This window comes from Ranitomeya imitator, chromosome 2, assembly GCF_032444005.1.
Source record: "Ranitomeya imitator isolate aRanImi1 chromosome 2, aRanImi1.pri, whole genome shotgun sequence".
Lineage (NCBI taxonomy): Eukaryota > Metazoa > Chordata > Amphibia > Anura > Dendrobatidae > Ranitomeya > Ranitomeya imitator.
Window position 1 is genome coordinate 472,756,503 of NC_091283.1, and position 72,089 is coordinate 472,828,591.

General features: G+C 46.9%; 1 protein-coding gene across 1 annotated transcript; it reads left to right on the forward strand.

Annotated features, from left to right (window-relative positions):
• The first annotated feature begins 3,262 nt into the window (after positions 1 to 3,262).
• Positions 3,263 to 51,014, forward strand: MAP3K3 (mitogen-activated protein kinase kinase kinase 3). The gene is made up of 16 exons (XM_069751267.1): positions 3,263 to 3,472; positions 7,735 to 7,856; positions 11,529 to 11,569; positions 20,069 to 20,168; positions 20,914 to 21,027; positions 21,656 to 21,773; positions 22,227 to 22,360; positions 22,496 to 22,569; positions 23,564 to 23,631; positions 23,711 to 23,803; positions 25,171 to 25,362; positions 25,447 to 25,595; positions 38,992 to 39,123; positions 48,410 to 48,539; positions 48,944 to 49,121; positions 49,447 to 51,014. Exons 1-16 carry the CDS (start codon positions 3,364 to 3,366, stop codon positions 49,673 to 49,675), a joined length of 1,983 nt encoding a protein of 660 aa, XP_069607368.1. The 5' UTR covers positions 3,263 to 3,363; the 3' UTR covers positions 49,676 to 51,014.
• The last annotated feature ends 21,075 nt before the right edge of the window (positions 51,015 to 72,089 follow it).

Here is a 72,089-nt window from a genome sequence, read left to right on the forward strand (position 1 = left end):
GTGTTGGCGTCCAATATTCCCGTTAAACCACAATTCACAGCTAAACGTGGCAGGAGTCTTAAGGATCTATTAGTCAAAAGCCACTATGTGGCAAAGGTAACTAATCCTTTAAATCCGAGCAATAGGGGATTGTCTTGCTTGTAAGGAAAAGAACTTGATCAGGGGCACCCACTTTTCGGCATCAAATGATACAAAAAGATTTCAGATTCGACATCATATAAGCTGTACCAGCACATATGTTGTATATATGGCCACATGTCCTTGCTCTAAGAGGTACGTAGGACTTACATCACGTCAGCTCCGTGTGCGTGTAAGGGAGCATGTGAGGAATATTGCCAATGCGAAGGAGGTGGAGTATTTTGGCATCCTGAAGACTCTCCCAAAACATTTTCGCATGTCACATGCATGTGATCCTAGAGGCCTACGGATCTTGGGAATTGACCAGGTACATTGCGGTAGTAGAGGAGGCAATATTAAGCGATTATTGGCACAAACAGAGTGTCGCTGGATAGTGACTTTGAATTCCATGGCCCCTGTGGGACTCAATGAAAAATTGAGTTTCGCCTCATTTTTATGATTGCTCTTGTCCTCATGTGCCCTAGCTTGTGCAGTTTCGAATTATCCTGGTGGATCTATCATTATATTTTAGGTGTTACGTTTTTTATCTGTTTGTTTTCTCTTTATTCATTTTTGCGTTTGTATCCTTAGGTTGAGCCTTTAATGTGTGGCCTCTTTCTTTTTCTCTGGGTGGCTTTCCAATATTGTGGCAAGGAATTTATATCCAAAAAATTGGAGGATGACGTGCTTCATTCAAGAGGACTGTGCATTCATACATCCCTTATGTGTTAGTTTTTGGCGGGGGTGGCGTTTATACGCTGTGACACTTTACTATGGATTTAAACTAATATGTTGTATTGTATTAGTATTTAATGTTTGTTTTTGTTATCATGTATTATTCATATGTGTGGTACACTCTTTTTATTAGGTTTTGTATGAGGGTACACTTTCATTCGGTTGTTGTACTGGCAATTAGCACATTTTCACTTTACATTGCCTCACCAGATATATGGGCAGTCTATTTACAATTATATTTATTGCTCCTTTTGGGGCTGCCCCTTTATTGATCCATTAATATTATTCATCACAATCCTGTACACATTTGTTCATTATTTACCTTTTTTATTCACCATATGCGCTGCATCACATTGAGGGATGTCTGTCTTGCGCTTTCCCTTGCCTTTGCCAGCATCCAATATGGCGGCCGATGTCTCGCGCGCGTGCGCGCTGTGTCCACTGGAGGAGTCCTGGCTTTCCGGCTTTACGCACTCAGGTGCGCATGTCTATTGACGTCATAAGGGGATTTCCCCTAGACGTGCGCTCCTGATGAATGCCGGTGGGCGGGGACACTGTTTCCGGCGGTGGCGGCAGTGCGCACGCGCACTATAAGCGTACCGTATAATGAATGCCACTATAAGAGTGCCAGCATATTGTCAGCTTAACACATTCCCTTCTTGTGATAAAGCCTACGCGAAACGCGCGTCAGGGGGGTTCATACTTGCATCCCGGCACCTAACTGTCTTCCAGCATGGGTAAGGAATTTTATATTTAACTCTGCCATCTTGCACTTTTGTTTCCCCATATGGATTTCATGTCACTATGACAATACCTGGGGTATGTACTTTCTTATAGAGGTTGGGTATTGCCCCATACTTATGTCAGGCATATCAGTACTGCAAGAGTCTGGATCAGTTATGTAGTGCTAGATTATTACCATGCTTGGGGCATATTTGGATATAATTACCGTGCCAGGGATGCAGCAGTTTCCTTACTAGGGTTTTTGTCTTTCTCTTTTTGTTAAAACTTTGCTATCTGTATGTAATTTTTGATATTTGTAATAAAGCGTACTAATTTTAATACTCTATGTATGGAACTCCGTTTTTCTAAAGTGTTTTATGTATCTATTGGGTTAGTGTATGTACTGTTATGTTGTATGTTCTGTTATATGTTATATGTTGTATGTACTGTTATATGTTGCATGTACTGTTAGGCCATGTTCACACGTTACGTCCTGTCCCTGCAGGTTCTCCCGCAGCGGATTTGATAAATCTGCAGGGCAAACCCGCTGCGGTTCTCCCTGCAGATTTATCGCGGTTTGTCCTGCGGGTTCCGCTGCGGGATTTTACTCCTACTATTGATGCTGCATATGCAGCAATATGCAGCATCAATAGTAATGTTAAAAATAATAAAAATCATGGTATACTCACCCTCTGACGTCCCGATCTCCTTGGCGCTGCAGGCGGCGGTCCGGTTCCAAAGATGCTGTGCGACCAGGACCTTCGTGACGTCACGGTCATGTGACCGCGACGTCACCACAGGTCCTGGTCGCACAGCAACTCTGAGACCGGACGGCCGCGTGCAGCTCTGAGAGATGAGTATATCATTATTTTTTATTTTAATTCTTTTTTTTTTACCACAAATATGGTTCCCGGGGCCTGGAGGAGAGTCTCCTCTCCTCCCCCCCAGGTACCACCCGCACATTATCCGCTTACTTTCCGCATGGTGGGCATAGCCCCATGCGGGAAGTAAGCGGATCAATGCATTTCTATGGGTGCAGAATCGCTGCGATTCTGCACAAAGAAGTGACATTCTGCGGGTTGTAAACCGCTGCGTTCCCGCGCGGTTTTTCCCGCAGCATGTGCACAGCGGTTTGCGGTTTCCCATTGGTTTACATGTTACTGTAAACGCTATGGAAACTGATGCGGACCCGCAGCTGCAAAATCGCCGCGGTTCCGCGGTAAAAACCGCAAAGTGTGAACATGGCCTTATAAGTTGATGATAATGTATGCAACCTATACAGCGCTGCGGAATATGTTAGCGCTATATAAAAATAAAGATTATTACTATGAGTTGTATGTTCTGTTATTTGTTGTATGTACTGTTAAATGTTTGTGTTCTTTGTTTTGTTTTTTTACATTCAACACATTAGCCAGATGATGGGACTACCTCTGTCCCATCATTGGCTAATGTGTCAGTCACTGATTGAGCACACATGTTGGTGTGATTGTTTTTTTTTGCTGTAGTTATGGTAACGCATGCACCGCCCATTGTCAGGGAAAGCTGTCATCAGAAGCCCCGCCCCCTGGCGGCGCTGCGTTCTACTTAGGACTACGCTTTCTTATTGGTTGCTGATCGTCGCGCACTGGGATGATTGACAGTTGTGCTGTCCTGTGGGAAATGTTGATACGCGCCTGCGTGAGGCCTTGAGAGCTCGGAGATTGAGGATACCCGGATATGAGGTGACCCGGAGACGCCCGCTGGTATGACAGGACTCCCGAAGAGAAGTTGGGGGACTTTGGGCCTTTGATGTTGTCACTGCGTAGAGCGTCTCTTAAAGATCTGGGACCCCACACTGAAGGCCTGAGGCGCCGGGACGCGGACAAAGCCTGGGACGTCCCCCCCTGTAGCGCCATGGGTGAGTGTGGAGCTTCTTGGGCGCTGCACTATGCCAACTGTGCCCAATTATCTGCGGTGCTGAGGTATTGCTGGATGGCGTGCAGATTTCTGTGGGTTACATGATGCTGAGATCTGCCCAGACCTGCAGGACTGTGCTCCCCCCGACCGGTGCCCTGCAGGACTGTGCTCCCCCCGACCGGTGCCCTGCAGGACTGTGCTCCCCCGACCGGTGCCCTGCAGGACTGTGCGCCCCCCGACCGGTGCCCTGCAGGACTGTGCTCCCCCCGACCGGTGCCCTGCAGGACTGTGCTCCCCCCGACCGGTGCCCTGCAGGACTGTGCTCCCCCCGACCGGTGCCCTGCAGGACTGTGCTCCCCCCGACCGGTGCCCTGCAGGACTGTGCTCCCCCCGACCGGTGCCCTGCAGGACTGTGCTCCCCCCGACCGGTGCCCTGCAGGACTGTGCTCCCCCCGACCGGTGCCCTGCAGGACTGTGCTCCCCCCGACCGGTGCCCTGCAGGACTGTGCTCCCCCCGACCGGTGCCCTGCAGGACTGTGCTCCCCCCGACCGGTGCCCTGCAGGACTGTGCTCCCCCCGACCGGTGCCCTGCAGGACTGTGCTCCCCCCGACCGGTGCCCTGCAGGACTGTGCTCCCCCCGACCGGTGCCCTGCAGGACTGTGCTCCCCCCGACCGGTGCCCTGCAGGACTGTGCTCCCCCCGACCGGTGCCCTGCAGGACTGTGCTCCCCCCGACCGGTGCCCTGCAGGACTGTGCTCCCCCCGACCGGTGCCCTGCAGGACTGTGCTCCCCCCGACCGGTGCCCTGCAGGACTGTGCTCCCCCCGACCGGTGCCCTGCAGGACTGTGCTCCCCCCGACCGGTGCCCTGCAGGACTGTGCTCCCCCCGACCGGTGCCCTGCAGGACTGTGCTCCCCCCGACCGGTGCCCTGCAGGACTGTGCTCCCCCCGACCGGTGCCCTGCAGGACTGTGCCCCCCCCCCCTGACCGGTGCCCTGCAGGACTGTGCTCCCCCCGACCGGTGCCCTGCAGGACTGTGCTCCCCCCGACCGGTGCCCTGCAGGACTGTGCTCCCCCCGACCGGTGCCCTGCAGGACTGTGCTCCCCCCGACCGGTGCCCTGCAGGACTGTGCTCCCCCCGACCGGTGCCCTGCAGGACTGTGCTCCCCCCGACCGGTGCCCTGCAGGACTGTGCTCCCCCCGACCGGTGCCCTGCAGGACTGTGCTCCCCCCGACCGGTGCCCAGCAGGACTGTGCTCCCCCCCGACCGGTGCCCAGCAGGACTGTGCGCCCCCCGACCGGTGCCCTGCAGGACTGTGCTCTCCCCGACCGGTGCCCTGCAGGACTGTGCGCCCCCCGACCGGTGCCCTGCAGGACTGTGCGCCCCCCGACCGGTGCCCTGCAGGACTGTGCGCCCCCCGACCGGTGCCTTGCAGGACTGTGCGCCCCCCGACCGGTGCCCTGCAGGACTGTGCTCCCCCCGACCGGTGCCCTGCAGGACTGTGCTCCCCCCGACCGGTGCCCTGCAGGACTGTGCCCCCCCCCCCCCCAGATTGTGTCAAGCAAGTGTGGTGGCAGCAAGTGTGGTGGCAACCAGGTGAGGAGTACAAAGACAAGTGTGTCTTGCCTACAGTCAAGCATGGTGGTAGGATTGTCATGGTTTGGGGCTGCATGCATGCTGCCGGCTGTGGGGAGCTATAGTTCATTGAGGGAACCCTGAAAGCCAACATGTACTGTGACATACTGAGAGCATGATTCCCTCCCTTTGGAAACTGGACCGCAGGGCAGTATTCCAACATAATGACTCCATACACACCTCCAAGTCGACCACTGCCTTGCTAAAGAAACTGAAGGTAAAGATGCTTGACAGGCCTAGCATGTCTCCAGACCAAAACCCGATTGAGCATCTGTGGGGCATTCCCCAACGTAAGGTGGAGGAGCAGAAGGTCTCTAACATCCAGCAGCTCTGTGATGTCATCATGGAGAAGTGGAGGAGGATTTCAGTGGCAACCTATGAAGCTGTAGTGACTTCCATGCCCAAGAGTGATAATAATGGAGGCCACACAAAATTTTGACATAATAAGCACAATTTGGCCACTTTCACTTACGGGTGTGCTCAAATCAATGGCTGTGTGCGGAGTTATTTAGAGGGCACACCAAATTTACACTGTTAGGGTATGTGCACACGTTGCGGATTTGCTTGTATAATTTTCTGTGCGGATTCTGCATCTCTTTGCAGAAAACGCAGGTCAAAATCTGCGTGTTTTTTATGTGGATTTTGTGCGTTTTTGTTGTGGATTTCTATTATGGAATGGGTGCAGAAACACTGCAGGTCCGCACAAAGAAGTGACATGCTCCTTTTAATCCGCAGCGTTTTCCGTGCGGAATTTTCCGCACCATTAGCACAGCTTTTTTTTTTTTTTGTTGCCATTGATTTACATTGTACTGTAAATCACTTGCAGATCTGCAGCGAGCGTCTCTGCGCGAAAAACCCCCCCACTGCAGATCCGCAGGAAATCTGCAACGTGTGCACATAGCCCTAGGCTATGTGCACACGTTGCTGATTGTATGCGTTTTTGCCGCTGTTTTTCACCGCGAAAACACATGCATAACACAGCCCATTGAATTCAATGAGATTCCACAATGCTGTTCTAATGCTGCGTATTTTTCCGTGGCAGAATTGCATCGCGGAAAAATACACATCATGCTCATTCTTTGTGCGGAATCGCCGCGATTCCACACACAGGAATGCATTGATCCGCTTACTTTCCGCATGTGGCTATGATCAGGTACCCGGGTGTGGAAGAGAGACGACTCCTCCAGGCTCTGGGCACCATATCCCTGTTTATAAAAAAAAAAAATTAAAAAATTAAAATATAAAATAGTTATATACTCACCTTCCGGCGTACCATGAATCCAGCCCAGGCCTTAGCAATTTTTCCGTTCCCAGTAAAGCCTTGCGACAATGACCTGTGATGACGTAGCTTTCTCTCGTGATGATATGTCATCTGGGGTCATTGCCGCGAGGCATCACTGGGAACGGGAGCTGCTGGAGCATCGCGAGGAGCGAGAACGCTGCGGTGGCCGCCGGAAGGTGAGAATATCACGATTTTTTTTATTTTTGTTTTAATTATTATTTTTAGCATTGTATCTTTTTACTATTGATGCTGCATAGTCAGCATCAATAGTAAAAAGTTGGTTACACTGGTCAAACACTATGCTTGACGAGTGCGACCAACCTGTCAATCAGTTTTCCAAGTGATGCTACAGATCGCTTGGAAAACGCTAGCATTCTGCAAGCTAATTATGCTTGCGAAAGGCTAGTGTTTAGCGGGAAAACGTATGCCAATTCCACATGCGTTATACCCGCGGCGGGGAGTTGCGGAATTGCCACGGAAATTTCCGCAGCAATTCAGCAATGTGTGCACATAGCCTTATACAAGCTGCACACTGACTGCTTTACATTGTATCAGTGTCATATCTTCAGTGTTGTCCCATGAAAAGATATAACAAAAATTGATACAAAAGATTGATACAAATATTGTTACAAAAATGTGAGAGGTGTACTCAGGTTTGTGATATACTGTATACCAGTCCTATAGTGATTTACATACCGCATTTAATAAGGTTTCAATTACCTGCGGTTCTTAAATTTACAATTATTATTCTCTATGTACTTAGACTGATTGCTAATATTGGTTTACCCCCCCCCCCCCCCCATAAGAATCGCACTCGCCAGACCCCAAACAATTCCGGTAGAGTTGGCAAGTGGATGGGCTCTCACCCAAAAATCTGTCGCTGTCCAGTCCCCTGACAGCAGTTGGCTCCCTAGTGACAGGAAGCGGAAATTACTTTTGTGAGCGGACTGATACTGGTACCCGATCTGTGTATGAGAGCTGCAATGGCGAGGTGACGCACATCTGTGTGACGGCCCACCCACTGTCAACACTTGCCATTGCCAACTCTTAATTGTTTGGGGTCTGGTGAGTGCAATTCTTTTTGGGGTGTCTGCTTTCTTTGAAGGGTCCTGCTGTATTCTTTAACTTTATTTTTTCGCTGCCTGGGTACTTTCTTATTGAACTATAATTAGGGCTTATTTTTGGAGTAGGGCTTATATTTTAAGCATACTCCAAAAAGCCTGAAATATTAAGATATTTCTTAGTTTTGGCATAAGTCTTATTTTTGCGGAAACCCGCTATTACCAGTTGCATGTCTTTTAATGTCATGTGACCATAATCTATTCCCTTTTTGTTCCTAAAACAGATGAACAGGAAGCTCTCAAGTCCATTATGAAGGACCTGGTCGCCCTTCAGATGGGAAGGCGACATCGAGCTCCAGGAATTGAGGGGGTGAAAACTAAGACAAGCAGCCTCCCTAATAAACAGGTGAGCAGTCCTCAGTTGGCACAGATGTCTGAATAATGATTAACGCTTTGGTGACATCTGCCATATATTTACGGCGGGTGCAGACTTCATTATGTTTCCAGCACCTGACAGTGAGAGCTTGTGCGAGCGCTATTACAGCGTTTTAACTGCTTAGATGCTATTGTCAATCTTGCCATCAGCATTTAGAAGGTTCAGAAGGGGCATAATTTCATTGCCCATTGGCCCCGTTCTTCATATCTGATGCATCTGTGGGATTCCAGAGGATTGTCATGGCAGCCAGGGACCTAGTGAAGGCTGCGTCGGCCACATGGCTCAGTTTTACAGTGCACTGCAATACTAAAGTACCTCAATACCAAAGTACTGCACTGCATTGTATAAGTGATCATAGCTTCTAGTCCCCTGAGTACACCATTAAATTAAAATGTAAAAAACTTTTTTAAAAAATGTATATACTCGAGTATAAGCTGAGATTTTCAGCCCATTTTTTTTTTTTTTGGCTGAAAGTGCCCCTCTCGGCTTACACTCGAGTCATTGTCACAGGGAGTCAGAGGGGGAGCGGCAGGAGTGGTGGCTGTCACATCATATTCACCTGCTCCCGGTGCCGTCTCTGCACATCCTTGCTCTTAGATGCTCTCTGGTGCCGGCAGCTCTTTCCGTATTCAGCGGTCACATGGTACCGCTCATTAAAGTAATGAATATGAACGCAACTCCACTCCTATAGGCATGGAGCACATATTCATTACTTTAATGAGCAGTACCATGTGACCGCTGAACACAGGAAGAAGCTGCCAGCGCCAGAGACCATCTGAGAAGCAGAGACGGCGCCAGGAGGGGGTGAGTATGACAGGGGAGGGTGAGCCATGTGATATTCACCTGTCCTCGTTTCACCGCCGGGATGTGTTTTCCGCGTCGTCTTGCTTTGTCGTTCAGGTCAGAGGGCGTGATGACATGTTTAGTGTGCGCCCTCTGCCTGAACAGTCACTGCAGAGACCCGGAAGACACAGTGGCGGTGAAACGGGGACAGGTGAATATCGCAAGTGCCGGGGGCCTGAGCCAGCGGCGACACCAGCACCAGGCCCCCATAGCACGCCGGTGTCCCCGCTTGCTCAGGACATCGGCACCTGGCACCCAATGACGAGAGGGGAGTATGTCATTATTTTTTTGTTATTTTTTTTAATCGCAGCATATGGGGCATAATATTCTATGGAGCATTTTATAGTGACGTCATTATCCTTTGTGCAGCATTATATGGGGCGTATTTTGTATGGAGCATCTTATGGGGCCATCATGAACTGTATGGAGCTTTTTATGGGGTCCATCATGAACTGTATGGAGCTTTTTATGGGGCTCCTGATTCAATATGGATATTCAAAAACTCTTAACCTACTGATGTCTCAATTAATTTTACTTTTATTGGTATCTATTTTTATTTTTGAAATTTACCGGTAGCTGCTGCATTTCCCACCCTAGGCTTATACTCGAGTCATTAAGTTTTCCCAGTTTTTGTGTGGCAAAATTAGGGGTCTCAGCTTATACTCGAGTGTATTCGGTACATAACAAATGTAAAAGTTTAAATCGCCCATATTTCTTTATCGCTTCATTGAATAAAAAGGGCTAAAAAGTTGTAATGACTCCAAAATGGGGGTCCATAACAACTGCAGCTTGTTCGCAAGAATCAAGATATCGTTATATCTCCAACGATAAAAGATAAAGCTATGGCTCTCTGAATATGTTTTTTTTTTCTATTTTTCAGTACATTATATGAAATTTAAAATAAATGAATGGTATATTTCAAAACAAGTTTCCCATGAAAAAAGAAAAAGCCCTCTTATGGCAAAAAAAAAATAAAACCATTATAGCACTTAGCAGGGGAGAGAAAAATCGAAAAAATGTCCAAATCTCCTTGTGGTTCAAGGTGTTATAGCTTTAGAAATTAAAGTTGCTCTTCTTCCAGAAACTCTTCTGTCGGTCGTCTCTGCTATTGCAGCTCGGTGTTATTCACTTGAGTGATACTCCGCAGCAATAACAGAAAAGTTCATAGCATTGTTTATGGCCTCTTTCTTCCTATATTTAGCAAATCAAGTAGTTCATCCCCCACATGCAAATCTGTAAGGCCATTTTCACACTTCAGTCTTTTCAGATCCGTTGCAATGCGTCGTTTTGGGAAAAAAACGGATCCTGCAAATGTGCCCGAAGGATCAGTGTTTTTTTTTTTTCTATAGACTTGTATTAGCGACGGATTGCGACAGATGGCCACACGTCGCGTCCGTCGTGCGACGGATCCGTCGTGTTATGGCGGACCATCGTCTGGAAAAAAACGTTCAATGTAACGTTTTTCATCTGCGTCGGGAAAACGTGTCGCGACGGATCCAGCTGGCGTACGTCGTTGACTAGAATGGAAGCCTATGGACGCAGGATCCGTCGTGACACGTCGTATGACGGAATCCAGCGCTGGAATCCGTTTTTTTACACTGAGCATGCTCAGAATCAGGAATTTGTAGCCAATTGGCCAGACAGGCCCCAAATCTACATAAACCAGGCCTGGGGCATTACCCCCAAATGTGCCAGCAAGACTCCTGCCAGCCTGAAGACAGCCAGCCAGTCAATATATTGGTTTCCCTATTTTCCAGTAGCGAATCGCATTTGGGAGACTCCCATTTTTAGGCATGGAAAACGGATCCGTCAAAAAAACGGATGAAACGGATGGTAAAAATGGATGCAACGGATCCAGTTTTTCGACGGAACCGTCTAGCGGATCCATCGAAATACTGCATTCATTGCATCCGTTTTTCACTATTTTTTAAGCATCCATCGATATGTCGCACCAACGCATTGTGACGGATTAAAAAAAACGGAAGTGTGAAAGTAGCCTAAATGATATGTATCGGGGGTTTACTTGATGTATATGGCCACCCTCATTTGTAGGTACTATTGTATCTATCATCCACTGTGAATAAAGCATGGCGCATCAGTGATGCAACAGTCAACGCCGGAAAGTCCTTTAATATGACCCTTTAGGAGGCGATGCAGTCGCCTTATTGTTAGGAGGAATTTCTGATAGGATTAAAGCTGGGAATTATTTGACTCTTTGAACCCCTATGGCTATTTCTTCCACTGGCCATAAACTTATGTACATTAACCACTGAGATTTTTTTTTTTTTTGCATAAAGCACAAAATGATTATTACGTTATTGCAGCTGAACCACCATTAGCGTGATAGAGCTGAGCTGCAAAATGACACTCAACCTGTGCGCAAATGTGGAACTTTTTATTGTTTGTTGCAAAAGCTGGCAGTAATGTACAGCAACCTTATAATTTATTAAAAAAAAAAAAAAAAAAATCATCTGGATCCTTCAGTGCCCGATTTCTACATGAACGTACGTAGTGTTAGGACATCCATGGAGGGCCCCTCTTCATTTCCAAAATGAAATGGCTCTACACGACTCTCTCCATTCATATAAATGGGCACTGTGAAATAATGCAACTATCCTGTAGAGGGCGCTGCCATGTGGTTATCTGTATTTTCCCATAGTGATTGATTCAGATTATTGGGGGGATACATGGGGTGGTGCTTTCTCTTTGTGAAGAACATCCCAATCATTACAAAATGACCATAAACTACAGAGGTGTATATGTCAGTAACCTATATATCTATTTTTTTTTTCATTATAGAACGATGTGAGGATAAAGTTTGAATACAATGGAGAAAGGCGGTGAGTGACATGGCTTCATTACTATAGACCCCTTTACCCTATCCAGAGCACATGAGATATGGATGTGGAGTCAGATTGGCAAATGTGACCAGTTCTGACTCAGTTGCATGAAAATTCTTTAGAAAGTGGTGAGGAATTGAAACACCATGGTACCCGTGCCCATAATCCCCAGTGTGATCTCTGTACAGGGGCAATTTAATATACTGTTTCACAACATTTTAATAACTACCATTTTAGGTTTGACCTATAAATGTACCATTATCGGAGGAATGCCTGGCACAAGTCAATGCTTTACATGCTTTTGCCATGGGCAGGATATTGGTGACTCGGCAGCAGAATAAATGAAAAGGAGCACACCAGGTAACTTTACTAGGCACTGCCCAGATAATGGTGCATGTTTAGATCTCACCAGAAAGTCACCTTAAGAGTGAAAAGAAATTGTGTTATTCACAGGTGATAACTTACAGATCAGCGGGGGTCCATCTGCTGTGATGCCCAACAAATAGTAAAATGGGTTTTTATCTGTTATTAATTTTTATCCATGATGTCATACCCAAATACCGCTCTATTCATCCTTTATGGAAATGCTGAGTGCTGTACTCGGGGGTTTGTTGTTTTTTTTTCCTACAGCCCCAGAGAATGAATGGAGCAGTGGTTGGGTATGTATTCTGCCACTCCGTGCAATCAGGAGAACGGTGCCTCAAGTTTTTGTCTATCTTCAGGATAGGTCATAACCTTTCTTCACTGGACACCTCTAGGGACTAACAACCTGTCGCTGATCATGCTGAATTGACACTGGTATTGTCAGTGTGTCATCTGTAAATGATGAGGACATGCTTTCAGTCTCAAGTTATCATTTTCTTTTACTGACACAAGCAGAGATTTTGAAAATGGCAAGGAATCGGATGATAATGTTGGAAAACATATCATTATACAATGATTAGATTTTGGTAAGTTATAAATCACAAATTGCCAAAAGACAAATAATCCTTAAGTTAAAGGGAATCTGTCACCCCATTTTTCGCCTATAAGCTGCGGCCACCGGCATCAGGGGCTTACCTACAGCATTTAGTAATGCTGTAGATATGCCCCCAATGTATCCTGAAAGATAAGAAAAAACAGTTAGATTATACTCACCCAGGGGCGGTCCCGCTGCGGTCCAGTTCTGGTCTGAGGGGCGTTGTGGTCCGGGTCCAGCGCCTCCCATCTTCAAACGATGACGTCCTCTTCTTTGCTTTTGCTGCGGCTCTGGCGCAGGCGTACTTGTCTGCCCTGCTGAGGGCAGAGCAAAGTACTGCAGTGCGCAGGCGCTGGGAAAGGTCAGAGAGGCCCTCAACAGGACAGACAAAGTACGCCGGAGCCATGGCAGGAAGCAAAGCAGAGGACGTCATCGTATGAAGATGAGAGGCGCTGGGCCCGGACCGCAGCGGGACCGCCCCTGGGTGAGTATAATCTAACTGTTTTTTCTTATCTTTCAGGTGACATCGGGGGGCTTATCTACAGCATTACTGAATGCTAAAGATAAGCCACTGATGGCGGTGGCCGAAGCTTATAGGCGAAAAATGGGATGGCAGATTCCCTTTAAAGGATTCTTTGCCTTTTGGCAATTTCTGATTTATAATTGTTAATCTACGCTGACTTTGGACAGCAATTTATGTTAATGAATGTTATTTAGGATAAGTTCACACAAGACATATATGCTACAGAAATACTGAAGCAGAATCCATTTGGAAACGAGTAAAAGAAAAAAAGATGAAGAGCACTAATCGTCCTTAAAATTCCAGTCCTTTATTATGACACACAAGTCATTAGAAGGAAAGCAAAAGAGAACGTGAACTATAAATGGACGACGGCCGTTTGGCGACGAAGGGGAGTGGGAGGGCCTCTATACAGGAACGGCTATGAGGTTACCTCCCACTATCCAACGTCATCACATTAGCAAATGACCTATTTGCCAGTGTAAAATCATACAAAAGACAATTAAAAACAAACCAACACACAGAAAATAACAACTTTGTAGTAGCCCGATGGAATAATTACAGAAACACCGACTAGAGAGGGTTAACTTACCACAACAAGGAGGCGATCTGAATAGGCTTCTTCTCAGGAGAGAAGCCAGATGGATTCTGCACACATGCGTGACGGGACCAACGGGTCTGAATGAAAGGATCGACACGTCTTTGTTTCTGTAAGGGTGTGTGTCCACGTTCAGGATATGGTCAGGATTTTATGCAGGTAAAATCCTGACCAAATCTGCACCTGAGGTCACTGGCAGGTCACCTGCGTTGTTCTTGCGTGTTTTGCTCATTGTAACAACATGCTGCATTCTGAAAAGACGCATCGCATGTGCGTTTCCGCGCGTATACTGCATGCGTTTTTTCCTGCATAGCGGAGAAGGGATTTCATGAAATCCCCTCCACTATGCTGTAACATCTGGACCCTGCGTTTTTGACGCTGCGGCTCAACGCAGCGTCAAAAACGCAGCGTTTCCTGAACGTGGAAACATACCCTAAGCATTCCATCTGGCTACTACAAAGTTGTTTTCTGTGTGTTTGTTTGTTTTTAATTGTCTTTTGTATGATTTTACTCTGGCAAGTAGGTGATTTGCTAATGTGATGATGTTTTATGGTGGGAGGTAACCTCATTGCCGTACCTGTATAGAGGCCCTCCCACTCCCCTTCGTCAATAGAACCTGTGGAAGCGCGAAACGGCCGTCGTCCATTTATAGTTCACGTTCTCCTTTGCTTTCCTTCTAATGACGTGTGTCTCGTAATAAAGGACTGGAATTTTAAGGAAGGTGAGTGCTCTTTATCTTTTTCTCGTTTGGACATGTACTTTTTATCCATGAATGAGCACCCGGTTTCCTTTTGGGCATACATAAGCAAGCAGCTGTTTCATTGTGTGTGACTTCTTGGCCCATTAATTGAATTTATCTTTATAGAATCCATTTGGAAGTTCTCCTTTATCCAAAGGATGGGGATTATGTCCCAATCTCTGGGGGTTCTACAACTGGGACTCTGAAGAGCCTCATGTGAATGGGAGCAGTGGTCGATCATGCACACCTTCACTCCATTTGTTTAGATAGCCAAGTGTAGCGTTTGGCTGGTCTTTGTTATTCCCATTGAGAATGAATGGAGCGGAGGTGCGCGCGATTCACCATCAGCTCATTAGATTCCTCAATACAAAAGATAGGGTCAGTCTGTTCATTGCTGCGAATGTACATGAGGATGTCTTGGAACAGAAGGTTAGAATCTAAGAAAATTCCAGTGTGGACATTAAAATATTTCGTTTTTTTTTTAATACAAATTGTGAAGCAGTGACATAAAAACATTTTACACAAAAGCCTGGTTTAAATAAAAGGTGATCACAAAGGACCTATATTTTATATTTTTTATATATTGGTGGTTGTCGCCTATGTTACCTTCCACCCCTGCAGTCTATCAGTGGTCGTCGATGTCCATGCAGCTCTTACAGGCTGTTTTCTATAGAGCTTGTAAGCACTGCTCCAACATTGCAAAGGCTGCCTCTATTAGCAACACTGGAGAGATCACAGTTCAGGCTAGCAGCGGGAGCATGCGGCACTGTCAGTCTTCAGGAGTCCTGCATACAGGAGGCTGAGGAGTAGTACTGTATAATCCTGATTATTAAAGCCCCTTTTAAGAGAGGACTCTGATCATTACAGAAAATTAGGCAGTTTCTCTATGTGCTGTTCCCCTGTATAATTGTGTAAGGTCACCAAACGGCCTATTAACCCTATAACTGTAGGGTAGCCTGCCGCGTCTAGGTTCCTCTTACATTCAGGGAGTGCAGAGCGGTTTCCTCCTAGCCGAACACTGTCCCTTCTTGTGAGCAGACCTCTATAGATATTGTGTGTCCTGTTGGCTCCGTGTAGGACGTAGCCCTTACCCTGTGGGGTCTTTCAAGCTCTTCTGAGATTTTGTGGCTTTCCCATGTTCACACTTCCGAGCCGCCGTGATGTTGTCATTTGGTAAATTATAGTCTATCCATGTCTGGTCCAGGAATGTGCGCAGCACCGTCAATGGCCTAATTGTGAACCGTCTCCGTCTGATGCCTCACCTGAGTTTCCCTCATCTTAAGGGGGTCTCATTTTTCAGACTGGAGCCTGGAAACACAGTGGCGACTGCCAGATCTGACCACAGCTATGTGAGCTGTCCTGGGGCTGAGCAGGCAGGATTTCTAGGCCACGAGGAGCGAGCACACGGCTTCCTACCAGAGGTGGAAGGTTCAGCCGACGGTTAGCAAACACTGGCGCCCTCTGTGCCCGCTCGGTGCTATATATTCCAGGAATGTCCCTTGTGGTTTTCTTTCCTTCCAGAAACCTGTATCTGTTAGCATCCTAATGAAGCTCCAGAGCCGTCCACATGAGGGCCCGTAAAAGGCATTCAGATGATGGTCTCCTAGAGGTGCCGAAAACCCAGAATGTCAGACGGGGCCTCTCTGTCAGCGTCTGATCCAGACCCAAAAACTATTGCCCATCCAGCCTCTTCTTCCTTAATATTTCCCACACTTGGGGAGGCAGGAGTTTTGGGTAGTTGCTAAAAATATCAATACATTGTACACTATGAGGCTAAACCATCTGCTAAAGAGACACGAACCCTAATTATCATCTTATCTTCCTTTGCTGTGCAGGGGAAGGTGAGCTGTTGCTCCCTGGTATCAGCCATTTTAGGTTGTGTAGTGTTTGCATTGGATTGGGGCACCACATTGTCCCGTGTGCAGTGGTACCGATTGGATGGACTCGGGCTCTATAGATTGCATTGGATCTGCTGTAGTGTAATTCTATACAGTGTTATCTGTGTCCCCTGGAATTTCCTGCCCATTGCCACTGGCATTGTATGCTAATGAGACTCCGCAGGCATTCCCCAAACCATGCCTGCTGCAGAGGACGAGGACACTGCAGCTGCCATGTGGATGCATGATAAACTAGGGGTGATTATGGCTTTAGGTGTCTGTGCATTGGGTCTGGGTGACGGTAGGGAATGTATGAGACAGTTAGAGAATGTTCCAATGTCACCTGAAAATGTTATTTTTTTTCTATATTTTGTGATAAGTGGAGCAATTTGCTCCTGCTAAATGCTAATTATTACAATACAGGCAAGGGATCACAACAGGGCATCAGCAGTAATACTATTTTTTGAGCTGTATTGACACCTGCAGGCAGATTGTTGTACTACACACATTTGTTGCTACGCCACCATTAACTTTTACACCAAATAAAATATATATCTCGGTGTACAGAGAAAGAACATTCTTGTCCTAATACCTAATCACACATATACCATAGAGAACCCCTGCTGCAAATCCTCATGAGCTTTACATTATTATTATTATTATTTATTTATATAGCACCATTGATTCCATGGTGCTGTACATGAGAAAGGGGTTACATATAGAGTTATAGATATCGTTTACAGTAAACAAATTTACAATGACAGACTGGTACAGAGGAGAGAGGACCCTGGACTTACATTCTATGGGTCTGAGTTCTGTTTTCTGGCACAGCTTCCCCCCATAACTCCTTCCATAAAATTCTGGCTTACTGCTGACACCACTAGGAGGAGCTCAGTAACTTGCTAGGTGCAACATGTACATTGAACTAAAAAAATAAAACTAACATCTACACCTTACACCGATATGTAACCGCCCAAGGCACCAATGATTTGTGACACAAATAGAATAAATGTGTAGGTAAGGGACTGCATAAAAATCAACTTTACTTTAAAATCAGATAAACATATGATCAAAATATTATTGCATTAAAGCAGTGGTCCCCAACCTTTCTGACCTTGAGAGCCACATTCCGCACTGAGAGAGGGTCGCGAGCCACATCCAGCTTCCCAACCCCTTCAAAGTGGTGTCAACCAAAGCCCCCATTACAGGTACAATGATAACCAAAACTTTAGCACAGAAATCACTCCAGAGCAGTAGACGGAGATCCAGGGGTTCCCACAATACCTCCATTCAGTATTGTCCCATCAATGACTTCCAACACACTGTCACATCCAGCTTTGAGCACCTCCTCTAACAGGTAGTACCATCTTCTTGCGTACCATACCTAAAACCCCTAAGACCGGTAAATGTGCATCCAGATTTGCACTACTGTGCAGGGCTACTGACAAAATTCACCATTTAGAGATGTGTTCTTCATACCAGTTTGCCAGACATGGAGCTAATGCACCAAGCTGGCAGACAGCCGCGAGCCACAATTCATAGGACCACGAGCCACATGTGGCTCCCGAGCTACAGGTTGGGGACGCCTGCATTAAAGAATGAGAAAATCAATGTGTTGTTTTTTTTTTTTTTGGTCAAATATTTGTATTGAATTGTAATAGTATTAGAAAATAATAGAACAAATCAACCCCAACAGCCAAGCCCCCGCCTCCCCAAATCAGATTTCACCGCTTCTGAGAAAACAATCTCCTATACATGACTACACTAAGGGCATGGGAGACCACTTAGTCAGGTATGTTGTGTTTGCATTATTGGCCCAGAGAGGGGCATTATTTTTCAATATTAAAAAGGGGACCTTAATAAAACAGTATACAATCTCTTACTTAATGGAAGGAGGCAAGCCCCCTCTCATTGAGCCCATAGAGCCTCATACTTGCCAGTTGTATGTCTTACAATGAATTCCTCTCTCCAATGAAATAAGCCAGTTGACCTTGTGCAGAAATTCTCTTTTTGTAGGTGGAAGTCCCCCGTATCCAACGTTGTGCAATAAGCTTTCCAGCCCCATATAACATATGCGGCATTGCTGTTTTGTGTAGTTCAGATGCATGGAGATCTTCGAAATATTCAAAGATGCCTACAAAGGGGGAAAGATCAACATTCACAGTATAGATTCTATTAATCAGCATAGCAATCCCCATCCAAAAGCTTTTCAAGACCACATCATGTGGAGCAAACATCTGACGCAAGGGGGCGTTAATAATAATAATAATAATAATAATTTTATTTCTATAGCACCAACATATTCTGCAGCACTTTACATTTTAGAGGAGACTTGTACAGACAATAAAAGACATTACAGAATAAAAATAATCCCGTAAAACGGATACCAAGAGGAGTGAGGGCCCTGCTCGCAAGCTTACAATCTATGAGGAAAAAAGGGAGACACAAAAGGTGGATGGTAAAAATTGCTTTTGGGGATTAATCAAATTATCCTGGGTAGTGCATTCCAAAGAATTGGTGCAGCACGTGAGAGGTCCTCATTATTGAGGATGTTAACGTTTGGTCATTAGCAGAACGGAGGGCACGGGTAGGGTGGTAGGCTGAGATGAGGGAGGAGATGTAGGGTGGTGCTGAACTGTGGAGCCCTTTGTGGGTGAGAGTGATAAGTTTATATTGAACTCTGTAGCTGATGGGTAACCAGTGCAATGACTGGCACAGGGTAGAGGCATCGGTGTAATGGTTGGTGAGGAATATGGTCCCGGCTGCTGCATTCAAGACATATTGGAGAGGGGAGAGATTGATAAGAGGGAGGCCGATTAGTAGAGAGTTACAATAGTCCAGACGAGAATGAATAAGAGAAACAGTAAGAGTTTTTGCAGAGTTGAAAGTAAGAAAAGGTCGAATTCTATGTTTTTGAGGTCTAGATAACAAGAGTTCTGAACCCCAAATTATACTAAAATAGAGCTGCCCTTTATATACCTTGTGTATCATCTAATACCAATACTGATATGGTGGAAATGTATGAATGACGTTCAGCAGTATGCATGAGGCCCAGGAACTTCAGGAAAAAGTCCATTTCAGTAAATGCAGGTAGTACAAGCCTACCAATAGAGTAAGAATAGAGATGAAAACAAACAAACAACCTCTTGGAGTAAATATGTAGAAGGGTATCACCAAATAGTCGAAGGAAAATCCAAAGGGTACTACCAGTGTCCCACTGCTCCTGCCATGTGTTTTGCTGGGAAATAGATATTTAGAAAGCTCCTGAGCCCCCTACTAGTGGTGGAGACTACTGCCAGAGTTTTAGGCTATGTGCACACGTTGCGGATTTCAGTTTCCCATGCGGTGTACAGTACCATGTAAATCTATGGAAAACCAAATCCGCAGCAAACATGCTGCGGAAAATACCGTGCGGAAATGCAGCAGTTTATTTTCCGCAGCATGTCAATTCTTTGTGCGGATTCCGCAGCGTTTTACACCTATTCCATAATAGGAATCCGCAGGTGTAAAAACGCAGGCGAAATCCGCACGAAATCCACAGAAAACCCGCAGGTAAAACGCAGGGTGTTTTACCTGCGTAAAAATTCGCAATGGAATCGGCAACGTGTGCACATACCCTTCTATTTGTTCTCTTCTGCAGATTTTTGCTCTGTATCGGTAAAAGGAAGATCTGACTATAACAATATGTAAGCATATGAATCAGAAGAGAAAACGCCTGATGATAAAGATATACAATTTCTGATGATTCATTCTGATTTGATGCTACTTGCATATCAGTGCTTTTCCTGACGTGTTCCTATCTCGCAGGATCCTGCAGTTTCCTCGCCCTGTAAAGTTTGAGGATGTAGAGCAGAAAGTGAAATTAGTCTTTGGGCAGCAGATGGACCTACATTACATGAACAATGAGGTAAGAGCGTCCTGAAATACAAGTCGTGGTGTTTTCCATGAATCTGGTGTCCCATAATCCAGCACAGACTGTGGAGGTGTAATAAGGGAGCTGTTTGAGCAACTGCCCATAAGTAAGCAATCTTTTGGCCTGCGCTGGTGTTATCCATGGTGCCAGCACAGAGATCTGGGTACAGTCGTCATCAGTATTTGCTGCCACTAGCGGAAGAACTTTATGTAATGTCATCGTTCCCACCCCTGTGATTTCAGGTCAGATGGCGGCAGGGGTTGTAAGGTGGGTGGCCAGGCAAACGTTCTCAGCACTATAGGTACACGCATGCATTAGATGAACCTGGTCACCACCAGCCACCCATATAGAGTGTGTGGGGGTCCTGACTCCCCCTCATTCCACAACAGCAGATGCTAAGGGAAAGAGGGAGCATTCATGAGTCCTCATTCCCTACCCTGCTCTCCCTCTGCAGAGATATTCAGCAGACATGTCTGACAGCAGCCTGTTCTCCTCTCCATTATAAGAACACGGTCCTGCTCCTCTTAGACAGGTGGGAAGTTGGGGGATTGCTGTTAGCTGTCTTATGTCCTAAGATCATTAGACTGCTTTTCCCACTCCTTGTATTCACCAGGCTTTGATCACTAGATAGAAGAAAAACCATTTCCTTTCTTAGTGGCTTTGGGTATTGTGTGCATGTGGCCATGTGATACTATTAGTATATCTGCTCCTGTCTGATATCTCCTTCTCTTCTATGCAGCTGTCTATTCCCCTCCGAAGTCAGGATGATCTTGACAAGGCCGTGGATCTCCTAGATCGAAGTTCCAGTATGAAAAGTCTCCGGATTCTGCTCCTCTCCCATGACAGGAACCATGTATGACCCTCTTATGTGTATTGTGTTGTTTTGTCATTGCAAGGATCATGTCCGCTGATACTGAGTGAAGGATTCAAGTAAAGTGATGGCGAGGTATCCACACCAAACTTTTGTCAAGACATGCCAGTACAGGTTTCTGGTTTGCATGGTGTGTGCCTTCAATAAGGGGAGTGTCTGCCCCTGCAGTAGGGGGTGTCTGCCCCTGCAGCATTGATCTCTAGCATTTGAAGCTCCTCAAGTTCCAAAACTTCAACTTCCAGTATGCCCAAGCAGCTGGAGACCCTTACCCTATAGAAATGGCTTAGTGATCCTTGCTTTATATGTATATTGTTGCACGTTTGCTTCTGGGACGAGGAGACCATTACTGGTGCAAATCCCTATAGATCTCGGTGGCGATTTATTCCACATACATGAAGACTTCATTCGGAGAGGGCCAGGTGAATAGTTACAAGCGTCCTCATCCATCCTGGCAATAGTCTCTTTATGGTCCTAACTGTGACTGGAGATGTATATAAAGTCTTTTGCTATGTCCTAGTTACAGATCCACCACTAATAATGAATCTGTATATCCTGTATAGTACTTCTTCAAGAACCGAATTCAAACTACCTTTTTTTTCTCCCTCCATAGACATCCTCACCCCACTCAGGGGTCCAGAAACAGGTGCGGATTAAGGCCTCCCAGTCTTTGGGGGATGTCACTACAGCATATCATACTGCAGAGACCCGGAGCCGACATCTGTCAGTCAGTGAGTAATCGCCAGGGGTTTATCTGATCACGTCTGTCCTAGCAAGTTCCCTATATGATATTCTTGATTTCTGAAAGTGGTTTTGCAGTGCTACGATGACCTTCCTTGAGGATAAGTAATCACTTTAAGATCAGTGGGGGTTTGACACCAGGTACCCCCAAAAATAAGCTGTTACCACTTCTGGCAGTGACCGGGTGTAAACAGAGTACAAAGTGGAACCACTCTGTCTGTTAGCTACAGATCAGCTCCTATAGAAGAAAATGGTAGCCGATCTACAGAAAGCATAGTAAACGAATATAAAAGTAGTTCACAACCCATTTACAGGAAATCGAGGAATCTCTATTGTTCTCAAATGCATTCAGTTTTAGTTACAACATGTGAGTCAATACGAAATTTCATTTTTAATAACTCTGATATATTTCTACAAAAAAAATGTACATCTCCTGCTCGCAGGCTCTCAAAATGCTGGCCGCAGCTCCCCACCTCCTGGCTACGTCCCCGAGAGGCAGCAGAGGATTGCCCGACAGGGCTCCTATACCAGCATCAACAGCGAGGGCGAATTCATCCCCGAGACCAGCGATCAGTGTGTAAGTGGGGGCCAGGACACGTTCAGCTATCCTCCATTGTACAGGTCGTATGAATGATTATGGGAATTTGCCAAGATTGGATTCAGTAAATGCCTAATATTTCCAAAGCCATTAAACTTAATTTTTCTGATCTAGATGTTAGACCCACTGAGCAGTACAGAGAATTCAATATCCGGAAGCTGCCAGTCTCTGGACCAGTCGGAGGACAGGTATATATGATATACATAATACAGAGGACAGTATACATTTATACAGGGATGTGCAGCTGTTTAGAGACGGGGATAAAGTATAGCTGAAGATCTGAACTAGGGTTACACTTCACCACCTGGAAGAACTCACTGGTAAAATGGTTTGATAGGTTTGAAATTCTGTTTTGGCTAATTTAAAGGGATGCGTCACTTTTCAAGTATCCTCTGACCTGTCACTGAGATATGTCAGGCGATGTGGGGGTGTCCTGAAAATTGTTTAAGGGGTCTCTGTAATGCTCGTCCACTTTCAGTGAAGTGGATGGCAGTCACATTACAGGGACTTAGATATTCTCCTGACGGAGTGCAATTATCAGAGGGGCACTATAACACAGGTGGCATCTTCCTTCAGTGACATGCATATGGGGGGCTGACAAATCCATGGCTGAGGGTGCAGTCGGTGGTAATAAGGAAGTCTGAGGTTGGATTTAATCTTCCGGACCCTTTGTATCGCAAATATTCAATGCAGGAGACTTCGGACATCCCCTTCTTGCTCTATGTAGATAAAGGTGTCGACCATATGATCTCCTGATGCCTGTGATTTTGGTAATTCGTGTTACAGGGCTTCACGATTGAGTACTCTGCAGAGGTTTATGGGCTGAATCATTGGTCATTAGTAGTGATGAGCAAACGTTCTTGGATAACGTCTTATCTGAGCATTTTCGGGTGTTATTCAAGTATCTTGGGCGTGCTCGTATATTATGTTTGAGTCCCATGATCTGCGGCTGTTAGACAGCCTGAACACATGTGGGGATTCCTTAACAAACAAGCAATCCCTGTATGTGTTGTGTCTGTCTAACAGCCGCAGATCATGGGACTTGGACATAATATGCGAGCACGCCCAAGATACTCAGATAGCACCTGCGCATGTTTGGATAAGACGTTCTCCGAGCACGTTCGCTCATCACTAGTAGTGCCTCTGCGGCTTTTTAACTCTCTACCTTGTGTTACTTTCCAGCTCTTCGTTCAGGAAGTCTCGAATGTCAAGAGCTCAGAGTAACCCAGACAACAGGCAGGATTTCTCAGGTACTTATAGAGATATCTCCTCCCGCCAGTACTCCTGTTGGGGAATGCTAAGGTTTTCTCTCCCTTTTTTCCACTGCAGATCGGGAGAATCAATTCTATGATAAAGCTGGGAAGGGTGGGACGTATCCTCGTAGGTATCACGTATCCATTCACCATAAGGAATATACTGATGGTGAGTTCTTGAAGCTGAAAGGTCCTGACTTGAGGTTGCCTTGGTGACCCGATGTCATCATGACCACATCCGGGTCACCATACCTAGCAAAGTTGCTTGATCATAATTTCTTGTTCTTTTATGCTTGGTATAAAATTCTGTGAGGCACATGTGGTGTCAATATGATCCATTTTTCAGGATCTCGGGTTGGGTGAGGGCTTATTTTTTGTGTGTCGAGCTGACATTATTAATGATACCATTTTGGTGCAGATACGATCCTTTGATCGACCTTTATTGCATTTTATTGTAATGTTGCAGCAACCAAAAAAAAGTAATTCTGGCTTTTTGACTTTTTTGCTCGCTACGCCGTTTAGTGATTAGGTTAATCCTTTTTTTATATTGATAGATCAGGCGATTCTGAACACAGAGATACCAAATATGTGTATGTTTGATTTTTTTTTTAAATTTATTTTGGGTTGAAAGGGGGGCGATTTGAACTTCCGCAGAATTAATGAACATGCTGCGTTTTTTACCTTTATGCATTTTTTTCGCAGAAAAAAACGCAGCATGTGCACAAAAATTGCGGAATACATTAAAATGATGGGATGCTTAATGTAAGCTTTTTTAGCGTTTTTTCCGTGGAAAACGGATGGAAAAAATCCTGAAGGTGTGCACATAGCCTAAAAGACTCAGGTTCCAAATAAAAAACGTTATATATTAGTTACAGCTGATGCCATAATAAACCAAATCCCGTCCACTTATTAAATTCAAATTTCTTATTTAACAATTGACAAAAAGAAGAAAGGAGACACACGCATTAAGGAAGGGAAGGGGTACAGTAGTCCAAAAAGGTCCTAGCTAATGTTGAGTCTAGGAATAATCCCAGTTAGCCAAGATAGCATGAAATCTGTCCACATTCGCATTCTTTAATGCCATTCTACGCATATCGCCTATTCTAGTTAATAAGTTTTGGTAAGAGGGAGCAGTGGTCTGTTTCCGTTGGAGAGCGATGAAACACCGAGCTGCGGTTAACATATTCAATAATAACTTAGATGAGTTCTTCCTCATCCTTCTAGGAGAAACATTTAGGAAACAGACTGCAGGATCCAGCTCCGCTTCCACAAAAAAGTAGCTTTTTGTTTTAAAACTCTCACTAATTCCCAAAATCCGACCTCCCCAGGCCAAGACCAGAAGATGTGATATTGAGAACCAGTTGCTGAGCCACATCTCTAGCCAATATTCGGATACTAAGGGTTCAGTGTATTCAGAGCTCCCCCATAAATTGACTTGAGTTTTAACATGTCCTCCTGACTTTTGTAGCTGCAAACAAAATATACAAAATGAACAGCTTGTCTGTCCACTTTACTCAATGCATTGTTTGCTGTTAGGACGAAGAACCTACCCACGGATTCGGCGCCCTCAGGGCAATCTCTTCACCCTCGTGCCATCTAGTCGTTCTTTAAGCACTAATGGCGAGAACCTTGGCCTGTCAGTACAGTACCTGGAAGCCCGCAACCGACTGCGCAGTGCAGACAGCGAGAACACGCTGGGTGTGCCGGAGAGGAATGTGCCCACTAAATGTAAGATATTCACCCGTAGTCCGAGCCCTGGTTAGTGTCCTGTGCACAGTTTCTCTAGTTGTATTGTTGTATCTTCTTTTTCAGCACCAAGTGCTCCTATAAATTGGCGCCGGGGAAAGCTCCTTGGGCAGGGCGCCTTCGGTCGGGTCTATCTGTGCTATGATGTGGACATAGGACGGGAGTTGGCAGCTAAGCAGGTTCAGTTTGATCCAGAAAGTCCAGAGACCAGCAAGGTTTGTCATGTCGGCCTTGATAATGTGGCACATCCGCACTATATCTGCATCTGTGCTACATTCAGATTTGTCACAGTGTTTTATGCAGATTATACATTGCAACGGGCGAGATCCATTGTGAAACAGTCCAGTATAAATTGACATCCTGTTCAGCCATTTATTACTCTTGTTTCCTTTGCTTGTATACTTTATTTCTTTATCACTTCATTGGGGACACAGGACAACCATGGGTGTATGCTGCTGCTGCTAGGAGGCTGACACTATGCAAAAAAAGGAAAAGGCGTAGCTCCTCCCTGGCAGTATACACCCACCGACAGGCACCAAGTACCTCAGTTTGTGCTTAGTGTCTATAGGAGGCAGACCTGGATCTTCAGATCTGCTGCTAACCTTGATTTCTTTACAGGTTTTGTTGTTTTTATTAACGTTTTGGGTTTCTTTTCTTTATCGCCTCTCATTGGGGGACACAGGAACCATGGGGTGTATGCTGCTGCCACTAGGAGGCTGACACTATGCAAATAAAAAAGTTAGCTCCTCCTCTGCAGTGTACACCCCACCGACTGGCATTAAACTCTTCAGTTTAGCTTAGTGTCAGTAGGAGGTGGACACGGGTCTTTCATTAGACCCTTATCTACCTCAATGTGCGTCGTTTCTTTTCAGGTTTTTTCCAGAGGGATACAGGGTGAGCAGTCACACCTGTATTCCCACAATGCGGACTATGAGTACGGCGTGTACTGCCACCCCGTATCCTCATAGATCCCTCACCAGGACCAAGATCCTAGCACAGAAGCGTGCTCAGAAGTCCGGTCCTGGCTCCGTCCCCCACCCACTCGCCTACCAGAGCCTGTCGGTTGGAGGAGACGAGGACGTCCATCACAGCTCCGTGGACGTCTCAATCCCCTCAGGTTAGTAACGGCGTGGGATGTTTAGGTGAGTATTTCCCCTCCATTCCCCCGGGATCTTTTCTCCAGATGTCCCCCGGTCCTCCCTCATGGCGTTTATTTTAGAGGGATCCCAGGGACAGCCACAAGGGCAGTAACTCATTTTCCTCCTAAGCTCTCCTTCTTTGGCGGCCGCAGTTCTCTCCCTGCAGCCGCACAGCCACTATGTCTCCCTTACAGAGTCACAGCCTAGCAGGCTGCCGCGCCGCTTCCCCCTGCGGGTCTCACTGCTCGGTGGCCACAATGCGTCCTGTGTCTGCACGGTGTCCTTGGCAGGATGACATGCCACTTACTTTCTGCGGCGCTCCGGCGCCGCGATTCTCCGGCGGCGCTCCGGCGGCGCCGGCCTCTAATTTAGGTCCCGGCTTCTGCCGGGGCCTACTTCTGGCGCCGCGACCCAGCCACTTCCGCTTTCCCGGGCAGCCTTGGCAGGCTGCCGCTCTACTCAGTCCCTGCGGCGCACTGCTCCGGCGCCGCGGTTCCCTTCTCCGGCGGCGCCGGCCTCTAATTTAGGTCCCGGCTTAGGCCGGGGCCTACTTCCGGATTCTCGGCTCCTCACTTCCGGTTCTGCGGGCGGGCTTTTTCCCGCCCGACTTACTGTGCCCTGCCTACCGGTGCCCCTGCGTCTGGCTCCGCCCCCTTCCTCCTGGGACACTCGTCTGGTGTGAGCACCGCTTTGTACCGGCAGCAGCACCAGCTCTCGCAAGCGCACCCGCACTTTGCACGCATCTTCTGTGGGCACAGCTCTATCTGTGCTGAATACAGCTCCTCAGGGCACTCCATCGACAAGTGGGACATCTTCCAGGACCGGGTCCGTGAGTAGCTGCACTGCAGACTGACACCCCCCTCTCTGCCCACTGTCCCCTAACCCACTGGCATCTTCAGGGTCCCTCAAAATATCTACCTCTAAAGGGGGCCGCTCTCGTCCCCCTACCTCTTCATCTTCTGCCTTAGTCACGTACTTTGCATGTTCGTCCTGTAACTGCAAACTTCCCTCAGGTCAGTCCTCCCCGCTGTGTCAGTCCTGCAGCAACCCGATTGTTCACACCGCCCAGGATCCCCCGGCTGTTCCGCCCGAGAGTGATCCCCCCATCCCAGGCTGGGCCGCCTCTCTGTCACAATCGGTGGCCGATTTAACACGGGTATCTCAAACCCTAGTGTCCGTTCTGGATCGGTTACCCCTGCAGACCCCTGCAGTGGCCAGCGGGTTGCAGGAACCGCCGCCCGAGCCCTCCTTGATAAGCCACAAAAGGTCCAGACAGGAACGTCGGTCTGAGTCCTCTTCGCGCTCCATCTCGCCGCTCGGCCCTCCCCCGCGGTTGGTGTCCCACCGATCCTCCTCCCCTGAGTCAGGCGAGGCATTATCTGATGCGCCCTCGGAGGATATTTCGGAGCTGGATCCTAACCAAATCGCCACCATGAGTGAGACAGTCCAGAACCTCATTGGGGCAATAAACCAAACCTGTGGCATCAAGGATCCCTCTACGGAACCCGCAGATCAGGCGGTTTCGTTTAGACGGGCCAAACCACCTTCTAAATTTTTCGCTCCTCATCCTGAATTCGAGGGGAAAACGCCTGGGCGTGCTATATCCTTTTTCTCCAGAACTTACCGCCAATTGGACGGTCTCTCCCTCGGTGGATCCACCTGTGTTCAGGCTGTCCACCAACACGGTGCTTCCTCTGTCCGGCGGAGCATCTCTGAAGGATTCTAACGATAGAGTTATAGAATCCTTCGCAAAATCTGCTTTTGAAGCAGCTTCAGCGGCTCTATGTCCAGCTTTTGCGTCCACTTGGGCTTCAAAATCCATCTCAAAATGGGCCAAGGATCTTCGGCGAGGTATCCTGGACGGGGCGCCTCCCGCGGAACTTGCCAACCAGATTTCCCACGCTGGTGAATACCTGGTTTCCGCCTCCCTGGATGTCGCGTCTTGTGCGGCTCAAGCTTCCAGCAATGCCGTTGCCATCCGCCGGACCGTTTGGCTCAAGGCCTGGCAGGCGGACTTGTCCTCCAAAAAGTCCCTCACTAGTCTGCCCTTTCAGGGCTCTCGTCTCTTTGGTTCCCAGTTTGACCAAATAATTAAGGACGCCACCGGGGGTACAAGTTCTCTTCTCCCCCAGGCTAAGCCTCGTCGCCCTCCTCCTAGACGACAGTTTCGTTCTTTTCGGCCTTTTCGTCGCTTTGCTGCGTCAAACTCCTTTTCCCAGCAGCAACAGAGGCCACAGGCACGTCAAGAGAAGAAGGCGGTGTCCTTTAGGCCCACTCCGTCCTGGCGTCCTCGCTTCTCCCAGGGTAGATCCTCCAGGCCCAGGACTGGAAGATCCACCTCGGCATGACTCTCGGCAAGACTCCAGCCCAACTCCCAGATTGGGCGGCCGTCTTCTCCTTTTCAGGGACGTCTGGATTTCCGCAGTGGAGGATGCATGGGTCAGGGAAGTTGTATCCTCGGGATACAAAATAGAGTTCGCTTCCCGACCTCGGGATCGTTTCTTCCAATCCCGTCCTCCAAGAGATCCCGCTCTAGTTCCGGGCTTCTTCTCAGCCATCGCTTCTCTGCTCAAATCCGGGGTAATCGTTCCCGTCCCAGAAAAAGAACGCTTCACGGGTTTCTACTCGAATCTTTTTGTGGTACCGAAAAAAGACGGCAAGGTTCGCCCCATTCTGGACCTCAAATTGCTGAACAGGAGAGTTCGCCTGAGACACTTCAGAATGGAATCCCTTCGTTCAGTAATTGCTTCCATGGAGGCTCAGGAGTTTCTATGCTCAATAGATATCCAGGACGCCTACCTCCATGTCCCGATATTTCCCGGACATCACCGTTTCCTGCGCTTCGCAGTGCAACGAGATCATTTTCAGTTCGTCGCCCTGCCGTTCGGTCTCGCAACCGCGCCAAGGGTGTTCACGAAGATCATGGCGGCGCTGATGGCCATCTTGAGAGTCAGAGGCTTGGTCCTATTTCCATATCTCGACGACATCCTCATCAAGGCTCCGTCCTTTGCTCAGGCCCACGAAAGCCTGTCCATTGTTCTCGACACCTTAGCCCGTTTCGGGTGGCTGGTCAACCGGAAGAAGTCCTGCCTTATTCTTAGAAAGTTATAAAAGGCTAGCACTCGACAGTTCTGAAGGTGACGGTGCAAATGAACGGAACCCGTGGTCCTCTCAATCATAGAACGTAAAATCACTGCACTCGTACGATGAAGAGATTCAATTCATGTGGATGCTTTTATTAGATAAATGTTCAGGTGAAGCGATAAGTACAAAAAACGTTTCGGCCAGCCCGTGGCCTTGATCACTAAATCGCCTTAGGTAGTAGATTCTTCCCTTGCATGCGTGAATGTTGCTGCTGGGGTGTCAGCCAAGAGAAAAAAAAGGTAAACAACCTTAGTATTAATGATGTCGTAGTCACCGTGGTGGAGGGCAGACTGGTGTATATCAATGGCTCTGCGCTTTAAGGGACCAGCCTGAGTACAAATAGGATACCTTGGGAGAGTACAACCAATCATGTGGGGAGATTCGTATGGCTTAGTGGTACTGGTGCCGTAGTCGCCGTGGTGCAGGGCAGACAGGTCTATGTACCTTATGCTGTGCGCTATAGGAGACCAGCCAGAGCAACACTTGAATACCTTTGAGGAGTACAACCAGTACTGTGGGAAGATTTGTGTAGCTGCTGGGTTGTGGAGCCAGTCAAAGCCAATGTATAATGAGCTAAACCACCGGAATAGGGGAACCAATGTCAATCCGTCCTCAGAAGTCCGTGGAGACAGGTGGCCAGGACCAGCGTTGGTGGGCAAGTGGGAAAGGCAGACACTAACAGTGTCACTGTGTGGGGTAGCGCTACCCCACACAGTGGCCGAAACGTTAAGGCCACGGGCTGGCCGAAACGTTTTTTGTACTTATCGCTTCACCTGAACATTTATCTAATAAAAGCATCCACATGAATTGAATCTCTTCATCGTACGACTGCCTTATTCCTTCTCAGCGCATCATCTTTCTGGGCTTTTCGACACTCGTCAGAGCAGAGTCTTCCTTCCCAAAGACAAGAGATTCACTCTTTGTCGGGACATACGCTTGCTCCAGGGTCCTCGGCCTCCCTCCCTCCGTTCGGCCATGAAGGTTCTGGGGAGGATGGTAGCTACATTGGAAGCGATTCCCTTCGCCCAATTCCATTCGCGACCCCTTCAGCAAGCCATTCTGTCTCAGTGGGACAGGTCGGTCTTCTCCCTGGATCGGCCGATCAGACTCTCCTTTCGGGTCAAGCGGTCTCTCAACTGGTGGCTGACGTCACCTCTCATCTCCCAGGGCAGGTCCTTCCTTCCGGTTCACTGGCAGGTGGTGACAACGGACGCCAGCCTGATCGGCTGGGGTGCGGTTTTTCGCCACCTGACGGTTCAGGGCCGTTGGTCGCCGCAGGAGTCATCTCTGCCAATCAACGTCCTCGAAATTCGGGCCATCTTTCTGTCCCTCCGCCACTGGGAAAGGATCCTCAGGGGCCTTCCAGTCCGGATCCAGACGGACAACGCCACGGCTGTGGCATATGTCAACCATCAGGGGGAACTCGGAGCTCCTTGGCCCTTGCCGAGGTATCCAAGATCCTCCTTTGGGCAGAGGCAATGGTTCCGGTGATATCCGCGGTGCATATCCCCGGCGTGGAAAACTGGGCCGCCGACTTCCTCAGCCGCGAGGGCCTCGCGGCAGGGGAATGGTCCTTGCATCCGGAGGTCTTCCATCAGATTTGTCTTCGATGGGGAACTCCGGATGTGGATCTCACGGCGTCTCGAATCAACAGGAAGGTTCCGCAGTTCGTCTCCAGGTCCCGCGATCCTCTCACAGTGGGCGTCGATGCTCTGGCCATTCCTCGGTCACAGTTCGAGCTGCCCTACCTGTTCCCACCCCTTCCATTACTTCCCAAACTATTGAAAAAGATCAAAGCGGAAGGGGTGCCGGTCATCCTGATCGCACCGGATTGGCCCAGGAGAGCTTGGTTCGTCGAGCTCGTCAACCTTCTCGCGGACGCTCCCTGGCGCCTTCCAGACAGGCCCGATCTGCTGTCCCAGGGTCCGATCTGCCACCCGAATTCGGTCGCTCAGTTTAACGGCATGGCTGTTGAGACCGCGGTTCTAAGAGCGTCCGGCCTTTCGGACCGGGTGATTCACACCATGATTCAGGCTCGGAAGCCTTCGTCTTCCAGGATCTACTACCGCACCTGGAAGGCCTACTTCCGTTGGTGCGAGTCCAACCGCGTTCCGCCTATGGTTTTTTCCCTGCCTTCTCTTTTGGCCTTCCTTCAGGCAGGACTGGATTCGGGCCTGGCTCTTAGTTCCCTGAAGGGTCAGGTCTCTGCGCTTTCCATTCTCTTTCAGAAGACCTTGGCCTCTCGGCCACAGGTTAAGACCTTCTTTCAGGGGGTAGCCCACGCCGTCCTGCCGTACAGGGTCCCTGTGGAGGCATGGGACTTAAACCTGGTACTGGACATTCTGAAGGTTTCTCCCTTTGAACCTCTTAGGGAGATTCCGCTATCAGTTTTATCGTGGAAGGTGGCCTTTCTTGTGGCCATCACGTCCATTCGCCGCGTTTCCGAGCTGGCGGCCCTGTCATGCCGTCCTCCGTTTTTGGTCATTCACCAGGACAAGGTGGTCTTCCGGCCCCCACCTTCTTTTCTTCCTAAGGTGGTTTCCACCTTCCACCTCAACGAGGACATCGTTCTACCTTCCTTTTGTCCAGCTCCGACTCATCGTCTGGAGCGATCGTTAAACAAGTTGGACCTTGTAAAGGGCAGTGAGGATCTATCTGGACAGAACGTCCACTTTCCGGAAGACAGATTCCTGATGGCACGCGCAGAGGCCAACCGGCTTCTAAAGCGACTATTGCTCGCTGGATCAGAATGGCAATTTTGGAGGCTTACCGGGTCAAGAACAGAGTGCCCCCTCCTGGGATTAAGGCTCACTCTACCCGGGCAGTCGGCGCCTCCTGGGCGGTGCACCACAGGGCTTCCGCCCTACAGCTTTGCAAAGTGGCAACTTGGTCTTCCATCCACACGTTCGCCAAATTCTACAAGGTCCATACCTACGCTTCGGCGGACGCCAGCCTAGGCAGAAGGATTTTGCAGGCGGCAGTGGTGAGTCCTCTGACCTGATGGAAGTCTGTTTTTCCCACCCGTGGGACTGCTTTGGGACGTCCCATGGTTCCTGTGTCCCCCAATGAGAGGCGATAAAGAAAACAGGATTTTTGGTTGCTTACCGTAAATTCTGTTTCTTGAAGCCTCCATTGGGGGACACAGCTCCCTCCCAATGTTTTTGTTATATGTTCTCTGACTGTTCTCACGTTTACAGTTCTCAAGTTTGTGGTTATGGTTTTTCAACCTTGTTCTTTCTCCTACTGCTTTCTCACTAACTGAAGAGTTTAATGCCAGTCGGTGGGGTGTACACTGCAGAGGAGGAGCTAACTTTTTTATTTGCATAGTGTCAGCCTCCTAGTGGCAGCAGCATACACCCCATGGTTCCTGTGTCCCCCAATGGAGGCTTCAAGAAACCGATTTTACGGTAAGCAACCAAAAATCCTGTTTTTCAGATCACAGCATTCAGGGTGTAATCTCTCACCCTGCCTCCCCAGGAGGGCGGCTGAGCGAGCAGTGTGGTGTCGTCCGCATTGCAGCTCTCAGACCGCCGGTAGGACATTATCCTCTGTCACCCTTCCAGGTGCTCCAGGGTCTTTATGGTGGCGGTCCTTGCCAAACAGTCCCCCTCACCCCTCTCCTTGGAGAGGGCTGAGAGGAAGACGGTGGTCACCAGCGGTGACCCTCCCCCTTTTCTTTAGGGTCGAGGCCGTCTTTTGGACGAAGGATTCCGTTTCCAGCGACCCCTCTCTCATTGGGCCCCTGGACGATCCTCTCCCCACTCTATCTGTGGAACCGGACATGCAGGTACCAGCGCTTCAGCAGCAGCTCCACCGCAGCAGTATCACCCCTCCCCCTGACTAGATGTACAGAGTCCCAGCTGTTTTACTTTCACTTTCACCGCTGCGGCCAGCCACGCCCCTTCCTCGGGCTTGCTTTTTCAGCGCTCTTTTCATCCTCCACTCAGGATTGCTCTTACATCTCGGGCACACCCTTCCTTTTCGGTGCGGCCCAATCGGGAGCCTTGGCTTATTCCTCTCAGCACAGCACACTTCCTGCCTTAGCAGCTCTGTGCACAGGAGACATCGTGCTTTGGGGGACACAGTCAACTCTGCTCTGCGGTGCGGTAGGATTGCGACGCTATATTGGCCCCTCCCTAGGTATTATCCATACCACTGTAGGCCCCTTAGTCTTTTCTGTAGTATAGTGCTGCAGAATATCCTTATGTCCAACTCTTCTGGAACCTTCCCTACGAAACCTACCATAACTCACTACGCCTGTGCTCGTTGTAAGATAAAGTGGTCAGTAGGCCAATCGTCGCCTCTCTGCCAGTCCTGCAGTCCTCCTGCCATGTCTGCCCCGCAGGAAGCTTCTGACTCTCGGGATGGGGGCGCTCCCCCTGAGTGGGCCGTTCGTATCTCGCAGTCGGTCTCTGATTTGACTAATGTATCTCAGTCCCTGGTCCAGGCGCTTGAACGTCTTCCACAGCTTCCTTCAGCCACCAGTGCTCCGACCGTCTCCCATGGCGAGTCGGCCGCACCTGACCCTGAACCACAGGGAGACAAATCAGCAAGCCGCTCTAGAAAGAGGTCTCTGTCTGGCTCTTCATCTGGTTCTCCGGGTCCCTCCGCAGCGCTGAAACTGCTTTCCTCCTCCCAGTTCCCCTCTTCGGAGGAGGACATTGGGTCTGATGTGGATTCCCAGTCCGGTTCTGACTCCGATTCAGACCAGGCTTCTAGCGTGCAGGCTGTCGTAGATAGTCTTATTTCGGCTATCTCGCAGACCCTCAAACTAAAACAAGACGAGGTTTTCCCCCAGGATTCCTCTGTCTCTTTTAAGCGGGTGAAGCATCCCTCTCGCTCCTTTCCTACCCATGATGAGTTTGAGTCTACCCTGTCTAAACACTGGGAACATCCTGAAAAACGTTTTTCGGGTAGAAAACATCTGGACATGCTCTATCCCTTTAGCGCCGATTTTCTCTCCAAGTGGGCTGAGTCTCCCAAGGTCGATCCGCCGATCTCCCGTCTTTCTTCCAAGATGGTTCTTTCCTTACCGGACGGTGCGTCGCTTAAGGACGCATCGGACAGACAAATTGAGGCACTGGCCAAGTCAGCTTTCGAGGCAACGGGTGCTTCCCTCTGTCCCAGATTTACTTCCACCTGGGTGGCTAAGGCCATCTCTGCCTGGGCCAAGATCCTCCGTCGGGGCATTTTGGCTTCGGCCTCCCCTACCGAGCTGGCTGACCTCGCAGACCAGATTAACCACGCAGGGAAATACCTTCTCACTGCCTCCATAGATGCAGCAGCCTGTTCGGCCAGGGCAAGCAGCAACATTGTCGCTATTCGCCGCATCCTTTGGCTCAAAGCATAGAATGCAGATGCTACTTCCAAAAAGTCTCTCACCAACTTGGCGTTTCAAGGTTCCAGGCTTTTTGGTGCTCGTCTGGATCAAATTATCTCAGACGCGACTGGGGGCAAGAGTACCTCTCTCCCCCAGTCCAAGCCAAAACGCTTCTTTAACCCAAAGGGTCCTCGAACATTTCGCCCCTTTTGTCCGTTTGCAGCCTCAGATTCCTCATCGCAACAAGAGCGACCCGCTACCACGGGTGAACGTAGAAAACCCTCTTACAAGCCAGCTCCCATGTGGAGATCCAGGGCTCCACCTCCCAGGTCTTCCGGACCTCGTTCCAACAGATACCGTTCGAAGTGATGGGTCGCCCCCACCTGGGAGTCTTTCCAGGGTGGGAGGCAGGCTTCTTCTCTTCAAAGACACCTGGCTGTCAGTGATCAGCGACGCCTGGGTCAGAGAGATTATTACCTCCGGGTACAAGATAGAATTTTCTACCCTCCCGGAAAATCGCTTCTTTCTCTCTCGTCCCCCAAAGCAACCGTCCCATTTACCCAGCTTGCTTCAAGCCGTAACGTCTCTGGTCGCCGCCGGAGTCATAGTTCATGTTCCTTCCGAAGAACATTTTTCCGGGTTCTACTCGAACCTTTTTGTAGTCCCACATAAGAATGGGTCTCTTCGCCCTATCCTGGATTTGAAGCTTCTGAACCGCCACGACCGACCTCGCCACTTCAGAATGGAATCCCTGCGGTCAGTGATCGCAGCCATGGAACCCGGGGAGTTTCTCTGCTCGGTCGACATTCAAGATGCGTACCTTCATGTTCCCATCTGTGTACGGCATCAGAGATTCCTTCGGTTTGCAGTCGAAGACAATCACTACCAATTCACGGCTCTCCCTTTCGGTTTAGCGTCTGCCCCCAGGGTCTCCACCAAAATCATGGCGGCGGTCATGGCTCTCCTCCGTTCCAGGGGGATCCTCGTTATCCACTACCTGGACGATCTGTTGATCAAGGGGCCCTCTCGTCTAGACTGTGCTCAGTCTCCAGGTCTCTCTGGACACCGTGACCCGTCTCGGCTGGATTATCAACCGGACCAAGTTCTCCCTGATTCCGTCCCAACGACTGTCCTTCCTGGGCATTGTGTTCGACACGAACTTAGCTCGGGTCTTCCTCCCAGAGGACAAGTTCTCAGTGCTCCTCAAGGCGGTCCGCCTTCTCAAACGCCCAGCTCCCCAGTCGCTTCGGTTCTGCATGGGAGTCCTGGGAAAGATGGTGGCCTCCTTGGAGGCTGTTCCTTACGCCCAGTTCCACACCCGCCCCCTCCAGCTATTCCTCCTATCCACCTGGAACAGGTCTTTGGACTTCCTGGACCGTCCCGTCCACCTTCCCCTCCAGGTCCGTCAGTCCCTAATCTGGTGGACGCTGTCCTCCTCTCTCCTGAGAGGAAGATCATTTCTTCCCCTTCAGTGGCAGGTCATGACCACCGATGCCAGCCTTCTCAGGTGGGGAGCAGTCTTCCGACAGCACACGGCTCAGGGCCGTTGGACCACCCAGGAAGCTCTCCTTCCCATCAATCTTCTGGAGATCAGGACAATCTTCCTTGCGCTAATCCACTGGCAGTCTCTTCTGACGAATCTTCCCGTCTGCATCCAGTCTGACAACGCCACAGCTGTGGCGTACTTAAACCACCAGGGCGGGACTCCCAGCGGCCAAGTAATGGCAGAAGCGGCAAAGATTCTTCGGTGGGCGGAACGCCACGTTCCGGCCATATTAGCCGTTCATATCCCCGGGGTCGAAAACTGGGCAGCCGACTTCCTCAGTCCCCAGGGCCTAGCAGCGGGCGAGTGGTCTCTCCACCCCGCAGTCTTCGATCAAGTTTGCCTTCGCTGGGGTACGCCAGACGTCGACCTTTTGGCATCCCGGATGAACCACAAGGTCCCTCAGTTTGTCGCCAGATCCCGGGACCCTCTTGCCGTCGGCCACGACGCTCTGGTAATTCCATGGTTTCAGTTTCCCTACCTGTTCCCACCTCTTCCCTTGATTCCAAGGGTGGTAAAGATCATCAAGTTGGAAGGGATTCCAGTCATACTGATAGCGCCGGACTGGCCAAGGCGGCCGTGGTACGCCGAGCTCGTAAACATGCTCGCGGACACTCCTTGGAGAATCCCGGATCGGCCAGACCTTCTCTCGCAGGGACCTCTCTACCACCAGAGTTCTCAGTCGCTGAGAATGGCATGGATGTTGAGGCCGCAGTCTTGAAGAACTCTGGTCTCTCTCCCCAGGTCATACAGACCATGATCAGAGCCAGAAAACCGGCGTCTTCTCGTATCTACCATAGGTACTGGAAAGCGTTCTTCCGGTGGTGTGAAACTAATGAAGTTTTTCCAATGTCCTTTTCTCTTCCGGAGCTTCTCGGTTTCCTCAAGTCTGGTCTCGATTCGGGCTTATCCCTCAGCACACTCAAGGGACAAGTGTCTGATCTGTCGATCCTCTTCCAGAGTGATCTTTCCTCCATTCAGCAGGTTCGGACTTTTCTACAGGGAGTTGCGCATATCGCCCCTCCTTTCCGTCTTCCCTTGGAACCTTGGGACCTTAACCTGGTCCTTGGTGCTCTTCAGGCTACTCCCTTTGAGCCTCTTCAGGACGTGCCCTTTTCCCTTCTCTCTTGGAAGGTCGCCTTCCTCATTGCCATTACATCTATCAGGAGGGTCTCCGAGTTGGCAGCCCTGTCATGCCGTTCCCCCTTCCTGATTCTTCATCGGGATAAGGTGGTTCTTAGACCGGTTCCCGAATTCCTTCCCAAGGTGGTCTCGGCTTTCCATATCAACGAGGACATTGTCCTTCCATCATTTTGCCCTTCTCCGGCTCATCCTTTGGAGAAATACCTTTACAAGCTTGACGTGGTCGGGGCCATTCGGGTCTATCTTTCTAGAACCGCTCCTTCCCGTCAATCCGATTCTCTCCTTGTCGTTTCCGAGGGTCGTCGGAAGGGCCTTCAAGCGTCTAAATCCACTATCTCGCACTGGATTCGCTCGGCAGTTTCAGAATCGTACCATGTTCATGAGGCACGTCCTCCTCCAGGGGTGCGAGCTCACTCCACCAGAGCTGTCGGAGCTTCTTGGGATGTTCGCCACCAGGCCTCCGCCTTGCAAGTTTGCAAGGCCGCAACCTGGTAGTCTTTGCACACGTTTACGAGGTTCTATCGGGTTCATACGCAAGCCTCGTCCGATGCTGGTCTTGGTAGGAAGGTACTGCAGGCGGCGGTCGCACACCGGCCGACCTGAGACCTTTTCTCATTTCCTTTCTACCCACCCTTTTCCGGGACTGCTTTTGGACGTCCCATGGTTGTCCTGTGTCCCCCAATGAAGCGATAAAGAAAGAGGGATTTTTGGTACTTACCATAAAATCTCTTTCTTGGAGCCTTCATTGGGGGACACAGCACCCTCCCTACTTGTTTGTTCTGGTACCGTGTTGGGGCCTGGAGGCCCTAGTTGAGTTGGTACTTTTACTATTATGAGTTCTGTCGCTTCTGCTGCTTTTTGCACTAACTGAGGTACTTGGTGCTTGTCGGTGGGTGTATACTGCCAGGGAGGAGCTACGCCTTTTCCTTTTTTTGCATAGTGTCAGCCTCCTAGCAGCAGCAGCAGCAGCATACACCCATGGTTGTCCTGTGTCCCCCAATGAAGGCTCCAAGAAAGAGATTTTACGGTAAGTACTAAAAATTCCTCTTTTTGTACGCTGTGGATTTAAACTATTCTGCAGCTCCATTTGCAGTTTTACTTCAGATTTTTCCATGTACAAATCCAGATGGAAAATCCACACTGTATATACCTTAATTCATTTTCAGACCATGACCTCAAGAAACATTGCAGCAAACTGTGCTGTGTGACCATGACCTAAGACGCCCAACATCTGTCAGTGCTTCCGTCCTATACTGCCGTGTGCTATCAATCTGTAGTGACTTTACCGCGGATATCGAACGTGTCTTCTGCTTGTTCTGCAGGAGGTCAGTGCACTGGAGTGTGAGATCCAGCTGCTGAAGAATCTGCATCATGAAAGAATAGTACAGTACTATGGGTGTTTACGGGACAAATGCGAGAAGACGTTGACGATTTTCATGGAGTATATGCCAGGGGTGAGTGGCACATATATACACTCTTGGGCTGAAATGAGCAGTTAACAGTTAATAATGCATCCGAAAAGCCTAAATTAGTCTAGACGGCCTTTAGTATTCAAGACTACAACATATTGCTGTCTGTTTAGGAAACCAGTCTGTAAACCCTTTAAATGGATTGTCGTCGTATTTTAATGAGCACCCTGTAATGCTACATGTAGTGGCGCTCTAGGAGAATGGAGCATATACTGCCATATTAGTACATTAACCCCTTCATGACCTTGGGATTTTTCGTTTTTCCGTGTTCGCTTTTCACTCCCCTCCTTCCCAGAGCCATAACTTTTTTATGTTTCCGTCAATTTGGCCATGTGAGGGCTTATTTTTTGCGGGACGAGTTGTACTTTTGAACGACATCAATGGTTTTAGCATGTCGTGTACTAGAAAACGGGAAAAAAATTCAAAGTGCGGTGAAATTGCAAAAAAAGTGCAATCCCACACTTGTTTTTTGTTTGGCTTTTTTGCTAGGTTCCCTAAATGCTAAAAATGACCTGCCATTATGATTCTCCAGGTCAGTACGAGTTCATAGACACCTAACATGTCTAGGTTATTTTTTATCTAAGTGGTGAAAAAAAATTCCAAACTTTGCTAAAAAAAAAAAAAAAAAAAAAAAAAAATTGCGCCATTTTCCGATACTCGTAGCGTCTCCATTTTTCGTGATCTGGGGTCGGTTGAGGGCTTATTTTTTGCGTGCCAAGATGACGTTTTTAATGATAGCATTTTGGTGCAGATAAGTTCTTTTGATCGCCCGTTATTGCATTTTAATGCAATGTCGCGGCAACCTAAAAAACGTAATTCTGGCGTTTCAAATTTTTTTCTCGCTACGCCGTTTAGCGATCAGGTTAACTCTTTTTTTTTTTAATTGATCGGGCGATTCTGAGCGCGGCGATACCAAATATGTGTAGATTTGTTTTTTTTTTATTGATTTATTTTGATTGGGGCGAAAGGGGGGTGATTTAAACTTTTATATTTTTTTTTTTATTTTTTTCACATTTTTTTAACTTTTTTTTTTTTTTTTAACTTTTGCCATGCTTCAATAGCCTCCATGGGAGGCTAGAAGCAGGCACAACTCGATCGCCTCTGCTACATAGCAGCGATCTGCTGATCGCTGCTATGTAGCAGAAATGGAGGTGTGCTGTGAGCGCCGACCACAAGGTGGCGCTCACAGCCACCGGTGATCAGTAACCATAGAGGTCTCTAGGACCTCTATGGTTACCATCCTGACGCATTGCTGACCCCCGATCATGTGACGGGGGTCGGCGATGACGTCCTTTCCGGCCGCCCGGCCGGAAGCGGTAGTTAAATGCCGCTGTCTGTGTTTGACAGCGGCATTTAACTAGTTAATAGGTGCAGGCAGATCGCGATTCTGCCCGCGCCTATTACGGGCACATGTCAGCTGTTCAAAACAGCTGACATGTCCCGGCTTTGATGCGGGCTCACCGCGGAGCCCTGCATCAAAGCAGGGGATCTGACCTCGGACGTACTATCCCGTCCGAGGTCAGAAAGGGGTTAATGTTTAGGAAACCCAATATACAGGGACTCCATATAATCATCTTTTCATTTGGGATCCAGTAAATGGTTGTCTAAAGTTGAAAATCCCCTCAAAGGGAACATGTCACTGTGTTTTCCCCATATACAGCAGGACCAGCACCTTTCAGAAATCTTATAGCATTCTGGTATGCTGTACATATGTCCCCAATGTGCTCTGAAAAAAAAGAGCTTTTATTATACTCTTATGCCCAGCGGTCCGGTCTGATTGGCGTCTCTGGTCATGATCCGGCCCCTTATCTCTTCTTATGATTGTCGTTCTCCTTGCTTCGTGTGGCTGCTGCTTCCTACGTCCTCCACACAGTGCCCCCCCCCCCCAATCCTGGGCGGGCAGGTGCACTTCTATTGCCGAAGGCCGAGAGCAAAGTACTGTAGTGCGAATGCGCTGACTTTACCTACAAGTCATTGTCGTGCTTCAGTCTTTCCCGGCCCATGAGCACTGTAGTACTTTGCTTTGCCTTCGGCAGGGCAGAGAGAAAATCTCTGTGTGGATGGTGGAAGATGCATCATCCACAGAAGCAGGGAAGGATGACTGCAACCGCAAGAAAACACGAGGCACCTACCGGACTGTGTCATCTGTGTAATAAAAGCTTTGCGCCTTACCGAGTGGATTGGGGACGTATGTACAGTATTCTAGAATGCTGCTGTGACACAGGGCTTACAGGTGCTGGCAATACTTCTATAGGGGAAAACCTGATGATGGGTACCCTTTAAGGACATAACGCAAGTGCAGAATTTCAGTCTAATAATAATTTCTCCTTCGCCTCATTGGGGGACACAGACCATGGGTGTATGCTGCTGCCACCAGGAGGCTGACACTAAGTAACACAAAGAAAGTTAGCTCCTCCCCTGCAGTGTACACCCTCCTGCTGGCCCCCAGCTAACCAGTTCTTGCTTAGTGTCCGTAGGAGGCACACGGACGGGTCTGCTATTCAGACCCAAAGATTTTACCTTTTTTCCTTTTTACCTTTTTACCTTTTACAACGGACGAAGGGGGCGACAGATTCTTTCATGGTCCGATCTCCCCCGAACCAACAACAGGCGAGCACGGGAGTTTCACCTCTCCGTATCCTCTCCTGTGACGTGGGAAGCCACTGCCTGAGCTGATTTTAGGGGCGACGGGCCTCTTCATGGGCACCGATCTCCCCCCTCCCTTATCAGACGAGCACTGGAGTTTCACCTTCAGTATCCTCCTCTGCAGCCAGGCCTATTGCCGGACATTCAGCCCTGTCCACCAGGTTTTACCCTCGGCTGTACAGAGGCACCTTCCAACGTGGCGTCCGAGCAGCCCCCACTGCATCACCACTGAAAAAGCGGATGATGGAAGGAGGCAGACAGTTCCTCTCCACCTCTCTTCTGCAGGTATGGTGGATGGAGGCTCCCCAACCCTACACCGTCCTATCTTCCCGGGCACAGCTCCTACCTGTACGGGGTAAGTGCACGTTAATAATTGACTTTTTTGGCGGTCATAGGTGGGCTCCATAGCGGCAGGGTCCCCACAGAGCTTCGCGGTCCCTTTCCATTCAGTCCGCGGGTGCGCGCCGGCCGACTCTATAAATTTAGTCCCCGGCTTCGGCCCTGTTTAGGCCGCATTCCGGGAAGCCCCGCCCCCCGCCGACTTTACTCTAGCGGCTCCGCCCCCCTATTCTGGCGCTTCTCGGGCAGGACGAGATCTCGGCGGCCATCTTCTCCCTGACCTCAGGAAGGGGCTGCGGAGTTTCCGGCCCCTAGTTCTTCTGGAAGGGGCTGCTGCCGGCGGTTTTCAGCGCTGAGGTCAGCGCTATTCCAGACGGGGGACTCAGAATCCCGGTAAGGTGAATCGCTCCCCTCCCCCGCAAATCCGCACGTCCGGCAGCATAAAGGGACTAACATCACGGTTTTAAATACTTGGGACCCGCATTCTCTGGGGCTCAGGTCCCCTGGTCTTTAAGTCTCGTGCCCAGTAGCCGCTGGGCTTGTCTCATGCCCAGTAGTCGCTGGGCTTATAGGTGCATCCCCAGTCTTTTTCCATGGTTTTTCTCATGAACCCTTCACCAGATTCCCTGGTCTTAAGAGTTCCCTAGTGTAAAAGGGGCACATTACCAGCAGAGCCGGTCACCTTTCTCATAGTGCTTAATCAATTGCTCAGGAGCCTTCGCTGCGCCTATCCTGGCTCCTCCCAGAGTACCTAGTTCCCCTCCTGGGATTCCATCTCTGGCATTATCCTTTTAAAAGATGCCCCGGTCTTGTCCAGCATTCCTGGTCTTAAAGGAGCATGACCAGCATTCCCGGTCTTAAAGGCACACGACCACATATGACAAGTATGCCCTGGCCTTAAGGGCACGTGACCAGCATGCCGTGGTCTTAAAGGTACGTGACTAGTATGCCCTGGCCTTCAAAACACGTTACCAGTATTTCCTGGTCTTAATGACTCATGACCAGTATGCCCTGGTCTTAAAGGCACGTGACCAGTACTCTTCGGTCTTAAACGCTAGTGACCAGTATGCCCTGGTCTTAATCTCCCATGACCAGTACGCTCATGACCAGTATGCTCTGGTCTTAAAGGCACATGACCAGTATGCCCTGGTCTTAAGGCGTTTGTCCAGCATGCCGTGGTTTTTAAAGGTGACCAGTACACGGGGACTTCTACTCTCCTGCTTTTAAAGGTACTCGACCAGTATGCCCTGGTCTTAGAGACACGTGACCATTATACCCTGGACTTAAAGGCACATGTCCAGTATGCTCTGGTCTTATAAACACATGACCAGTATGCCCTGGTCTTAAAGGCACATGACCAGTATGCCCTGGTCTTAAAGGCACATGTCCAGTATGCCCTGGTCTTAAACGCAAATGACCAGTAGGCCCTGGTTTTAAGGGCTCATGACCAGTATGTCTTGGACTTAAAGGTGCATGTCAAGTACGTCCTGTTTCTTAAAGGCACATGACCAGCAGGCCTTGGTTCTTGATGGCACATGACGCACATGAACAGTATGTCCTCCTCTTAAAGGCACAGGACCAGTATTCCCTGGTCTTAAAGGCGCATGACCAGTATTGACTGGCCCTAAGAGCACATCAGCAATCCTAAACTGGTCTCCCTAACTGAACTCTGGAGCACTCAACATGCTCCCTCTTCTACATTAGGAGTCGCCGGCTAGCAGGGGCCGCAAGTATCCTTGAATAACGTACAGGTTCTACAAAACGGAAGTTTTCTTTTCCTGATCTCTCCCCCATGTTTGGTTGAGAACAATGCGAAATATGGATCGGATATTGCCTTGATTTGCCAGAGCTTCTGAGAAAGAGGGACTCTCTCTCTCTCTCTCTCTCTCTCTCTCTCTCTCTCTCTCTCTCTCTCTCTCTTTATATCATCAACAGTGGGACGGGCGATGCACTGGACAGAAGCCTCTAAGCTGGATGCCATACCGGGTCGGATTTTTATGGTAACGGGTCCTTTAAGGGGCTCCGATTTCCGCCCACACCTTCAACAGACGAGCATATGGATTGTCGCCTCCGTGTATCCTCTTCTGCATTTAGGCCTATTGCCAGACATCTGCCCTGTCCACTCGGGGACTTCTACTCTGAGGATGTACGGAGGCACACATTTTTGGCGTCCAAGCACCCCTCCCTTTGTATCATCACTATTTAGCGCATGATGCAAGAAAGCGGACGATTCCTCTCCACGCCCCTGTTAAGAGGACGGTGGATTGAGGGTTCCTTTTTTTCTACTCTGCACGTCGATGGCTAGAGACCTGCTGGTCGCAGTCCCGTATTCTGTCTCTTGGCAGACTATCCGGGTTGTTTTTCTTGTGGTATACCTACTGGTATTCCTGCCCGATGTATCATTTTTTAAATTACCACAGACGGTCGGATAGCAAACCTAGCTCGTTCCGTCTTGTGGTTTCGGGTTCAGCGCTTTTCCCTTCCTTAGCCACCACATGGGTGGCTTGACCAATGGTCTCCTGGTCAGAGACCTTAGCTACTTTGTTTTCAACAGTATAGCTGGCCAATCTAATTTTCTGAGCGGGAGACTAGCAGGGATCGTATCTCCTCTACAGACCCAACCAGCAGTGGAAGCATTGTCCAGGATAGTCTAGATCTAGGGATCTTGGTTCCAAAAATGGAGGGAATGTAAAGTGTCACCATTCCTGGACTTCAAACTTCTAACAACCTTTGTCAAGGTCCTCCCCTTTTTCCGATGGAGTTTCTCCGCTCAGCCATTACTTCATCAGAAAGAGGTGGACTTTCTGGCATCCTTAGTCATTCGGGAGTCTTACCCTCACATGCCTATTTCTCCCCGCTACAACAATCTCTTCAAGTTCAGCTGATGGCTGAGTGGTTAAGGTCTTTGACTATTGAGTGGGAAACAGGGGTTCTATCCCCAGTGAAAGTAAATTTCTTCCTTTCCATTTGCGAACAGCATTTTCTAGTCACGACCTTGTCCTCCGGCCTGGCTACCACACCAGTGTGGTCGCAGGGGTCATGTCGGTTGTCGTGTACTTCTTGCATCATAGAAGCATGGTCGTCCTGCTCTTTTTGGTCGACTTTGTAGCTGCTCTTCTAGGACTACGCTGAGTCGTCTATATCTCTTGCAATACCCTTTCTCTGGGCTAGCAGCTAAACTTAGACAAGTTTCTTTTCCTCTTTCCCAGTTCAGCAGATCCTTTTTTCAGGATGATCCTGCCCCGCAGGATTGTTTTTTCTCTCTCGAGTCAAGCTCGTGGTTCTTCAACAGAGAGCTTGCGCACTTCATATCTCATTCCCTCGGTTCATTCAATTCGCTAGGAGGGTTCTGAGGAAAAGGACGACAATGGAAGCAGTTTCCTTCGCTGCGCCCTTTTTTTCTGCAGATCTATCAGGCTTTCAAAGAGTATTCCCTGAGCTCCTTCCTCTCCCAGAGCCTTCTCCTGGTCCAATGGTCATTGGGGAATTCCAAGGCCAGTCTTCTTCCGATCTTTTCCCTGGAGTTCTGAACGGTACGTCTAATCCTGTAGCAGGCCCACTGACTTTAGGCGGGTCTTCGGTTTACCCACAGTCAAGCGCCATGGCCCAGGCACCTCTCTCTCTCTGACGAGCCGAGATCTTTCATTCAGGGATCTCACCACTACATATCCCTGGAGTAGTGCTCTGGGCAGCACACATGTTCAGCCGTCAGGGTTCCTCCTCTAGTGAGTGGGAACTTCATTCGGAAGTCTTCCATCGGATCTGCCTTCACTAGACTTCTCCAGATGTAGGTCAGATGGCGTCCAAGCTGAACGCCTATGTGCTCCGGTTCATGGTTTGGCCTTGACTTTCAAGACCATCGCAGTGCATGCTCTACTCTTCCATGGGACCAATTTCTATAACTCGTCTTCTACTTCTTCTGAGATCTTTTCGGAAGCAGGAAGGGCTCCAGGGATCCCGGGAGAACCGCACTGACCATGTCAGGGTTTTTCTCGCTTGCTGTTTTTCTAGTTTTCCGTCTTATTGCGACAAATCTGGGAAGATGGACTTTCTTGCAGGGAGCCTTAACCTGTAGTTCTTCCCTACCGCGTACCGTTAGATCCGTGGGACCCTAATGATCCTCGGCTTTTTACAGTGGACTCCTTTTTTGGACCCGGACAGCCTTCACTATCAGGGAAGGTCTCTTCCCTTCTTTCTTTGCGTTCTTGTACTCCTGATGAGTCTTCGCAACTCGACGTTCTGTTCTTTGTCTTTTTTCCTTATTACCTCAAGGCAGGGTTGCCCTCTGGACATCCCCTTCCCTCATTGCCAAGGTGGTATTGTATTCCCACTGTTGCAGGGGAATCGTTCTCTCATCTCTTTCGGCTCCGATCCACACACCTCGGAAGGGATCCTCTATAACCTGGAAGGAGTGAGTGCTTCGAGTGGGTACGTATCGAGAATGGCGTCCTGCCAAGGGTTGGACGCTTTACTTGGCTTTCTCGATGGTAAGTAGGCTTCCTGACAGTCGCAGGAAGGGTCTAGCCGTTTCTTCGGCCAGGTTAGCCTGGTGGATTGTTTCCTCCATCCAGGAGTCCTTCCGAGCTAGATGTCAGCCTATCTCCCTGTCTGAGGGCTCTAGGTTCCAGACTTCGGCAAGCACGACCGCAAGCTTGTGAACTCCTCCAGTCCGCATACATTCTTGAAGCACTTTTATTCACATACTTCCACAGATGTGAGTCGGGGCAGGCGGACCTTGCAGGCCGCGGTGGCGCACTTGTAAGTAGCGGTTACACGGCCTGATCTGATGATGTCCCCACCCAGGGACTGCTTTGGGACGTCCCATGGTCTGTGTCCCCCAATGAGGCGAAGGAGAAATAGGGATTTTTGTGTACTCACCGTAAAATCCTTTTCTCCGAGCCATTCATTGGGGGACACAGCTCCCACCCTTAGCTTATGCTTTGTTTTTATCTTTTGATATTTTTATACTCTCTTATATAATGTGACATGCTATACGTTTATATGTTGCTATTGATCTCCTACTGCTTTTGCACCGAACTGGTTAGCTGGGGGCCAGCAGGAGGGTGTATACTGCAGGGGAGGAGCTAACTTTCTTTGTGTTACTTAGTGTCAGCCTCCTGGTGGCAGCAGCATACACCCATGGTCTGTGTCCCCCAATGAATGGCTCGGAGAAAAGGATTTTACGGTGAGTACACAAAAATCCCTATTTTATATTTTTCTTCCTCCCACCAATCAGACTTTTAGAAGATGACCCCCTTTAACCCATTGTATGTGTGTGTGTATATATATATATATATATATATATATATATATATATATCTATATATATATATATATATATATAAAAAATATATATAATATATTAGTAAGGACCCACTTCCTGCTACACTGCCCCAAATACTCAGCAGTGAAGGACGCTCACTTCTGGAGACTCTCCAATCTCTTCCCGGATTTCAGCTCCATGAAGAAGGAAAACATATATCCTGCTGGGGGAAGAAGAGAGCGCAGTGGAGATGGTGCAGTATGTGAGCACGTGCCATAGACTGCGAGAAAGACAACCATGATATGCCATGGACTTCCTTAGCCTCACCCTGTACCCCATCCATCGTTCCCACAGTCCCTACTCCCTATCCCCTACTGTACTTGTGCTTTGGCAAAACTAATGTTTATTTGGTCCTGCCAATAAAGCTTCTTTGAATTGAAATTGTTATATATATATATATATATATATATATATATATATATATATATATATATATATATATATATATATATATATTTTTATAAATTTCTTTGCATTGTCACAGCAATGATTGCGGTTATAGAGTCTGTATTAAATGGATGAAAAAAATAGAATGTGACTGCCGTCTTCCAGAAATGGCACCTTTCTCGCCTTTAAGCTGTGTCTGGTATTGTAGCTCGGCCCCATTGACTTCGGTGAATATCGGACACAGCCCATGGAAAAGAGTTGCGTTGTTTCTGGAGGAAAATGGCCATGTTACTCTTATTTTTGACTCCTTTTTGCCTGAATAGTCTGAGGCCACCCCTTACAAAAAGTGATTGCCACGAAAATGTGCTGATTTATTTATTTTATTTTTTTTGGACACCACAAACCATATTAAGGGTGGTAATGCATGATCCATGTAACTCACTGATCGCTCGAGTCCTCAGGAGCCACTCATAAGGACTGGATTTGGTGTTGTGTTCCTGGGAGAAGCCCTTACTCTATTCTTGGTATTTTTTATGTAAAATTCATGACAAACATTCTTTAATTTTTTTTTTTAAGGGATCAGTGAAGGATCAGCTAAAAGCGTACGGAGCATTAACGGAAAACGTCACTCGTAGATACACACGGCAGATCCTGGAGGGAGTTTCTTACCTGCACAGCAACATGATTGTACATAGGGACATAAAGGGTAAGATCCCGATGCCGCATTTACTCTTACAAATAAAGGTCCTGATTCATTAAAATCGGGTTGTTCATGCCATTCTTGATGTTGGAGTGGGAGGCACCTGATTCATAAAGTCCACAGACTGGAGTAAGATTTCTGCCATAAGGAACATCATAGCTACTTATGAATTATCACGCCCCATTCTGCCCCACCTCTGTTAGCCAAAATTGGCGTGAAGCTTTGACTTTTTTTCTGTTTTACTCCAGTCTTCTGGAGTAAATATTTAGAAGAATCAGGACCCAAGAATCTGTGTCCTGCACCTCAACTTATGATTTATCACTGCAAGATGTCACCATTCTGGACACTGCTAACGATACCTCCTCTCATCTGTCGTCTTTGCTTTTTTTTTTTTTATTCTTTTGTTCCAGGGGCCAACATCCTCCGGGACTCTGCAGGGAATGTTAAGCTTGGCGACTTTGGGGCTAGCAAGCGGCTTCAGACGATCTGCATGTCAGGAACAGGTATCCGTTCTGTGACGGGTACGCCATATTGGATGAGCCCGGAGGTGATCAGTGGGGAAGGTTATGGGAGGAAAGCTGATGTCTGGTAAGTCGATCACACTCTTGGATTCAGTATATTAGAATACTGCTACAGGTCAATGGGTGTCGGCACAAAGGAAGGAAACCATGCAAAAGGACAGCAAGATGTAGTTTCTGTACGTTCTCCCCTGTATATAAGACTACAGATGTGTGTGCTAGGCACAAGAGCCAGGTATATCTGATGGCCCCTGTTCTACCATTTATTCCAGCTAACCTGATCAAGGCCACCAGTCCACTAAACAAAGAAAAAACATCCGATTCTTGGGTATATTTAATATGGCCTCAGTGCTTAATTTTTCTTTTTTAACCTTTCCCTTGTGTCCTTATCGCAGGAGCCTGGGGTGCACCGTGGTGGAAATGCTTACAGAGAAGCCTCCATGGGCAGAGTATGAAGCCATGGCTGCCATTTTTAAAATTGCCACCCAGCCAACCAACCCTTACCTTCCACCAAGCACATCGGAGCATTGCCGGGACTTTGTAAAGCGGATACTGGTGGAAGCGCGGCAGAGGCCGTCTGCTGAGGAGCTCCTACGGCATCCCTTTGCCCAACTCTCCTATTGAGTCTTCATCAAGGTGTCATCCTTCCCTTGAACATGAACGTTGTCCAGAAAGATGGACGCCAGCTGTAGAAGGGAAGGCTCTGGAGCATTTTATGAGACGCGATGACAATCTTCCCTCCTACCTTACCCCCACCCCGACTACCTATCGCTGGCTGAGTCTAGAACGGGTTCTAGATCCAGCACGGCCTTGGGTTGGTGTCAGTGTTAGAGCAGTAGAACAATTGATTATTTTTTTACTTTGAAAGACTTTGATTCCTGGAAACGACTTCCTCGTGCTCAAAACCAGAGACACAGTATAAAGGAATGGTGCCTGATGACTTCCAGTAAAATCCTGCATCGTCCTCCTCTCCCAGCATGAAGGAGTTCTTCCACGTGTTAGACAAGTGCCTTAACGCCTCTTCAGCCAGGGAGCATAGTAACCACAGCCCTGTGGCCTCTTCGTTTTGTGTTATGAAGTCCAAGCATTTCAGTGATGGTGAGAAAACCGTAACGTTGACCCTACATCATGGCTGCAAGTAGATCTCCCCCCGTTAAACAACATTGTGTTTAACTGCTGTGCTGATTAATTTTATAATACCGCAGTATTATAAAAGTGGAGTCGGAGCTCTGACTGTCCTGACCCTCTTCAAACAGAAATCACTTTAGAGCACCACCCCAGTGTTTTTTGTTCTTTCTTTTTTTATTTCAGCATTGGAGTTATTCTACTAATGCAAGTTCCCTTTTCCTAGTAATATACTTACCAACCACCATCTTCAACTCTTCCTGGCGCCGCTTCCATCCCATTTCGCCATCTTGTGACTGCAACTTCTGACTTACCGGAAGTCAGAGGTAACGGTCGCAAGCTCTCAAAGTAAGTCTCTGAGAGCCTTGTTCTGGGCACAGATAAAAGGTGAAGATGGTGGCGGGTAATTATAAGACTATAGATTAGACTCACCACACCAGGGCTGAAAAAAAAAAAGCTGAAGTGGTGCTTTATATTAGAAAATTATATCTGCCTGAAGCCACCACTAGGGGGAGCTTAGGAGCTAACTGCAGACTGCTGCATAGAGTTCAATACAAACTGCATGCAACAAGCTCCCCCTAGTGGTGGATATAGGTAGTTCAAACCGTTATAGAAATGAATCTGCACAGTGTTGCGGACCTAATTAAAAACCAAATGATGTTCATGGGGTGGACGTCTACATTACATTTCCTGACCAACCTTAGATTTCTTACCTGCAGATCCGTGTGGAAGGGATTTACACGCAGTGTGCCTTAGTGACAGGTGTGTCATGTTTACAGTGCTAGTCTACATGCCGGTTTGACAAGGTATATTATGTGTGTAATATATGTATTACACCAAGAGTTTCTGTTATCCTTGGACATTAAGTATTTATCCATGAATTTAATGCCTAAATTAACACTTTACATTGCCCTAGCATTAAAGGGGTATTCTTCTCTTGGAGATTTATAGGCAATATCCTGTAGATATGCTATCTGTCACCTACTACTATGCCATGAAAGAGGTGCTGTCTTGTGCCTCTGGAATTTAAAAATCTGGCCTTACTTGGGAATACTCTGGTTTTGCATTGAAATTCCTAGCAGCTGCATTGTGTGTATGTGGCTGCCCTAAAAGGATAGTTTCATGTGAGTAAAGGGATTGTCTGTCCACATTATACTGCCTTTGTTGGAAGGGCCTCCTTATCTCAAGATGTCCTGATGTTGGGACCATAAGAGCTGGAAACTGTGTGAGAGAATCTGACCGAAAGTGTTGTCTCCTTGCAGCGCCTCCACAGGGCAAATTGGGTATTATATACTGTGTTATACAAGTGCTTATGACAAAATTAGAATATCACGAAAAAGTTAATTTATTTCAGTTCTTCAATCCAAAAGTGAAAGTCATATATTATATAGAGTCAATACAAACAGAGTGATCTATTTCAAGTGTTTTTCTGTTAATGTTGATGATTATGGCTTACAGCCAATGAAAACACAAAAGTCATTATCTCGGTAAATTAGAATACTTTATAGCACCAGCTTGAAAAAATGATTTAAAAATCCAAAATGTTGGCCTACTGAAATGTATGTTCAGTAAATGCACTCAATACTTGGTTGAGGCTCCTTTTCCATCAATTACTGCATCAATGTGGTGTGACATGGAGCCGATCAGCCTGTGGCACTGCTGAGGTGTTATGGAAGCCCAGGTTGCTTTGACAGCAGACTTCAGCTTGTCTGCATTGTTGGGTCTGGTGTCTCTCTGCTTCCTCTTGACAATACCCCACAGATTCTCCATGGGGTTAAGGTCAGGCGAGTTTGCTGGCCAATCAAGCACAGTGATACTGTTGTTTGTAAACCAGGAATTGGCACTTTTGGCAGTGTGGACAGGTGCCAAGTCCTGCTGGAGAATGAAATTTCCATCTCCAAAAAGCTTGTCGGCAGAGGGAAGCATGAAGTGCTCTAAAATTTCCTGGTAGACGGCTGCGCTGACTTTGGTCTTGATAAAACAGAGTGGACCTACACCAGCAGATGACATGGCTCCCCAAACCATCACTGGTTGTGGAAACTTCACACTAGACCTCAAGCAGCTTGGATTGTGGCCTCTCTACTCTTCCTCCAGACTCTGGGACCTTGATTTCCAAATGAAATGCAACATTTACTTTCATCTGAAAACACCTTGGACCACTGAGCAACAGTCCAGTTATTTTTCTTCTTGGCCCAGGTAAGACGCTTCTGGTGTTGTCTATTGGTCATGAGAGACTTGACACAAGGAATGTGACACTTGTATCCCATGTCCTGGATACGTCTGTGTGTGGAGGCTCTTGAAGCAATGACTCCAGCAACAGTCCACTCCTTGTGAATCTCCCCCAAATTTTTGAATGGCCTTTTCTTAATCCTTTCAAGGCTGTGGTTATCCCGGTTGCTTGTGCACCTTTTTCTATCACACTTTTTCCTTCCACTCAACCTTCTATTAACAGCGCTCTGTGAGCAGACAGCTTCTTTAGCAATGGCCTTTTGTGGCTTACCCTTCTTGTGGAGTGTGTCACTGGCTGCCTTCTGGACATCTGTCATATCAGCAGTCTTCCTCATGATTTTGGAGCCTACTGAAACAGACTAAGGGACCTTTTTAAATCCTTAGGAAGCCTTTGGAGGTGTTTTTTGTTAATTATTCTAATTTACTGAGATAATGACATCTGGGTTTTCATTGGCTGTAAGCTATAATCATTAACAGAAATAAATACTTGAAATAGATCACTCTGTAATGACTCTATATAAAATGAGTTTCATTTTTTGTATTGAAGAACTGAAATAAATTAACCTTTTGATGATATTCTAATATAGTGAGAAGCACTTGTATGTAGATGTTCTGTGTCCGCCATAGCGAGAGACTGAAAGTTCATCCATCCCATTAGAATTCACAGATCCTAATAGGGTAACTGTTGTCTTAGAGCAGTCTACCCTTCAATGACTGTATAGTGGAAATATCCGCCACTTTCTTGGGTATTTTGTTTAAAATCCCTCCCATTTTCTATGATCTCTGCTTTATGTCAGTGAATGAAGAGACTTTAGTTGTTTAATGATTTTTTTAAAGTCTCGATGTACAGATGTAAACCCTCTCCCACCTGAGGGTTATGTCCAGTTGTGTCCAGTCTGGGCCATCCTCTGTGAGCGAAATCGCTTGAACTGATAACTGTAGCAAACCCTAATTGTCAGGGACCATGAATATCATCATTCCCTGGCTGCTCTCAAGAGCTTGGAAAAGAAAGGCAGAATATTAGAAAATCCCCAAATGTCATCAATAGGAGGTATTCACTTCCATTATATTGTGCCAAGCAGAAGAAATGGCGCTGCACGCACCTTATATGTGAGAGGAATATGGCGACCACAGCATTGATCAGTGGGGAGGTCAGATACGAGTGAGTAATGTTTCATTGAGCCGATACTTGTATACTGGCCTAGTATGAATGGCGCATAATCTGAAACCCGGCCCATCTACATACAATGCCCACCTGGTGTGCTAAAATAATTGTTCTGTTCCCATCAAGTTAGTAGGATTAATCTGTGTCCCCCCCCCCATGCAGCACCATATCGATGGCAGCACATTCTCGGTTAGGCCTCCCTTCACGTGTCCGTGTTTCTGCTACATGTGGAATCCGTTTTTTTTTTTTTTTCACGGATATCTCACTATAATCTACAGTGCTGCACACATGTCCGTGTGTCCGTGCAAACCACATGTAGCATGGATGAAGGGGGCTAACACAAGCCTATGGTCCATGTAAGATACGTACAGCACATGGAAGACACCCTGATGGCACACTGATACAAAACACTGATGACACCGGTTTTTCCGGTACCGGTATTATACAGACATGTGAAGGTGGCATTACACGGGGCGATGTGCTGCTGATTTCTATGCTGCTGTATATACTCTGCGATCACCTGACAAGCAAGAGTCATTCTAGTTCAGCAGGTGATCGCCGGCAGCCCATATGGGGCGATAGCCGGGTAAGAACACTTAGCAATACCGGCAGAGGTGAGGTGGACAATCCCAACCCCTTCTTAGCAATATTATTGCTGCAGTATCACCCTGTGTAAATGACCCCTTATAAAGGAAAAGGGTGATCACCATCCAACTAGCAGGGCTGATTTATCACAGTGTTCACAATACAACATGGGACTGCTGGATCCAGGGGTCCCAATCCTTTCTTTCCTAGAGATCAACGTTCAGATCTGAGAGCTGGTCGCAAGGTATATTCTATGCAAAGACATCTTCGAAGCCCCCTGTGTGTCTTTGAATAGGGGGCACACTAGGAATTATGATCAAAGTACTTGTGCCCCATTATAAAGTACCTGCTCCCAAAGTCGTCCCCCCCCTTCCCCTATACAGTACCTGTGTCCTGAATCCCCCCTATACAGTACCTATGCCTTGAGAGCACCTTTGTAAAGTACAGGTTCCCATTTACAGTATTTGTCACCTACACAGCACATTTTCCCAGAGTGCACCCTATACAATACTTATGCTCAGTCAGTACCTCCTCATTCAGCACTTGTGCCCAGCGTTAACCCTATACACTACTTGTGCCCCTTGAGCACCTCCTTATACAGCACTTGTGCCCAGAGTGAACCCTATACAGCACTTGTGCCCATTCAGCACCTCCTTATACAGCCCTTGTGCCCTGAGTGCACCCTATACAGTACTTTTGCCCATTCAGCACCTCCTCATACAGTACTTGTGCCCAGAATGACCCCTTTACAGTACTTGAGCACCTCCTTATAGATCACTTGTGCCCGGAGTGCACCCTATACAGTACTTATACCCCATTAGTTTTTCCTTATACAGCACTTGTGCCAATTCAGCACCTCCTCATACAGCACTTGTGCCCAGAGTGCACCCTATACAGTACTTGTGCCCCTTGAGCACCTCCTTTTACAGCACTTGTGCCCAGAGTGCACCCTATACAGTACTTGAGCCCCTTGAACACCTCCTTATACAGCACTTGTGCCCAGAGTGCACCCTATACAGTACTTGAGCCCCTTGAGTACCTCCTTATACAGCACTTGTGCCCAGAGTGCACCCTATACAGTACTTGAGTACCTTCTTATACAGCCCTTGTGCCCAGAGTGCACCCTATACAGTACTTGTGCCCCTTGAGCACCTCCTTATACAGCACTTGTGCCCAGAGTGCACCCTATACAGTACTTGTGCCCTTTCAGTACCTCCTCATACAGCACTTGTGCCCAGAGTGGGCACAAGTACTGTATAGGGTGCACTCTGGGCACAAGTGCTGTATAGGGTGCAGAGTGTACCCTATACAGTGCTTGTGCCCTTTCAGTACCTCCTCATACAGCACTTGTGCCCAGAGTGCACCCTATACAGTACTTGTGCCCAGAGTGCACCCTATACAGTACTTGTGCCCCTTGAGCACCTCCTTATACAGCACTTGTGCCCATTCAGCACTTCCTTATACAGCACTTGTGCCCAGAATGACCCCTTTACAGTACTTGAGCCCTCAGAAAGTATAAATTCCCCCTTTGTCACATCTCGGAGCAGCAGGAAGCGCTTGCTCACGTCTGATCACTTCCTGTAGATTTCTCAAGAAGTTATAAGACTCAGCTCTGTGTTCTGGGGTGGGCACAGATGGTAATCTCCGGACACAGGCGGCACCGTACTGATGTACATGAGTAGTGTGTTAGTTTTTATATAATGTGAATCTAAAATTTGCTGCTAGTCCTGGGGTTTCTCAATGGTTATAGGTGTTACCAGATTATCAGAATTTGTAGATGAGCAAATGCCAGATTAAAGGACTTTTACTGTATGATTGACAACATGGACGAGCCGTCAACCATAGTGAGAGCAGCAAGGATTTAGCATGAGCCAGCGTCCTAAACCTCAGGATGTTCCTCTAGGAGTACAGTGTGAGCCCCCCATACTCATGTGATGGTCCTCTGATCTTGGTGGGTTCGGATGACTGTTATGTAATGGGAATGATGGGCTCCGTACTATCCCCTGACAGATGACAGCGGGAAAGAGAGGAGCCCGGCTGGGTAAATTTAACCTGTTGATCATTTTGTTCTCTGGGAGATAACCCGAGTGCAGCAGCGGCTCTCATAGAGGACATGGGCGTGTGTGCAGCTGAGGCAAGTGTTCATCTGTTTGGGGGACAGCTGCCAGCCGAACCATCATCCGAACAGTTATCTCATGTGTGGGGGGCCGGATGTACAGGAGTAATCTATAGGAGAACCCCGATTCTGATTTATAATCTGTATTACACTCCAGAGCTGCATTCATAATTCTGCTAGCTATAAAGCGACACATATAGCGTTCATTGTGCTGTAAGTGGCCGGGCAACATGCATCTCCTGTACGATTGCAGCAATACCAAATTTGTAAACCGTTAGTTGTGCCAATCAAAAAACGCAATTGCTGTGTTTCAAATTATTTTTTTCTTTCTCTTTACAGCTTTTACACTGTGAAATAGTTAACGTTCTATTTTGACAGTAGACCCAAATATGTTTTATTTTTTAATGTCTTAGATTTTTTATCTTTTTTTTTTTATGCCATAGTATTGCACTATATAGAGAAAGTCACTGTCTCCTATGGTCTTGACAGGAGCACCGTCCAGGATTGCATGGGGCCCTCTTCAGTAGGCAAATGGCAACCCATCACATCATCTGAAGTGGTTAGTGACCTCGCAGAACGGCGTGGCCACAGACCACTGTCGAAGAGCAGCATGTAAAAGGTTAACAGCAGTGAGCAGAGCTCAGTCAGCAGTCACACAGCCAGCATCTGCCAGGTATCATGTGTGCTGAGCTGAATTTTACATGGGAACTCAACACTGGACATACCAGTATATCCAATGTTGAGATGGGGTTAAGTTTATCATATCCAGGAAAGCTCCTCACATGTTCTTTAACTTCTTTACTCTTTCTTTGTATGCTAATGAAGAGGAACCACAGTCAGCACTATAGGTGCAGGAGCATATTTTCCGGCATGCAGTGCTTTCTTTTTGTCCAATGCCTTAGGCCTCTTTCACACTTCCGTCGTCTGGCGGCCGTCACAATCCGTCTGCGCGACGTATCGACGGATGCATCAAAAATAGTGTAAAACTGATGTAATGGATCCAGTTTTTCGACAGATCCGCTAGACGGTTCCTTCCAAAAACTGGATCGTTACATCCGTCTTAAGCTTCTTTCACACTTCCGTCTTCCAAATCTGCACAGGATCCGTCAAGACGTTGAAATGACGGATCCTGTGCAGATTGTGGAAAACGTGTTCACTGGGCACGTCTTTCTGATGGACCCGTCGAGCCTATGTGCACCTGTTGTGTATGTGTCTCCGCTGCGAAAACGCATACACAACACAAACCAGGTTAAAAAAAAAATATATAGTATTCTCACCTACCGGCATCCCGCGCAGCGATGCTCCCGGCAGCTAGCGTTCCTAGTAATACATTGCGAAATCTCGCGAAAAGTCGCGGTTTCACGAGACTGCAACTTCTTGCGAGATTTCGCAATGTATTACTAGGAAGTAACGCTAGTTGCCGAGAACATCGGTGAAGCTACACGGGAACGCCGGTAGGTGAGAATATTGCGATTTTTTTTTTTTTTTTTTTTTTTTTTTTTTTTAAACATATCTTGTTACTATTGATGCTGCATAGGCAGCATCAATAGTAAAAAGAGAAAGAGAGCGAGAGAGAATTTCCCTGACGGGAAATTCTTCCACGCATGCTCAGTTTGAAAACACGGGACCTGTCGCTGGATTCCTGCTTTTCACAGGCAGCGACACATCCCGATTTTCCAACGTGCAGAAAAAACGTTCCTCTGAATGTTTTCTCTGCCTGATGGACCGTTGTTTTACGCAGGATCCAGTGCACGACGGATGAAACGGATGTCCATCTGTCACAATCCGTCGCTAATACAAGTCTATGAGAAAATGCAGGATCCTGCATTCTCAGAAATTGACGGATTGTGACGGGAGCTGAAAGACGGAAGTGTGAAAGCGGCCTTATCCGGTTTTTTTTTCATACTTTTTTTGACGGATCCGTTTTTCATACCTCGAAATGGGAGTCTCCCAAATGTGATTGGCTACTGGAAAATAATGGAAACCTATATATTGAGTGTTTTAACACCCCATCTTTGAGAGAGTTTAGAGCAAGTGGCAGAAATGGAAGGAGTTCTAGCAAATATTGTGACCATCTATGCATTTATCTATCAGGCAGGCTGCTGGTAGGCTTCTTACTTGTATGCGTCTTGATGGCACATTGAGGAATGAAGCCACATGGCAGGTTTATATAGATTTGGGGCTGTCTGGCCAATTGGCTACTAAATACTGATTTGGAGCATGCTTAGTGTAAAAAACGGAATCCAGCACTGGATTCCGTCATGTGACGTACCACAACGGATCCTGCGTCCATAGGCTTCCAGTCTAGCCAACGACATATGCCGCAGGATCCGTCGTGGCACGTTTTTCCGACACATACAAAAAACGTTTCATTGTACATTTTTTCCAGACGATGTGTCGACAAATTCCGATGGATCCAGTGCATGACGGACGAAACGTGTGGCCATACGCCGCGATCTATTGCTAATACAAGTCTACAAGAATAAAACGCATCCTGTGGGCAAATTCGCAGGATCCGTTTTTTTCACAAAACGACACATTATGATGGAAAATGAAAGACGGAAGTGTGAAAGAGGCCTTACCTGCCCAGAATTGAAAGCCGCCTCTGTCTCTGCCCTTCACGCCTCATGCAGGTATAACAAAGCACCACCCGCACTTCCTCTATTCTGTTACTAGGGAAGGATTACACTGTACAACAGGCAGCTGACAGCAAGATACCCCGTGGAGACATCTAGTGACCGGCACTTTTTTTTTTTTGGAGTTAAGACAACTGAATTTTTTTTTTCATACGAGTAAAGGTTGACTGAAATTAGTACCTCTTTACTCTTCCTGATATAGGAATAGGGGCTCAGGAGCTGAAACTTGCCATAGCCAGCAGATGCCAGCTGTGGTACACAGGCGCCATGTTCATGTAACACCAGTTCCGATTTAATGTCAGACAACGGCATTTAAATAGACTGGTTGCCAGCATGCATGCACTGTCTGTCTCCTATATGATTGCAGAGTGCCGATAAGTTGTCAGGGTTCCTGTGCGATCATCACTTCTGGTACCGGTGCGGCCTGTCCTGGATCCAAGATTGACAGCAAGCGAACACCTTGTCACTTACAAAATCCACCAGCAGATAAGACCGTCAGGCCCACTGAGTGAGCACATTACTTATCGGTGACATTCTTATCTTGCCTGTACAGAGGGACAAGCCCCTTTTAATAACGTGTGTGCAGCCAAACCAGCTTTCTCTCTATTCGGCAAAATTAAAAATTGAGAATTATTGAAATTAATTTCCCATGTATTGCTCCAATATGACCTGTAGGAGCAGTATTGTCAATGACAAGTGTGACTATGGTCCTTTTAGAATAACCGTTGCAGATGGGCATTCTATGAACTTTCGTGTCTTTGTTGGTCAGGAAGGAAAGCTATAGAGTAGCGGTCTGTGACCGGGGTCCCTCAAGCTGTGTAGTAAGTCTATAACTCCCAGCATGGCCTCAGGGTTCTAGTTCTATTACGGTTGGGAGACACCGGTTACTTACCCCTAGGAAAAAAAATGAACAGTATGACGGCCATGATGGGTCCAGTGGATATTTTACTGCCAGCACATTGCTCCCTGGCAGGAGAACGGGTTACAAGGTTGGTGCATCTGCTAAATGAATATATATATATATTGTTCCTTCATGTGTGGGAACCTGTGCCAAAGGGAATATCCTATTTACTGTATAAATCTCTATAAATATATATATACTGACTTGGGGCTTGCAGTGCAGAGCCCTCACAATGTATCTGGTTTTTATTTGTTTTTATTTACAATAAATTGTCATTTATGTTAATATAATTTGTTGTCATGTGACTTTTTATTTTTATATCAGCGGGAACGGGTGACTGATAATGGTGGTGCCTTTATTATGTCATACCATGATATTCTAATAAACCGTTTTGATTTTGCTGACGCTTTAAGGGGTTGTACAACTTCTGAGGACAATTTTTTTTTTTCAATTGAATTTGATAAAAAAAATATATATATACAGTTAGGTCCATATATACTTGGACAAAGACAACATTTTTATAATTTTGGTTATAGACATTACCACAATGAATTTTAAACAAAACAATTCAGATGCAGTTGAAGTTCAGACTTTCAGCTTCCATTTGAGGGTATCCACATTAAAATTGGATGAAGGGTTTAGGAGTTTCAGCTTCTTCACATGTGCCACCCTGTTTTTAAAGCGACCGAAAGTAATTGGACAATTGACTCCCAAGGCTATTTCATGGACAGGTGTGGGCAATCCCTTTGTTACGTCATTCTCAATTAAGCAGATAAAATGCCTGTAATTGATTTGAGGTGTGGTGCATGCATTTGGAAGGTTTTGCTGTGAAGTAAACATGTGGTCAAAGGAGCTCTCCATGAAGGTGAAACAAGCCATCCTTAAGCTGTAAAAACAGAAAAAACCCATCCGAGAAATTGCTACAATATTAGGAGTGGCAAAATCTACAGTTTGGTACATCCTGAGAAAGAAAGAAAGCACTGGTGAACTAATCAATGTAAAAAGACCTGGGCGCCCACGGAGGACAACGGTGGTGGATGATCGCAGAATAATCTCCATGGTGAAGAGAAACCCCTTCACAACAGCCAACCAAGTGAACAACACTCTCCAGGAGGTCGGCGTATCAATTTCCAAATCTACCATAAAGAGAAGCCTGCATGAAAATAAATACAGAGGGTTCACTGCACGGTGCAAGCCACTCATAAGCATCAAGAATAAAAAGGCTAGACTGGACTTTGCTAGAAAACATCTAAAAAAGCCAGCACAGTTCTGGAAGAACATTCTTTGGACAGATGAAACCAAGATCAACCTCTACCAGACTGATGGAAAGAGAAAAGTATGGCGAAGGCGTGGTACAGCTCATGATCCAAAGCATACCACATCATCTGTAAAACACGGCGGAGGAAGTGTGATGGCTTGGGCATGCATGGCTGCCAGTGGCACTGGGTCACTCGTGTTTATTGATGATGTGACACAGGACAGAAGTAGCCGAATGAATTCTGAGGTATTCAGAGACAAACTGTGTGCTCATATTCAGCCTAATGCAGCAAAACTGATTGGTTGTCGTTTCATACTACAGATGGACAATGACCCAAAACATAAAGCCAAAGCAACCCAGGAGTTTATTAAAGCAAAGAAGTGGAATATTCTTGAATGGCCAAGTCAGTCACCTGATCTCAACCCAATTGAGCATGCATTTCACTTGTTAAAGACTAAACTTCAGACAGAAAGGCCCACAAACTAACAGCAACTGAAAACCACTGCAGTGAAGGCCTGGCAGAGCATCAAAAAGGAGGAAACACAACGTCTGGTGATGTCCATGAGTTCAAGACTTCAGGCAGTCATTGCCAACAAAGGGTTTTCAACCAAGTACTAAAAATGAACATTTTATTTAAAATTATTGAATCTGTCCAATTACTTTTGGTCCCTTTTAAAAACAGGGTGGCACATGTTAAGGAGCTGAAACTCCTAAACCCTTCATCCAATTTTAATGTGGATTCCCTCAAATGAAAGCTGAAAGCCTGAACTTCAACTGCATTTGAATTGTTTTGTTTAAAATTCATTGTGGTAATGTCTATAACCAAAATTAGAAAAATGTTGTCTCTGTCCAAATATATATGGACTTAACTGTATATTGCACCGTTACACTATAGCCGCTGCATTACACTATTGATTGCTGGCTGTAGAAGAAGTTATCCGAGAATCTGTCAGTGAGTTCATTATGATGGTGTGGTGGGAAGTTTGTAACTCTTATCTGTCTTAATAATTATCGGTCTACAAAAGATATTGTAGAAGCCAAACACTGCAACATCTTTAAATAAACACAATTGCAAAAATGATTTGCTTGTTTTAAAATCCATGCATTTAAGTACAAATAATATTCCCCAACCTGGACAACCACTTTTTAAAGAAGACCTGTTTAAGTAAATACTCCTATTCCCAGAATCTTGCTCTAGAAGGCTACTATACGTGTTGTTGTTCTGCCTGGATTTCTGCGAATACTCTGACAAGTGGGCAGTACAATGGACCTTCCCAGTAGAGGTGTCCCCCATACACTTTAACCTGTACTTTCAGTGCTGAAATAGTCCGTGGGTAGGAAGACCCAGACTGAACAGGAGAATGCTAATGCAGAGTTGTTAAGTATTGGTTTACCCCCACAGGTGCTTTTATCTGTGTTACATCCATAGACCTTAAGATTGAGTTTTCCATTCGCCTAGAAAGGCTTTCTACAAGATTTTGGAGTTTCTGTATCACTTTTTCATCCAGAAGAGATGAGGTCAGACACTGACATTAGAGAAGAGGGCCACACTCACAATCTCTGTTCTAGATCATCCCAAAGATGTTGGATGCAGTTGAGATCCGAACTATGTGCAGCCGGTGATGTTCTTCCTCAGGAAACTCCCCCAGCCATGTCTTTATGGACCTTGCTTTGTGCACTGGGGCACAGTCATAGGTACAGGGCCTTCCCCAAACTGTTCCCACAAAGTTAGAGGTAAACAATTATCCAATAAGTCTTATATGTTGAACTATTAAGATTTCCCTTTACTGGAACAAAGAGCCTAGATCAATCCCTGGAAAACAAGTCTATAGCATTATTCCTCCTCCACCCAACTAATGAAACGTGATTCATTACTCCACAGAACTCTTGCTACATCCAGTGGCCAAAAGTGTGTCTTACGCCAATCCATCCAACACTTGGCATCGTGGTTGACCATGCAAACCCATGCCATGGAGATAGAGGAGAGAAGTTTTTGTGCTGATGTTAAGGGGATGTCCATCATCTAGGGCCTTTTTTTTTTTTTTACTTAAAAAAAGATTTTTAGCCTAAAATACATATATATATATAAAAATGAGACTTTGCACCTATAGCCTTCTAATATATTTGTTGCATTGTTTATTGCTGGCTCAGAATAGGTTAACTGAGAATTGGTCAGCTCATTTAAACAGGTAGAATTTCTTTCTAACCTCCTATCAGCTGGTTTATGACTACGGACCACATCAAAGTTGTGTGCACAGAAACAGAGCCCATAAAAGTATGTAACATTTTTAACAAAACCTAATTGCAAAACTGATTTTAAGTCTCAAATACATGCATTTAAAGGGAACCTGTCAACAGGATTGTGCACAGTACCTAACACACAGTGTCAGATCGGCACCAATATACTGATAACAATGATACCTTGGTTGATAATCTGTCTTGTGGCTGTTGTGTAATCTTTATTTTCACTTCTGAATAAAGGTACCGTCACGCTCAGCAACTTTATAACGAGAACGACAACGATCCGTGACGTTGCAGCGTCCTGGATGGCGATCTTGTTGTGTTTGACACGCAGCAGCGATCTGGATCCCGCTGTGACATCGCTGGTCGGAGCAGAAAGGCCAGAACTTTATTTGGTCGTCAGGTCGGCGTGTATCGTCATGTTTGACATCAAAAGCAACGATGCCTGCAATGTTTTACATGGAGCTAACAACCAGCGAGAACGAGAAGTGAGTCGCCGTTACGTCACTGGATCGCTCCTGCATCGTTCTGGAGCTGCTGTGTTTGACGTCTCTACAGCGACCTAAACAGCGACGCTCCAGCGATCGGCTCGTTGTCTATATCGCTGCAGCGTCACTTAGTGTGACGGTAAGGTACCGTCACACTCGGCGACGCTGCAGCGATATAGACAACGAGCCGACCTAAACTAGATCGCTGCAGCGTCGCTGTTTAGGTCGCTGTAGAGACATCAAACACAGCAACTCCAAAACGATGCAGGAGCGATCCAGTGACGTAACGGCGACTCACTTCTCGTTCTCGCTGGTTGTTAGCTCCATGTCAAACAGCCGGAGTGTACCGATCCGACACACATCTAGGGGCCCTATGCTCGTTGCTGGCGTTGTTGCTTTTGATGTCAAACATGATGATACACGCCGACCTGGCGACTAAATAAAGTTCTGGCCTTCTAGCTCCGACCAGCGATGTCACAGCAGGATCCAGATCGCTGCTGCGTGTCAAACACAACGAGATCGCTATCCAGGACACTGCAACGTCACGGATTGTTGTCGTTCTCTTTGCAAAGTTGCTGAGGGTGAAGGTACCTTAAATGATATGTCAGTGCGGCGGGGTGGCCTGTGGGGGGTCTTCATGTGGTGATCTGCTTACATATTCATCTGTATGGCTTCTAACAGGCCACTGACCTGCCCCCTAGTTTACTGCATATACTATTGTGGGGTTTAAAAAAAAATTCACATGAAACACACCCCCACCCCCATTCCATAGGCCGCCTCGGAGCACGAGCATATCATTGACTCAAAACTGAAAATAAGGATTACACATCAACCACAAGACGGATTTCATCAACCAAGGTATCATTGTAATCAGTATAAGGCTGCCGTCACACTATCAGTATTTGTTCAGTATTTTACATCAGTATTTCTCAGCCAAAACCAGGAGCTGGTGATAAATACAGAAGTGGTACATATGTTTCTATTATACTTTTCCTCTAATTGTTCCACTCCTGGTTTTGGCTTACAAATACTGAGGTAAAATATTGACCAAATACTGCTAGTGTGACGGCAGCCCAACGGCGCCGACCTGACACTGTAGGCTACTGTGCACAATCCTGCTGACAGGTCCCCACTTTTAACAATACCCCCCTGATAGTGGATAATGGAATTTCTTCCTAAATATTCCAAGAATTGACTTGCTACAATGGCGACATTCTAGTGTAGGGTCACGCTCTATAACTCTTTACATGCACTTGAGAGAGAATATCTTGTTGTAAAGACAGGCTGAATGGCGAGGGGCATGCTTTTATACGCCGATGATATTCTGCAAACCGGAATTCAATGACTTAAGGCTAGTTTCACACATCAGTTTTTTGTTTTCAGGCTAAATCACGCAAATTTGTAAAAAAATGGATCCGGCGCAAATTGTGAAAAACTGATGCGCTGGATCCGGCCTTCTTTAATGCGCATGGATTTTTTACTTCCTGTTTCGGAGGGTAGAGAGAGAGAGACCAGAATGGAAAATTTGTAAAGAGACCAGAACGGAAAATTTGTGTGGAAAATGCTTTGAAAATCGGATCCGGGCTCCAGATTCATTGTTTCACACCTCCGTTTCATGTGTTTTTCGCCGGTTCCATCACTGTGCGCTTTTATCGCCGGACAAAAAAACGTTGCAGAGGACGTTTTCTCCATCCGCCGGAAACGACTATTTGGACGGATCCGAAAAAAAAAAATGGATGAAACGTCTGGCCATCAGTCACAATCCGGCGCTAATACAACTCTATGGAAAACGGATCCGGCGTAAAAAAACACTGGATCAGTTTTTTCAAAAAATTGCCGGATTGTCCCTGAAACAAAAAGCCTGATGTGTGAAAGTAGCCTTAAGGTACCGTCACACTAAGCGACGCTGCAGCGATACAACGATCCGGATCGCTGCAGCGTCGCTGTTTGGTCGCTGGAGAGCTGTCACACAGACAGCTCTCCAGCGACCAACGATGCCGGTAACCAGGGTAAACATCGGGTTACTAAGCGCAGGGCCGCGCTTAGTAACCTGATGTTTACCCTGGTTACCAGCGTTAAAGTAAAAAAAACAAAAACACTTCATACTTACCTTCCGCTGTCTGTCCCTCGGCGCTCTGCTTCTCTGCCCTGTGTAAGCACAGCGGCCGGAAAGCAGAGCGGTGACGTCACCGCTCTGCTTTCTGGCTGACCGGCGCTCACAGCCAGACCAGAGAAGCAGAGCGCCGAGGACAGACAGCGGAAGGTAAGTATGTAGTGTTTGTTTTTTTTTTACTTTTACACTGGTAACCAGGGTAAACATCGGGTTATTAAGCGCGGCCCTGCGCTTAGTAACCCGATGTTTACCCTGGTTACCAGCGAAGACATCGCTGAATCGGTGTCACACACGCCGATTCAGCGATGTCAGCAGGAAGTCCAGCGACGAAATAAAGTGCTGGACTTTCTGCAGCGACCAACGACATCACAGCAGGATTCTGATCGCTGCTGTGTGTCAAACTGAACGATATCGCTAGCCAGGACGCTGCAACGTCACGGATCGCCAGCGATATCGTTTAGTGTGACGGTACCTTTAGACGTATCCCATATTTTTTTTCCATACAATGCACAAAGTTGCAAATGTTTCCCAATGTGCTGAATTTTCTGCCCCTGGTCGTAAGTTGCGTGTGACATGAAACTTATCTGCAAATTGGCCATTTTATTTACAGGAAAATCAGAACTCCAAAATAGTCACAGAACAGCAAGGCGCAGACATGTTTTACAAATGTTAGACACAGAGCAGATAAGTATCGGGTCCCAACCAGTGGACAGCAGTCGGTGGAAGCCTTTAAATGTAATTTTCTGCCCTTATTCACACACTTAGGTCAACTCTGACACATGGTTAGGACCGTCCCGGTCAGAGTCACCTTGTCATGGTGGGATGGCTTTTATACTATTTTTTTTATCAAAAACAGTATTACTAAGAACCCTGAGTTATTTAAATGCACTTTTGCTTTTTACTCATTTAGTTACAGCAGGGTTTTTGCTCATTTTGTCTCTTGTAGGTTTTATACCCCTAATAGCTAAGCATAAGGCCGGCTTCACACTTGCGAGTTTTACAGACGTAAGAGCGCAGAAACTACGTCCGTAAAACTCGCAAAAAATACGGCACAATTATTCTCTATGCCCCTGCTCCTATCTGCCGTATTTTACTGATCAGTATTATACGGCTTTCTACGGCCGTACAAAATCGCAGCATGCTGCGTTTGTCAACGTACTGCGCAAGAAATACGCCAATGAAAGTCTATGGAAGCGTGAAAAATACGGATTACACACGGACAAGCAGTGTGACTTGCGAGAAATACGCAGCGCTGTTAGAGAGAAAAGCCGGTAATTCAGTGCGGTGTACAGTAAAATCACACTGACAGCTTACAGTCCAATAGGTAGAATAAATGTGTACACATAGAATAGGTATATATATATATATATATATATATATATATATGTCAGTGAGACACATATATGTATATATATTAATATTTTTTCCAGCGCTATACAGCTTGAAAGCCGGTAATTCAATTACCGGCTTTTTCTTTCTCCTTCCTAAACCCGACATGATTTGAGACATGGTTTACATACAGTAAACCATGTCTTCTCTCCATTTTTTTTGCATATTCCACACTACTAATGTTAGTAGTGTGTATCTGCAAAATTTGGCCGTTCTAGCTCTTAAAATAAAGGGTTAAATGGCGGAAAAAATTGGCGTGGGCTCCCGCGCAATTTTCTCCGCCAGAGTAGTAAAGCCAGTGACTGAGGGCAGATATTAATAGCCTGGAGAGGGTCCACGGTTATTGGGCCCCCCCCCTGGCTAAAAATATCTGCCCCCAGCCACCCCAGAAAAGGCACATCTGCAAGATGCGCCTATTCTGGCACTTGGCCACTCTCTTCCCATTCCCGTGTAGCGGTGGGATATGGGGTAATGAAGGGTTAATGCCACCTTGCTATTGTAAGGTGACATTAAGCCAAATTAATAATGGAGAGGCGTCAATTATGACACCTATCCATTATTAATCCAATTGTAGTATAGGGTTAAATAAAACACAAACACATTATTTAAAATTATTTTAATGAAATAAAAACAATGGTTGTTGGAGTATTTTATTCTACGCCCAATCCAGTCACTGAAGACCCTCGTTCTGTAAGTAAAAAAACATAATAAACCAACAATATACTTACCCTCCGCAGAACTGTAACGTCCAACGATGTAAATCCTTCTGAAGGGGTTAAAACATTTTGCAGCAAGGAGTTCCGCTAATGCAGGCTGCTCCTTGCTGCAAAACCCCGGGGAATGAGGCTAAATATAGATCAATGATCTATATTTAGCTTCATTTGCGGTGAGGCGCCCTCTGCTGGATGTTCATAGATCGTGGGAACTTACCTAGAAAGCCTGGGAGCTTTCTAGGAAAGTTCCCACGATCTATGAACAGCCAGCAGAGGGCGCCTCTCCATTATTAATTTGGCTTAATGTCACCTTACAATAGCAAGGTGGCATTAACCCTTCATTACCCTATATCCCACCGCTACACAGGAATGGGAAGAGAGTGGCCAAGTGCCAGAATAGGCGCATCTTACAGATGTGCCTTTTCTGGGGTGGCTGGGGGCAGATATTTTTAGCCAGGGTGGGGGCCAATAACCGTGGACCCTCTCCAGGCTATTAATATCTGCCCTCAGTCACTGGCTTTACCACTCTGGCGGAGAAAATTGCGCGGGAGCCCACGCCAATTTTTTCCGCCATTTAACCCTTTATTTTAAGAGCTAGAACGGCCAAATTTTGCAGATACACACTACTGACATTAGTAGTGTGGAATCTGCAAAAAAAATGGAGAGAAGACATGGTTTACTGTATGTAAACCATGTCTCAAATCATGTCGGGTTTTAGGAAGGAGAAAGAAAAAGCCGGTAATTGAATTACCGGTTTTCAAGCTGTATAGCGCTGGAAAAAATATTAATATATATACATATATGTGTCTACTGACAGTGTATATATATATATATATATATATATATATATATATATAGACAGTATATATATATATATTTTTTCTTTTTGGGACACATGGATCACTTCTATAGCGGTATGTTGGTTTTGCAAGCCTGCGAGAAAACCACGCAGTACGGATGCCATACGGATTACATACGGAGGATGCCATGCGCAAAAAACGCTGAAACACCCTGCCTACGGAGGAGCTACGGACCACTATTTTCGGGACTTTTCAGCGTATTACGGCCGTAATATACGGACCGTATTTTCATACGCTGAGTGTGAAGCCGGCCTAAGTCATATACGACCGCAAGGGTAGGGAGAGAGAATGTTTCCTAAATTTGATTACTACACACTACCGGATATAAAAATTTTACTTGAAAGAAACATGTATTTAATGGTGCTAGATAAATAATAATTTTAATGTAAAATACAATAGGTAGCAAATCATGTAGGTAATGCAGTTTGCAATATTAATAGATAAACATGAGTGTACTTACTCATTTGACTCTGGACCTCACGTGGCCGCTGGTCATATTCTGGGAAAAGGATCCCACAAATGCTCCTCCAAGCTGCCTCTTTCTGAGCCCTGTTGGCATAAATAGCATCCCATTGGTTCCAAATTTCGGGCCTTTCCTGGACCAGGACCAGGAGCATATCGACATTTATGATGTTTGCCATGCTGCTTGCAACTTCGTGGAGGCGAGCACCAGACTTCCGGGATGTCTGTCTGGCTTTTTCAGCTAATTAGCATGTCTGAGCATCCTGATTGAGGGCTTGGCACATTTCCTTGCACCTGGAGATTTCTGGCGTATTTCTCGCAAGTCACACTGCTGGTCCGTGTGTAATCTGTATTTTTCTCGCCCCCATTGACTTTCATTGGCGTATTTTTTGCGCAATACGCTGACAAATGCAGCATGCTGTGATTTTCTACGGCCGTACAAGACCGTATAATACGGATGCGTAAAATACGGCAGATAGGTGCTGGGGCATAGAAAATCATTGGTCCGTGTGCAATGCGTTATCACCCCATCTGTCTGGCTATAGGAATATATCCTGTATATGAGTGAGCACCCTCATTTGTTTACATTGCAGTTTGGGATTTATCTGGCCATTAGGAGGACATGAGGGAATTGTCTGTGCAACATATTTTGCTGACTATGTCCCCGATGTTTGAACTCTTCTCTGTGTTATGACTGCATACTAGCCTAACTAGGAAACCTGTCTAAATTATGGACAGAATACATATAGCCTGTGTATTGATGTGTACTGCTTCAGCTCTCCTCCTCTTTGTGTTGTTGTGGATGGAGGCACCTCTTAACATTGTCTATGTTTGTGTGATTTTTAAACATTTGTTGAAATAAAGCGTTTTAAATTATTTTGAAATTGTAAACACATCTTGATGCAGTGCACTCACCGAAAGATCAGTATGGTTCTCTATTGTACCAAAGGAGAAAGATCTTTGATCAAGAAGTTGATTGAAGAGGTAAAAATGTATAAAAGAAATTCAATATTCGCCTAGAGTTATATCAGATCTCAGTCCTCTTTGGGTTTCACTCAAATTGGGCACAAACGCCCCTAGGCTCTGGAAGTTAAATAAGTTCTGGCTACAAATCATAAATGTAGAAAAAGTGGCCGTAGACCTCAAAGAGTTTTTCCAAATTATAATGGAACAGCATCTATTCCAACGGTCAGGGAGTCTGTGAAGGCCTACCTGAGAGGGATATATAGTAGAGAAATAACTAGGAGCAAAATGAAAACTATAAAAAGCAGATCAGGGAGTATTTCAAGAACTCAGGCAGGCTGAAGTTAACTTAATAGATGATCCTACACCTGAGGCTCAAAGTAGGCTTACAACAGCCCAGTCCCTGGCTACACGGACATTATTGCAAAAAGCTGAGAGGAAAAGAGCCTTTCAGAGAATCGCCCTTTTTGAAGGTGAAAGAGTAGGGCACTTACTATCTCTTGTTACTGCAGCGCAAACGGATGCGTCCCATATTTATAAGTTTCGCTCTCAAAATGGGGATTGGGCAGAGTCTACGGGAGAGATTCTGGAGGTTCTGCTTTCATTTTATAAGACACTATACTCTTCAAAGGTTAGGCCTCCGGAAGGAGAAATGTCAAATTTCTTAGAAATGGCCAGGTTGCTCACATTGTCTGAAGATGAGAGGAGGGCTCTGGATGGTGTCCTGCCACTGGAGGAACTAGAAAATGCTCTATCTCCTATGCCGAGTGGTAAAGCTCCCTGCGGAGGTGTATAAACGTTTTAACAAGGTATTACTCCCAAATTTGTAAAGCTATACAACCAGTCTCTTGCAGCAAATGTATTACCACCATCCATGAGAGGCAATTATTACTATTATACCTTAAAAAAAAAAAAAAAAAAAGGAAAGATCCTCAGCTCCCTGAGCCATATAGACCTATTTCTCTATTGACGGTTAATATCAAAATATTGGCTAAAATATTAGCTAATAGGTTGTCAGGAATTATGTCTAAAGTGATACATCCAAACCAAACTGGCTTTGTGGCTGCCTCTTTTTCAATATGCAGCTCCCATCGGGTAACACTGGGCATAGAGTGGTACTATCATTCGATGCAGCAAAGGCCTTAGATAGCATAGAGCGGAGCTTTCTCTGGGAGGTGTTTAAGAAAATGGGGTTCGGACCCACGTTTATATCATGGGTGCAGTTGCTATACTCCTCCCCTACAGCTAAAATCAAAGCAAAGGGTGAGCTGTCTCAAAGCTTCAGATTATATAAAGGCACAAGACAGGGGTGTCCTCTGTCCCCATTGTTGTTTGCCATTGCAATAGAACCCTTAGCGGCAGTAGTGAGGAATTCTTCCGGGAGATCAAAGAAGATCTTCAGTTACCTGTGAGTCCTGCAACCATCTGAAGGTGCCTACGTGAAGGCAAACTATTTGCAAGAAACCCTCGTAAAAGTACCATTGCTGAAAAAAAAAAAATCTGTAATGAAAAGGTTACATTTTGGACAGGAACATATTGACTGGCCTAAAGAGAAGTGGTGCAACATTCTATGGACAGATAAGAGCAAGATTGTTCTTATTGGGTCTAAAGGCCGCAAACCGTTTGTGGGATGACCCACAAACACTGAATTCAAGCCACAGTACACTGTGAAGTCTGTAAAACCTAGAGGTGTAACCATAATGCTTTGGGGATGTTTCTCATACTATGGAGTTGGACCTACCAGGTTGAGTATATAAAAAAACTGGAATACTGTTGCCTTATGCTGAAGAAAAC

What these genes read in the sequence shown, in the direction of transcription:
- MAP3K3 (XM_069751267.1), top strand. Translation starts at nt 3,364, where the DNA reads ATGTTGTCACTGCGTAGAGCGTCTCTTAAAGATCTGGGACCCCACACT. An exon ending in CAACAGGCAGGATTTCTCAG is followed by an intron (nt 23,632 to 23,710) that starts GTACTTATAGAG and finishes TTTCCACTGCAG; the next exon opens with ATCGGGAGAATCAATTCTAT. An exon ending in GGGAGGAAAGCTGATGTCTG is followed by an intron (nt 49,122 to 49,446) that starts GTAAGTCGATCA and finishes TCCTTATCGCAG; the next exon opens with GAGCCTGGGGTGCACCGTGG.